Here is a 72,089-nt window from a genome sequence, read left to right on the forward strand (position 1 = left end):
GGATGATGTCATCATGGTGTTCTTCAAGAACTTCATGTTTTGGCCCCAATCTACCAAGGATCACTTGGATCTAGCCGATTTCCACATAAACAAACTAAGATCTATCACAAATCTGAACATTTACATGATGTGAAGGATTGGAAGAAGGATTTCCAACTTTCTTTCAACTCTTTTACACTCAATGCCTTCAAACCGGTAGAAACGGAGCTTGAGCCAACTCACTAATCATTCTAATGGTTGCATGGTTCAAGACTCGGATTCTATCTACGAGGTTCACCGATTTCAGGTTGAACGTTAAACCACCGTTCCGAACCATTCACTGGCCGGACTTGGGTGATTCCTGTCCGAGCAGGAGAAACAATTAAGAACGAAGGTTCCATTGTTCAGCTCGTTGTCAAAATACCTCGATATAACGTCAAACAATCGGAACAGCCAAGTGTTAGACGAACAGGCCGACCAGGTCAGGATGCTGACCGATCGAACAGGCTGTTCGAACGAACAGCCCAGTCGATCGGACATGTCAGCCGATCGACCATGCCAGCCAAACGGCTAGCAAGTGGCCCCACACTTTGACAAATTCATGAAGTATAGTATTGAACGAGGTGATGTTCGATCGAACGAGCTGTTCGATAACATTACTCATCGGATCATGAGATACTATGCTTCAACCCTTAATCGATTTTGTAACTCGTTCGACGTATTGGAGTGTCACCCGATCGAACATGTTGTTCGATCAGGTGACATCCTGCTGAGGACTACTACTGAAGTGTCCAACCGATCGGTTAAGCCGATCGAACGGCCCGTTCGATCGATCGACCCAAAAGGTAAGAACACTTCAACGTTCTCAAATACTACAACGAAAACTTCAAAAGGGCAAGCCATCTTACACAAACACATCCTACTCAAAGGAAGAAACAATCCACTCGAACAGTCCAACCGATCGAGCCTACCGGCCGATCGAACAGACTGTCCGAACGGATTGTCTAACCGAACGAACAACCCATTCGATCGAACCTACTGTTCGATCGACCAGTCCGTTCGACCCACTTGCACTTATTTCCATTCTACGTGTTACTCATCGTTATGCTATCGAACTATTCAGGCTAACCCTACTCTCAAGCGCTCCCTTCAATCCATTGATCAATCGCTGTGAGTATACTCGAACCCTTTTTGCTTAACACTTTTGGGTGTTACATACGTTACTTATCAAAATCACAATCGATCACACTACTCAATTACTTTATACGCTAACCGATATGCATGTATTACGTGACTAAATGAATGCTTGTTGATTGTGTTTACACGTGGAATGCTGTCTACCTGCCTTAACGACGTAGTACTATAGTTTGGACTCAGCACCCGTTCACATGGGGGTTGTTAAGGACAATTACTTGCATGGATTACGGTGGTAATCATGTATTGCGAACTGTCTCGGACAGTCAACCCGCAGTCATTGGTATCGATAGATCCATGTCGATAATTAACATGCTTCATTTTCCTCTGTGTACGTGCTGGTTATGCGTAAACTATTTTGAACTCTATATGCTATTATCAAACTTGTATGCTCACCTTTACATTTTATGTATTAACTTTATCTTAACGTATGTGACAGGTGTTTAAGATGCATTCTTGCTAGGGAAGCGAGGCTAGAATAAAGCGTCTAGAGCCCCCAACAAATAGTTGTCTGTAGCAGTCAATCTAGGGGTCTTTAGAAGCAGAAACAATATTTATTTTTCTATGTTTAAATCTGAGTTGTCGAGACAGTATATTTGACTAGATGCTTATCTGTAATAACTTGTTTTATTATTTGGGATACGGTATGGAACGTATTATTTAAAATAAATAGTAATGATAGTTGTTGTGGAAACTTTTGGACAATCTGTTTTGCTCAGTGCCATGCCCCGATGATTCGGCCATCGGTTGGGGTGTGACACTAGGGAAAGGGGCATATAAGTTGCGCACTCTGGATGGATACATCATCCCGCGCACGTGGAACGCGCAACAACTGCGCAAGTGCTATATGTAACTAGTCTCGGCCTTGCGCCTCTACCCACTCATGTTGGCCACACGCCTTTTTTAATTTCCTATGTTGGCTAAACGCCCTTTATGTTACTTGCATGCGATGTATGTTGGCCTAAGCGCCTGTTTCTTAATCAATGAAAGCATACGCCTTATGTTTTCTTTTATCATGATGACTTCTACGTTACAAATGCATGTTAAACTTTTGATTAGCACGAAAACACTTCAGTAAATTACGAGCTCTTGAGTTATGCCTTCAAGGTCCTCCGCGAACATTGCGCGAAACCGGGCAGTTACACTCGCACAAGATCCACACTTACATTTATTCGCGCTAACTTAACCAAAGTTTCTAACAACAGTGCAATAATTGTAACTGGACAAAAAGGAAGCAAACTTAAACATCATATTCAACAAGCGCAACTGCGCAATAGTTACATAGAAACAAACCATCATTGATTCAATTCAAAATAAGCGCGACCGCGCAACGGATTACATTTAACATCTAAAAACAAAATTACAAGGCACAAAAGCCTGACAACACTATCTATTCATCACCATCGCCATAGCCATCACCATCACCATCATTTCCAGCTGGCTCTTCATCAGACAACTCCACGGTCTCTGGAGGGTCAAGAATCTGCTTCAACCATTGGCACCAGTCGTCATGCTCCAGCGCCTTTGCTACCAAATCCATCACAGGTAGTGATAGATGATCATAAGCATTTTCAGCGCGGGCTAATGCAGCATCAGCCTGGTCGGTCACTGAGCAGTGACTAACATCGAACTCTTGTCCTATTGCCTCTTCAACATGTTGTGCACACTCTAGATAACCTCCACGGTGACCAACCGCGCGTGAGGCATCTGTGAGAGCAGCAACAGCTTCATCCAGTTCTCCAGCATTTAGGATAGATTTGGCCATCTACGGCAAAGGCAATGAATAAGAATAGGTTTTAACAAATAAAAGCCTAAGTTAAGAAGAGATCCATACCAGAACTACTGATGCGTGTTAGTGTATATATATTTTTAGATGTTTATTTAAGCCCTTTTTACACTTTTAGCCAAGTTTTAAATTTATAAAACACGATATTTACTAACACTAAGCACACATATGGGCAAGTGCACCCATCGTGGACGTAGTATAGTGTTGGTAAGATACCGAGGTCGTCCAAGGACACAAGAGCTTTTAATACCGGTTTATCCTCAACGTCTAATCAAATCAAAAAGTTAGAAAAATGTTTTAAACTAAAAAATAAAAACTAACTAAATGCTGAAAAATAAAATAAAATAAAAACAGATAGACAAGATGAATCACTTGGATCCGACACGTGTATTAGTATAACCTTTGATTATTTTCGCACTTTTGCACTTGTTTAAGAGATTATCTTAGTTATTGTAGTAGGCCCCTTTTTCGAAGGCGACGTTACCCTCAACCCAGTAGTTTGAGTCAGCAAGGATACAATCCTAAAGGGTCGGATTATTGAAAGATAATGAATTAAGTTATTAATGCAAATTATGGTAGGCCCCGTTTTCGGCGGTGACGTTACCCTCGGCTAAGTAGTCTGAGTCAGCAGGGATACAGTCCTAAATAGCCGGATTATAGTATTAATAGTAGTTAGCTTATGAGGGGGTCAAAGAGTTTGGATCCCCGCCATCCAATACCTATGGGCATTGAAGAAGATCCTACTAAATTTGACCCAGGTCCCAAGCAGGACCTCTAAACGCTGAACAAGGGCAAGACCTTTACCAAACCGTTCCCTTAACCCCCGACCAGGTAGCCAACATACCTCCATATAGACCGTGGAGATATGAATGGTGAAAATCTTTTATTTTATATAGACAGTAAAATAATGCCAAGACACCACGGACAAACGATAAGGAAAGATCACCTTCAACATAAGTAACTAGTTATTAAAGTCATTAATACAAAACCAAATAAAAAGTGCAAAAGATTAAAAATAAAAAGTATTATACTAAACACTTGTCTTCACCAAGTGATGTAAGAGACTTAGGCAAACATGGCCTTGATTGTCAAGAACTCTTACGATCAATCTTGGATCCCGAGACGACTCACACACTCTATGATGGACAATGGATGATGGTGGTGGATGATGGTGTTATGGTGGTGATGGGTGGTGGATGAAGTGTGAGAGAGGTGGTGTGCCAAGGGATGAGAGAGAATGAAACCAAGCTCCTCTATTTATAGGCTGAACAGAACGCTGGACACGGCCCCGTGTCCGCTGGACACGGCCCCGTGCCCGTCTGACATTCTCTCTCTTCATTAATTGTAATTCGCAATTACAATTAATGCGCCTGCTGTACTTTCACCACGCCCCCGTGCTCACTGGACACGACCCCGTGGTGGGCAACAGAAGCTTCTATCACTTTTGTCTTTTCTGCCAGGGCTGACCATCCTGGACACGCCCCCGTGCTCGCTGAGCACGGCCCCGTGTTGAGCTGGACACGCCCCGTGTCTGCTGGACACAGCCCCGTGTTCAGCTGGGCACAGCCCCATGCTCAGCTGGGCACAGCCCCATGCTCAGCTTTCTTCTTGTTTTTGCTTTGGGAGATGCTGTCGAGGAGTCGGGCATGCCACGTTTCTTCCTTTTCTTTGTATTTATGTTGGATTTGGCTGCATTTTTGCTTCTTTTGTTCATTTAAGCTCTTTTTACCCTGAAAATACAAAAGGAAGACAAAAGCACACTTTTTCCAACATTAGTACTTAAAAAGGGTTAGTTTTATGCCTCATTTGATGTAATTTATATGTTGCATTTTACACACATCAAATACCCCCACACTTGAATCTTTGCTTGTCCTCAAGCAAAACTCTTTAATATGTGGCTTACACTCCCAAATGGAATGGGTAGAAGAGAAGGTTTTGGGCTTGTCTTGAGTGTCGGGAATCCAAGATCTTTATTGGGTTTTATTTTTATACTATTTACAATCCTATTCGTTGTGATTTATTTAGAACGTTTCATAAGAGAAATTACTTATTTGGGCATAACATGCCTTTTTAAAATTTCATTTATATACAAGTTCACATACCTCACGGGGGATCACTCAACACTCGGCCGAAGGTGTATTTTTAGTGAATCACTCGAGAGCGGCATGGAACTTATTCCTACCATAAGCTTGCCAAGCAATCAATCCTCCTCCTTTTTAACTTTATACCTTTGTAAATATCAAGAGGACTTTTTGGGTGAAGGGTTAGGCTTGGGCTAAAGGTGGGTGGTTGGATTAGTGGTTAGTAAAAGGGCGAAAAGCGTAAAAAGCGTCGGTTTTCGTAAAACACTTTGTTTTTTTTTTTTTTCTTCTTTTTTTTTCTTCACTTTTTTTTTTATTCTAATGAAGCATTTTTCAAACAAGGTTTCTTTTGATGAGCTTGTTTGTTTATTGCTAACTTCATCTTTTTTTTTTTTTTTTTTTTTGTGTCACAAGAAAACCGAGCTTTGTTACTAAAATAAAGGGTTTAAAATGAAAAAGGTTTTGGTGGGTAAAGGGTGTTTGTTTTGGGGAAAGAAACGAAAAGGTTTAGGCTCAAAGGGGTTAACTAGGGGGATTTTTGGGTAGGTGGTAAAAAAAAGGAAAATTAATGGTGTAGAAATAAAAAGGGGTTAGTCCTAATGCCTCCATCATTTACTTACTCGGGTTTAAGTTGGTAAGGACCGGGAATGTATCGTCGTGGCAAGTTCTAGAGTCGTAAGAACCAAGCGGCTATTCACACAAGAAACGAAAAATGAGCATTTAGTTTAAAGATGTACATTTGTATGCTCAATAAAGGCTCAAAACTCACTTTTGTGGGAATGGGTTTTTAATGTGATCAAGTATATATAATCAAATTTTAATTAGACTTGTCATGCCTTTTCATAATTTTCTTATGTTGGTTCTTTTTTATCACGACGCTATCGGTTGTAAATTTGTAAAAATATAACCTTTTTAGAACTTGTTATTCTCAAATTAAACCAAGACAAGTAAAAAAAAACGAAAAGTTTTTGAAAAAAAAAAAAAATTTTGGGTGATTAGCGGTTCCAATAGAGTTTTGTGTAAGGCTTGTAATTAGGACTTGCAAAATTCAAGGTTTTAGCATCCCCCCACACTTAAATTACACATTGTCCTCAATGTGTTCCAAAAATAAGTTTTTCGGTTGATTAAAATGTGTAAAAGTGGGTTAAAAACAAGATTTTATGTTACTGGGTAGCTGAACACGGGGTGGTGTTGGCTGAGCACGGCCCTGTGTCCAGACTGCCAGTACCAAAAGTAAACAGAAGGCTGGGCACGGGGGCGTGTTCAGTGAGCACGGCCCCGTGTCCAGGTACCTGAACTGGGCATTTCTGCAGATTTTTGGGAACGGGGGCGTGTTAGGTGAGCACGACCCCGTGCTGAACTTGCAGTAATGAAGAAAAATTGTCGAGAGGCTCTGTTTTTGCGCATGGGGTGTTGGTTCAAGCTTCCCTTAGTATCCTTCACCATCCCGAGTGTGTTTTATTCCTGCAAATTAAAACTAAACTAGAAAGCATAAAAGTTAAACTAATCTAAAACTAAGGATAGTTCCGCGGAATGCCTCCGTGGTGCGCCACGTTTATAAGGGTCCTTGGCTAGACCCTCCTTATCGGGTGGTTCTGGCTCATCTTCAATTAGGGGGTCATTATTGCCAAAAGGATATTTCATTGAGCGCTCAAGATCTATGCTCCTTTTGAATGCCCCTAACTGAAGAGGTAGATTGTTGAATTTCCGGTTTTTCAAAGCTTTATGAGTTTGTACAAAAGGTTTTCCCAAGACTAAAGGAGCGTCATCGAGGATGACAAAGTCGGTTGGGATTACCATTTGATTTGTTTGAACCAAAACATCTTCAACTACACCGATTGATTTTATCACTCTCCGATCGGATAGAAAAATGGGTATTTGAAGTGGAGTAAAATCACTAATACTTAACTTTTCGAAAATGTAGTTAGGCATTATGTTAACACAAAGATCTTTATCAATGGTGATATTACTAATAAATGAATTTTGAAAGAAACATGGAACCGGTGTGATGTTAATTTCAAAAGGATCTTCCTTTATTAGCGAGGTTTGATCATTAGTTAACTTAACACTTACTATTTCTTTGATTTTAGCACTAGTGTTTAACTCTTTTAAAAACTTGGCATGAGGGGTTATTAAACAATGGTTTTCGAAAGTAGGTGACAAGAGAATAATTTCCTCTAAATTAGACTCTTCTTGAATTTTAACATTATCGGACTCACCATTTTCGTTGTTTAACTCATGTGTCTGTTTTTCACTTTCTTGTTCTTCCATTTTTACATTTTCAACTATCTCTACGTTATTATCATTTTTTAGTTCTTCTCTTGCACGGGATTCCTCTTCCCTTGCGCGAGATTCTTTCATGCAACGTTCGATAGTTTTAATGTGTTCTAATATCCTATTAGTTACTTCGGTGAGATTGAAAGAATTTGGATCCTCTAAGCTTGAATCCGGTTGTTCGATCCTTGGTTCCTTATAGTACTCATATGAAGTAGATGGTTCACACCATTGTTCTTCATTATAAGTATATGATGGATAAGGGTCGAAACTTTGTTCTTCATAGTACTCATATGAGGTGGGTTGTTCACGCCATGGTTCCTCATAATAAGTGTATGAAGGTGGTGGCTCATATGTTGAATCTTCAAAGTATGAGTATGAAGGCTCGTACCTTGGTCCATCAAAATATGAGTATGAGGAAGGAGGTTCATACCTTTGGTCTTCATAGGATGTGTATGAAGTTGGTGGCTCGTACCTGGGCTCCTCATAATGGTTGTATGAATTGGATGGTTGATATGAGTTATTATATTGAACCGAGCGTGCATTACGACAATTAGTGCAATAATTACCTCTATAATCATCCTCATCATAGGTGTAGTTGTAATCTCTTGAGTATTGATCCATAGGAATCACTCAACAGACTACAACTGAGTCTCGGGACCAGAAAACAAAAATAAGACGGAAACAGAAGCTGGACACGGCCCCGTGTTGGGTGAACACGGCCCCGTGTTCAGGGACTGTATCTGGGCGTTTTAATTAAATTAACTGGTCACGTTGAGCACGGGGGCGTGTTGAGTGAACACGGCCCCGTGGTCAGACTCTGTATCTGGGTATCTACTCTAAAAATATGCAGCACGGGGGCGTGTTCAGCGAGCACGGCCCCGTGGTCAAGCTACTGTAAATGCAAAACTAGACTAAAATGCAGAAAAAAATGCGCGCGTTTTGAAAAGGTTTTGAAAAACTGATTAGGCCGTCGATTTTAAGCTTTCTTAAAATCCTTGTGTCCCCGGCAACGGCGCCAAAAACTTGATGCGTGTTAGTGTATATATATTTTTAGATGTTTATTTAAGCCCTTTTTACACTTTTAGCCAAGTTTTAAATTTATAAAACACGATATTTACTAACACTAAGCACACATATGGGCAAGTGCACCCATCGTGGACGTAGTATAGTGTTGGTAAGATACCGAGGTCGTCCAAGGACACAAGAGCTTTTAATACCGGTTTATCCTCAACGTCTAATCAAATCAAAAAGTTAGAAAAATGTTTTAAACTAAAAAATAAAAACTAACTAAATGCTGAAAAATAAAATAAAATAAAAACAGATAGACAAGATGAATCACTTGGATCCGACACGTGTATTAGTATAACCTTTGATTATTTTCGCACTTTTGCACTTGTTTAAGAGATTATCTTAGTTATTGTAGTAGGCCCCTTTTTCGAAGGCGACGTTACCCTCAACCCAGTAGTTTGAGTCAGCAAGGATACAATCCTAAAGGGTCGGATTATTGAAAGATAATGAATTAAGTTATTAATGCAAATTATGGTAGGCCCCGTTTTCGGCGGTGACGTTACCCTCGGCTAAGTAGTCTGAGTCAGCAGGGATACAGTCCTAAATAGCCGGATTATAGTATTAATAGTAGTTAGCTTATGAGGGGGTCAAAGAGTTTGGATCCCCGCCATCCAATACCTATGGGCATTGAAGGAGATCCTACTAAATTTGACCCAGGTCCCAAGCAGGACCTCTAAACGCTGAACAAGGGCAAGACCTTTACCAAACCGTTCCCTTAACCCCCGACCAGGTAGCCAACATACCTCCATATAGACCGTGGAGATATGAATGGTGAAAATCTTTTATTTTATATAGACAGTAAAATAATGCCAAGACACCACGGACAAACGATAAGGAAAGATCACCTTCAACATAAGTAACTAGTTATTAAAGTCATTAATACAAAACCAAATAAAAAGTGCAAAAGATTAAAAATAAAAAGTATTATACTAAACACTTGTCTTCACCAAGTGATGTAAGAGACTTAGGCAAACATGGCCTTGATTGTCAAGAACTCTTACGATCAATCTTGGATCCCGAGACGACTCACACACTCTATGATGGACAATGGATGATGGTGGTGGATGATGGTGTTATGGTGGTGATGGGTGGTGGATGAAGTGTGAGAGAGGTGGTGTGCCAAGGGATGAGAGAGAATGAAACCAAGCTCCTCTATTTATAGGCTGAACAGAACGCTGGACACGGCCCCGTGTCCGCTGGACACGGCCCCGTGCCCGTCTGACATTCTCTCTCTTCATTAATTGTAATTCGCAATTACAATTAATGCGCCTGCTGTACTTTCACCACGCCCCCGTGCTCACTGGACACGACCCCGTGGTGGGCAACAGAAGCTTCTATCACTTTTGTCTTTTCTGCCAGGGCTGACCATCCTGGACACGCCCCCGTGCTCGCTGAGCACAGCCCCGTGTTCAGCTGGGCACAGCCCCATGCTCAGCTGGGCACAGCCCCATGCTCAGCTTTCTTCTTGTTTTTGCTTTGGGAGATGCTGTCGAGGAGTCGGGCATGCCACGTTTCTTCCTTTTCTTTGTATTTATGTTGGATTTGGCTGCATTTTTGCTTCTTTTGTTCATTTAAGCTCTTTTTACCCTGAAAATACAAAAGGAAGACAAAAGCACACTTTTTCCAACATTAGTACTTAAAAAGGGTTAGTTTTATGCCTCATTTGATGTAATTTATATGTTGCATTTTACACACATCAACTACTCCTCTACCACGCACCCACTCAGCCTCGGCAACCAACGTGTAAACGATGCCTTGAGCTTCGGAGTAATCGTTCTGCGCTATGTTAAGGGCGGATATACTCATGTCACGCGCCTCCTCAGCAGAAGCAGCTTTCCCCTTCTCAGCTTCAAGGTCGATCTCCAAGGACTCACTTTTGTCAACCTGCTCTTGCAGGCGACACTTTAACTCTGCAATCTCGACGTCCTTGGCCGCCAGGTCCTTATCCTTACTAGATACATGCGCCTTAAGCTCAGCTTACAAAGGTTAAGACTTAATTAATCTGATAAGCAAAAAGGATAAGAACAAAAAAGGTCAACTCGGTTCGAACCTCAGCATGCTCCTTAGCAGTTTGCTTATCTTCGACCTTCCCTGTCAACTCAGCAACTTTATCCTCGAGCTCGGTAACCTTGGCTCGAACCGCATACATGCGCTGGTTGTCTTTCTCATAAATCTTCTTCCACTCGGCATGCTCCTTCGTCAGGAGATCTTCAGCAGCACGAAGCTTGCTCCGAAGGCCCTCGCGGCCCCATTCCTCAGACTTCCTATCAGCCTCAAATTTAGACTTATCCTCAGCAAATGCGACATTAGCCTTCTCAAACTCCTTCGCTTGCCTCACAAGACGCTCACGATACCTATCCCAATCAACTCGTTCCTTAACCATTATGCGCCACTCACGTACAATTTGGTGATTGGCGGCGCGAGTATTGGCCTCCCCAACCACATAAGCTTGGTATAGCCCATCGTGAGTGCGCGCCCTTTGACGGTTGACCTCACCAGGAGGAAAGAGTTCAGGAACCAATCAGGACACGCACTAAACTCCATGAAAGTATCCTTATGCTTTAGACCCCAGGGAGCTTGCTGGGGAGCGTTACAGCGCGCCTCCTCGGTATAAGTCTTATAATAAAGATCACCCACAGTATCTTTAGGGCCGATGGGAGATTGTGGTACAAAATATCCAGCACCACCAGAGCCCGCGCCTCCTGCAGCAGAAGATTTTTCCTTATGAATATCAGAGCCCGATCCCCCAGTAGTAGAAGTTATTTTAACAGTCTGAAGGGGGGGCATCAGGGTGCGCAGGCTTGGTCAGTTTCTCAACCTCCGGTTCCTTTCTTTTCTCATGAACGGGCTGGTCAAGCCCCGTGACATGGACGACCTCCGGACCCTGCGCTTTTTCATGAGCAGTTGTAGCAGCGGCCCCGGTCTCCTTGTGTTCACTACCAACGGGCTTTTCCGAAGCCTTCTCTTTCTCTCTCTCTCTCTCTCTCTCCTTCTCCTTCTCAGCAGCTTTCTTAACAACCTTCTTCTTCTTCTCCTTCTCAGACTCTACGCCAGCAGCCTTCATAGGCTTAATTGTAACTTTGGTTTTCTTTAACGCTGGCTCAGGAGGATTTTTAAAAGCAACAACCTTCTTTTCAGGGATTTTCTTTTTGGCCTATGCAGAAACAAAGTGTCAAAAAGAGGTAACAACAAAGGAAGCAAGGAAATCAAAGAAACTAACCGGGAGAGAATTTATAAAGAGAGCGAAGGTTGCTCTGTTTTCCAATAAAAGGGACTCCACCAGGTTTCTGCGCAACAGAAGCACCTGCGGTGGTCTCTTCCCTATTCCTCTTCCTGCTTACCAACTTTGCAGCAGGTTCGTCTTCTTCTTCCTCCTCCTCTTCATCAAGCGCGATGGAAGACGGAGTGGCTCCAGCATCGGGATTTCAAGAACCAGCGCCCCCTGAGCTCCTTGAACCAGCGGCTCCGGTTTTCTTCTCGCCTATACGCGATAAACCTTCAAGTGAGTCACTGGTAATAACGTCATCTTCCAAGTTACTCTGACGAAAGCGTAGAGTACCTTTATCAGCAGCACCGGAGGCCGCGCGGCTACTCCCACCCTTTTTGCTGGTCACATCAGCATCAATGTTAATAATCTTCTTCTTCTCCTCTGGGTCAATCCCGAGGTCGCGCAACACACCTGCAAAGATGTTAGACCAGGAACTTAGCTCCCCATTTAAAGACCCCACATACTCCTCGCTGGAAAGATAGACAATCTCTTTCCCAGCAGAAGTCAAAGCGCGCAAAGGCCGGGGGTTAGGTATATGCGCACCTTCGATTGCAGTAGGTGGATTGGAGAAAGCTCCAGCAACCGGATACATAAAATGACCTTTAATTTCTTCATACCAATACTGCTCCCTTGCTTCCAGCGGGCGCACCCCCATGGACCCACCAAAGGTGGGGAAGGCAGCTTGCCACAAATGCGCTTCTACACTCGAAATCATCAAGTTAAGCGCAGAAAGAAAAAAAAGAAAAGAAATTAAAGAAATGACTAACCTCTATCCTCGAACTTCAAAACCGAAACTTCCTTGCTCTCCGCCGGCCACTGATCACTCATCCGCGCCGCCACCAGAACGTTTTCATCGAAAACCCGGTTAGGTGTAGGATTGAGCTTCAAATACCAACCCTCCTTCTTAGGAATCGCTGGATCCTCCTTCTCGATCACATCAGTCCAATGACGGAAGGTCATGGCAATCGGCATCACCTCCTCGCGAATGAAGAAGAACTTCTGTTTCCAATCATGGAAACTCTTGGGTGGATTCAACAAGATGTCAAGATCTTCTTAGCTGCTCCCCGATTACCGAAGGAATAGAACCCCATGTTTTTGATAAGCTGATAGAACACCCGGAATTTCTCCACTGTGGGTTCTATATCATGGGCACGACATAAAAATTCGAAATGACGAACTCTCACCATTCCAGGTGGACTCATCTGCGAAATATGAAACCCATAATACTGAAGGATATGGGCCATGAAGTTCGTCGCCGGCAACCGGAAGTTGCCCTGTAAAAGAAGTCCTCGAAAAGCGTGATATATCCCGGCGGTGCATGCGGTCTGGTTTTGACCGAGATATCTGGCATCCCACTCCGGTGGAAACCGGAAGCCTCTTGTAATTTGTTTAAATAAACCCAGGTCCCACTTAAGGACACGGAGGGGACTTTCTTCCCCTGGGTTTTCTTCTTGATGATGTTCTTCAGCCATGGATATTCAAAGAAGAAACTTCAAGAACGTTGAGAAACTTGAAGATCTGCTAAAGATCTTGAAGATCTGCTACTGCGGTTTTGAAGATTTGAAGAAATGAAGAAGACAAAGGGAGAGAAAAGGTAACAACAATAGAAGATGTAAGGAACTCCTCCCCTTCGTCGGATATATATACCAATCGCATTTAATGCGATGGGTAAACGTACCGGATTCGCCGCACACATGACCAATCAGAAGACGCCACGTAAGGCGGGAATCTAGGGGTGACAATTACCACGCGCGCGTGGGCCTCACTTGCCCGACGGAAACCCGAAGGGGTATGTTCCCAAAAGGCGCGCAGACCTTCCTACAGGTCGCGCGCGAGACCATACTCTTTATTCAACAAGCTGTTCAATCTCGGACTCGCGCAGGCTACTTCACCAAACACTGACCTCGTGCGAGGTCCAAACAAGAAAGAACATCGACTTCAACACTTAGCATTCTGAATAAAAGCCTTCAACACCTTTAACCCTGCGCGGGCTAGTTACGTGCTCAATAAGGGTCGCGCAGGCCTAAAGTGCAAGGCCAATTCAGAAGGTACAAGTGGCAGAATAAAAGAGCCAATCAGCGTCCCTCAGGCTGTGCTCAATCGTGCTCCACGATCGTCTGACTTGCAGAAGACAAAGAGTACACAAGGACGCCTATGTGGCACCAATCAAGGGGCGGCGACACCTGCCCCACGATCTCCACTCACCTGCTGATGGCAGAGGGACAACAAGGCCGACAACGAGACACGTGGCTCCAATCACGGTGCGCCAGCACCGGATATATTCTAGAAGACACTAACGGTCGACACCAGTGAGACAAGGAGCATATCCTCTAACTTGTCGCCTTCTGGCCCAAGGCCCATCAGCCCAACTCCTTTTACACCTCTCCGGCTATAAATAGGAACCTCCATACACAACTTGTTTCATTCTATTCTCTTTACTCTCACTCTTTACTTACGTTTTCCTCCTCAAAACAGTCGCTTATTCTCACGCCGGAGTCTGGTTAAGAGGGAAGCCCCCATATTCCCCTCTTAACGAGCTAACAGTGTTCTGTTTTGCAGGATTATCGGATCATTAGGGAGCTCAGAAAGTGACAAGAAGATTAACCCTTATGGTAGAAACATAAACCAAACTAATCACCCTAAAATTAGTTCCGTGTTTCTTCATGTTATGAATTCATAAGCTCAGGGGCTCAAAAAACCAAAAAATGAATTTAGGGGCTCAGGTTGATGTTTCACACAAACCAAAGGGACGCAAATTGCATTTTTCTCTTAAACATAATACAAATTTAATCAATTCAATATCCAAAATAAAGAATATTATTCAATTCAACTTGTGTAAAAACGAAGAACAGAACTAAATCCGAATAGACAACGACAAAATAACACAAAATCCTAACTTACCAGCAAGGAGACAACTTAAAGAAGGCCAAATTCCATCATGCAAATAGCGAACCTGGATGAGCACCGAATAAGCAAACATCAAACGACCAAGGAACAACAAAAGACGAGAGAAGATAAAAATATACAAATATCGCAAATTAGAACGGAAAATCAAGAAAATTGAACAGTTTTAAAAAATTTAAAACCCGAATTTTAATTTCGGTTTGAGCCAAAAACCAAACCAAATCCAAACCGGATTGACACCTAGGAATGACAATGGGCCGGGTATTGGTAATACCAGGCCCGTACCCGGTTGTAATTCTTTGTCCCATACCTGGCCAGTTACTCATCAGGTATTTGTCGGGTAATTACCTGTCGGGTATCTGGCATAACCGTGGGTATCGGGTATACTCGTTAATTTCTTAAAAATACCCGTTGGGACAAATGTGCAAGTTTTTACTTTGATGTGATATAATTTACAATTTTAATAACTATAACAAATGAAAATATGATTAAATACTTCCTTATCGTATTCAGATCACATATACCAAACTAAATCAAAACGATTACTTAATTAATTAATTAATTGTATTACGACAACCTAATTGCATAAACATCCATATAATAAAGGGTGCTAGCTTCCATATCCAATATACATGCTAAAAAATAAGTTATTTAGTATACATGCTAAAAATAAGCTAGTACTTCCATATCCATATAAAGTACTAACTTCTATATCCAACATAATTTGAATATATGACTACCAGAAAAGACTAGACCCTAGTACTATAGAGAATGTAATAAGTGCATGTACTAAGTTTATATATATGGAAATTTATAATATGATACTTTCTAGTATTATTCGGGTAAATGGGTTGAATATCGGGCCGGGTATCACTAAATCCCATACCCGTACCGTACCTAAATTTTTTCCCTTTTTAAGCCCATACCTGGCCCATACTCATCGGGCTTCGGATATACCCGACCCGTGTGTTTCAGACTTCGAGTATACCCGTCAGGGTTGGGCTTTTTTGGCATCCTACCCTATTGACACCCACGCTCCTTTCTACTTCACAGTTCACACCTTTAACCGAACCGGGTCGGGTTTATTCTCCCTTTTCAAAACACCCATTTCCACAAATCTTCCATTTCCAGTTTTCCACACCTTCTCCTTCAAACCTTCCTCACTCGCAATCCATTTTTGCTCTGTCGAATCGCCGTCGTTGACTCCGATCACCGGCAGCAGAGATGAGCGGACACGATTCAAAGTACTTCTCCACCACTAAAAAAGGCGAAATCCCTGAGCTTAAAGAAGAACTCAATTCACAGTACAAGGTATCGCATCTAACCGAACTTCACTGAATTTATACATATCTACTCTGATCTGATGTGAAAATACCTAAAACTGTTTCAATTTCGTTCGTTTGTGTTGATCCGTGTCGAAATTTCATCATTATGCTAGATGTATTGTCAGATCTGTGACTGTGAGATGATATTTTATCGATTAGGTCGTTTTGAAGCTGTTTATTGGACCGATTTTTGATTCGTTATGTGCAATTAGATGTTAGTAGTTAGTGCATCTTATTAGGAGTTTGAACTGTTTAAATGAGTGTGATACTGTGCAATTGGTTCAAGTATTGAACATTTGAACTACCGAATTACTGTAAGGACACATTTGCATCTAATTAGTTCCATAGTTTTGTGTTTTGGTGAGATTTTACGGTTTTAGCCGGTTTAGGACACGTGATATGTATGTGAAGATGTCCGATTGAAAATGATGATTGTTGGTTATTTGGAACCTTAGATGTCCGATTGAAAATGATGATCGTTGGTTATTTGGAACCTTAGACTCCTTGGAACATAGGTTTCAATTCAGTTTATGAAGTTTCTCATTCTGTGTATTTGCGTGTTAGTAGTTAGTGCCAAGGTTTAAAAAAACGGAAACGAGTTTCAAGGCGTTTACCCTTCGCCTCACGAGGCGTAAGCCTCGAGGCAAACCGAGGCGTAAGCCCGAGATGGAATTAAAAAAATAAATATAAAATTGTATATCTTATAAAAATAATAATACTAACTAAATTCATCATCAAATTCATCAAAATCATCAAAAACACACATAAAAAGACATAAATTGCTTGAAATTGACATAAAAATTTAATAACATCAAAAACAAATATCAGAAACCCCCTGAGGCGCAGCCTTTTTAGCGCCTCAGCTCTCTCTGAGGCGCACATACACTAGAAACCCCCTGAGGCGCGCCTCAGAGTCGTTTTTAGTCGTTTCGCCTTGAGGCGCGCCTCGAGGCGCATGCCTCAGCCGTTTTTTAAAACCATGGTTGGTGTATCTTGATAGAAGTTTGAAACGCTGCATGAGTGTGATACTGCGTAATTGGTTACTTAATTACTGTAAGCAGTAAGTGCGCCTTTGCGTCTAGCAAGTTCTACAGGTTTCTGTTTCAGGGAGATTTACGGTTTTAGCCGATTTAGGGCACGTGATATGTATGTGAAGATGTTTAATTGAAATCCGGAGATCGTTGGTTCTTTGGAACCTTAGACTCCTTGGAACATAAGTTTCAATTCGGTTCATGAAGCTTCTCATTCTATGCATTTATATGTTAGTAGTTACTGCCTTTTGTTAGAAGTTTGAAATGTTGAATGACTGTGCTAATTGCTAATGCATAATAGCTTAAAATATTGAACCCACCTAGTTACTGTAAGCACACCTTTGCATCTGGCAGTTTCCATGGTTTTCTGTTTTGGGGAGATTTTACAGTTTTACCTGGTTTAGGGCACATAGTATGTATGTGAAGACGTCCAATTGGAAACCTAAGATTGTTGGTTTTTTGGAAACTATAAAACATTCTTTCGTTTGCGTAAAAACTGACCATTAGTTAGTTAGTTACTAACTTACAATATTACTTAATGTGCTTTTCTCTGACATCCAGGATAAGAGAAAGGATGCTGTTAAGAAGGTGATTGCTGCCATGACTGTTGGGAAGGATGTCTCCTCACTATTCACAGATGTCCTGAACTGTATGCAGACAGAAAATTTGGAGCTCAAAAAGCTTGTGTACCTGTATCTCATCAATTACGCTAAAAGTCAGCCTGATCTGGCTATACTTGCAGTCAATACATTTGTAAAGGTAAGAAGTAGAATAATTCTTTGTTTTTACTTTAAGCTTGCTCCTTGGTGTTTTATCTTTGGCGAATGTTATCACTTATCCCATACTTAATAGGCTCACTCATTCTATGCATGCTCCTGTATAATGATAATTGTTCTTTGTATTCAAAATTACTGTTATCGCACTATCTGCTATTGAATGAAATAGTTTCTTTAAGTGTGTTATATTTTACTTTTTTTTTTTCTATATATATCTTAAGCATGTCAGTAATAAGAACTCAAATCATTCTGTTAAATGTTAATTCTTATAAAAAGACCTCAAATTTCCATAGTGAGTTTCTTATAGTATAGTGAACAAATATTACAGGATACCCAAGACCCAAATCCTCTGATTCGCGCGTTAGCTGTTCGAACGATGGGATGCATCCGAGTCGATAAAATTACAGAATATCTTTGTGATCCCCTTGAGAGGTGTCTTAAGGTAACATATGTTTCTGTTTCTGAAATCTTTAGTTATTTGTTAATCGAAGTATTCTACGATTTAACTTTCTACTTCCCTCTATGGGCATCTTTATGTTCTTTATTCAGGATGATGATCCTTATGTTCGAAAGACAGCTGCTATTTGTGTTGCTAAACTTTACGACATTAATGCCGAGTTAGTTGAAGACAGAGGCTTTCTGGACGGTCTTAAGGATTTGATATCCGACAATAACCCTATGGTTGTAGCAAATGCTGTTGCAGCTCTTGCGGAAATTCAAGATAACAGCAGTAAACCCATCTTTGAGATCACCAGCAATACACTTACAAAGCTCCTTACTGCTCTGAACGAATGCACTGAGTGAGTGTGATTTTTTAAAATATATTTACTGTCATATTTTCTGTTTGTCGTTTTGTGTTTTTAAATGTTGTTATCAACGTGACGACAGGTGGGGTCAAGTTTTCATATTGGATGCTCTTTCTAAGTACAAGGCAGCCGATGCTCGTGAAGCTGAAAATATTGTAGAGAGAGTCACTCCTAGACTACAACATGCAAATTCTGCTGTTGTTCTTTCAGCTGTTAAGGTGAATTTGCTTGATTTTTCTTATGTAGTTTTTAAGAGGGGGTGGCCTGCGTAACTTGTTAAAATGGTTTGGGTTAAATGGATCATTTTTGGTACTTGTTTAAACGGATTAGGTTGACCTGCAAAGTGCAAACACTATTTTGTTCAATTTTTTTCGTAACTTCTGTATAAAATAAATGCATTAGAGTAAATTACAAGGATGGTCCCTGTGGTATACCAAAATTTTGGATTTGGTTCCTAGCTTTTCAAAAGTACACAGATAGTTCCTTTGGCTTGCACTTTGTAACGCATTTAGTCCCAACTTTTTCCAAAAGTACACAGATGGTCCCTGTGGTTTGCACTTTGTAACGCATTTAGTCCCTAACTTGGACTTGCTGAAACGTTTAGATTTGTTAGCTGAGGACTATATGCGTTACAAAGTGCAAACCACAGGGACCATCCATGTACTTTTGGAAAGCTAGGGACCAAATCCAATATTTGGTAAAATACAGAGGCCATCCGTGTACTTAAATCAATGCAATTCATAATGAATATATGATTACAAAAACAATAATTATCTACATCTTTGATTAAAAATTATCTCAGGAGATTGTATGCAATAAATAAAGACTATGACCGACGTGCTGTCTGGTTGACTTTATCAGCCCGTTTAACTCATTCTCTGTTTAGCTAATTATTTTCATTCGGCCCGTTTTAGATAAAATTTACAACCAAAAACTACCCATTCGTTAGTATAATGTGTCAAGATGGTCACCCCTAGTATTTATCCTATATTCATGTTCTGACTTTTCTTTCTTATATTGTAACATTATCACCTTAAAAGATGATCCTTCAACAAATGGAACTCATCACCAGTCCAGACGTGATTCGGAACCTTTGCAAGAAAATGGCTCCTCCTCTTGTAACATTACTTTCCGCCGAACCTGAGATTCAATACGTTGCATTAAGGAACATCAACCTTATTGTACAAAGGCGTCCCACGATCCTTGCCCATGAAATTAAGGTATCATGATTTCACATTTTCTTCTTTTGACCAGCGTTAATATGAATTCAGATAGATCATCTAAATTACACCTACTTTGTAGGTGTTCTTCTGCAAGTACAATGATCCGATTTACGTGAAGATGGAAAAGTTGGAGATCATGATAAAGCTTGCTTCAGATAGAAATATTGACCAGGTAATTAGAATTTTCTATAATAATTTTGTCTTCAGCATATGTGTTATAAGAGGCAGTAAATTGGACCGAGTCAGGTAGGCGTGTAAATGAACTGAACACGATTAGAGGCGTGTTCATGTTCGTTCATTTAACTTTAACCGAACACGAACATATAATTGAACACTTTTTTGTTCATATTCGTTTATTAAAAAATGGGCATGTTCGTTTCGTTCGTTTAAAACCTAAACGAACAATCCACGAACGTAACGAACACAAACAAACAAACAAACTTAAACACACATAATTTAACATTCAACACAAATGAATATAATTGACTAAGCATAAACGAACATAAAATAATTTTTTATATAATTTAGGGATTAATTACGATAAATTACATTGGAAAACTCATATTTATTACTAGAAAGCCCAATTGCCAATTAGTTATATTTATACAAGTAGTTAGAAAGTTCTTTTTATGTTTAATATTTTATAAATATAACTACTTATGCATTTAAATTGAAATGAACATAAACGAACAAACATAAACAAATGTAAATAAAAGAGAACATAAATGAACAAAAAAAAAAACGTGTGTTCATGTTCATTTGTTTAATTAAATGAACAAAAAGTTGTGTTCATGTTCGTTCGTTTATTAAATAAACGAATATAAACGAACTTCCTGGCCTAGAGTCATAGAGTCGGGCGACTTGTCAAAATGGCTTTTGGTATGAGTTAACCAAACTTTTCTTTTTAGTTTTATCCGTTTGACCCATTATAGATCAAAACATAAACCCAAATTGAACCAGTTAGGTAAACGAGTAAAGTTGTTGAGTCTCTATTTTGTTCAATGGATCTGGTGATGCAGGTATTGTTGGAGTTTAAAGAATATGCTACAGAAGTAGATGTCGATTTTGTAAGAAAAGCTGTCCGTGCTATTGGGCGTTGTGCTATCAAGTTAGAGAGAGCTGCGGAACGTTGCATTAGTGTTCTTCTAGAGCTGATCAAAATTAAAGTAAATTATGTCGTGCAAGAAGCTATTATAGTCATTAAGGATATATTTAGACGATATCCCAACACGTAAGCTTTCGTTTCTCCATTTGTTAATCATTTTTAAGCATAATGTTTTATTGACTAAACTTTTCACTACAGTTATGAATCTATCATTGCCACACTTTGTGAGAGTTTGGACACTTTGGATGAGCCAGAGGCCAAGGTATTTTAAAATTTTGAAAATTCTAATATTTGTGAAAATCTTACCTGTTGATATTTATTTATTAATTTTAACAGGCATCAATGATTTGGATAATCGGTGAATATGCTGAAAGAATTGATAATGCCGACGAACTTCTTGAAAGCTTTCTGGAGAGTTTCCCTGAAGAACCAGCGCAAGTGCAATTGCAGTTGTTGACTGCCACAGTCAAACTTTTTCTAAAAAAGCCAACTGAAGGACCACAGCAAATGATACAGGTAATATTTATATATACACACACCCACACACACTTTAAGTTATGTTATCAATTACGGTTTTTAAAATGGTAACTTTCCGTATATATGTTTAGGTGAATCTGATTTCAAGTTATATTGTTATCTTCATAGGTTGTTTTGAATAATGCCACCGTGGAAACCGACAATCCAGATCTACGAGATCGTGCATACATATATTGGCGCCTTCTGTCAACCGATCCAGAGGTTCTTAACTACGATCCATTTCGTTAAAAATGTCTTTACTTGTAAATCCTTTTATTCTAACGACTTATATTACGTATATCAGGCTGCCAAAGATGTCGTTTTAGCCGAAAAACCGGTGATCAGTGATGATTCAAACCAATACGATTCATCTCTTCTAGACGAGCTTCTTGCAAATATTGCTACTTTGTCTTCTGTGTATCACAAACCGCCTGAAACATTCATAACCCGTGTGAGGACTGTTCAAAGAACCGAAGAAGAAGAGTTCCCCGACGGTATTGAAGGCGCGTATGCCGAAACATCATCTACATTGGTTGTCGATGGTGTTGCACCTCCACCACCTACTTCAACTGCCGCTAAGCCGCCAACTGCCGCTCCTGCTCCTGTGCCAGATTTACTTGATCTTATGGGTCTTGACGGTGGTGATGATAATGCTATTGTCTCGGTAGATCATCCTGCAACCGATGCAGGGTACGTCATACGTGACATTGACTTATTCAGTAAAGATAGCATAAAACATAAAAAGACAAGCCGTTTGCTTATTAACGGGTCTGTGTGTCGCGTGTGTGTTTAATAATCTCTTAACGGATCAAATGGTTTTAATAAAAAAAGTTACTTAAAAGGATAAGATTAAAGTGTATTTTGGATGTATATTATTGTACTGAATGTATTTATAGTCACAATTGTTTATTAGAATTCTTTTAGAAAAGGAGTAAAATGCCATTCTCGTCCCTGAGGTTTGGCCAGTTTTGCAACTTTCATCCAAAAGTTTGTTTTTTCGAAACTGGATCCATAAGGTTTGAAATTTTACAACATCATCCAGCTCGTTAACTCCGTACATTTTTCTTCGTCAAGTCAGGGATATTTCCCTCTTTTTTGTAAACTTAAAGGGAATTCGGTCTTTTTACTTAAAGTGAAAAAGACCGAATTGCCCTTTACGTTAACAAAAAAGACGGAAATACCCCTGACTTAACGGAGAAAAATGGATGGAGTTAACAAGCCGATGAAAACGACAAAATTTCAAACCTTTTAGAACCAGATGCGGAAAAACAAACCTTTGGACGAAAGTCGCAAAACTGGCCAAACCTCAGGAAGGAAAATGACATTTTACTCTTTAGAAAAAAAAAAGACAGCAAAAGGTGCTTGTTGGTCAACCCAACTCGACCTGCTCCAAAAAAATGACGGTTTGAACCTGGACCCATTACCTAACCGTTTTGTTACCATCACAGGCCACCTCTACCCGTGTTATTACCAGCAGCAAGCGGTCAAGGTCTCGAAATTAGTGCACAGCTGGTTCGTAGGGACGGTCAGATATTCTACAGTTTAATGTTTGAGAACAACACAAACATCCCGCTGGATGGGTTTATGATCCAATTCAACAAAAATACATTTGGTCTTGCTGCTGGTGGACCACTTCAGGTACCTATGACTTGTTTTTAGGCTGCAATGTCTGCATCTAGTTTTTCAACTTTGGGTAACGTGCATTGTTTTTGCTAGGTCCCACAAATTCAACCGGGAACATCGTCACGAACGCTTCTTCCTATGGTTCTGTTCCAGAATGTAGCTCCAGGTCCACCTAACTCACTTTTGCAGGTTGCGGTGAAGAATAATCAGCAGCCTGTTTGGTACTTTAATGATAGATTATCGTTACTCGTTTTGTTCACCGAGGATGGAAGAATGGAACGTTCTACTTTCCTTGAGGTAACATAATTTTTGTTCAGAATTTCACGTGCGTTTAGGGGTGTTAAGCAAGTCATTCGATTTTGAAAATATCTGATTCAAATAACCCGAACGATTAGATAAAATAGTTATAAATAAATAATAGAGTAAAATGTCATTTTCGTCCCTGAGGTTTGGCCAGTTTTGTGGCTTTCGTCCAAAGGTTTGTTTTTTCGCATCTGGATTCAAAAGGTTTGAAATCTTGCCATTTTCATGCGGCTCGTTAACTCCATCCATTTTTTTCGTTAAGTCAGAAGTATTTCTGTCTTTTCTGTTAACTTAAAGGGCAATTCGGTCTTTTGAATGCTTGTACATTATGCTAAATGCTTGTAGATAAAGTGAAAAAGATCGAATTCCCCTTTAAGTTAACAAAAAAACGGAAATACCCGTCTTAACGGAGAAAAATGGATGGAGTTAACGATCTGGATGAAAATGGTAAGATTTGAAACCTTTGGACGAAAGTCGCAAAACTGGCCAAACCTCAGGGACGCAAATGGCGTTTTACTTTAAATAATATATGTGTAAAACATATATGTATTTTTTATATAAGAACTACCAATGAAGTTCATTGCCCACATGTGAAGTTGTAGTGGCGCGGGTTCGACCCTTGTGGTGCCCAGATCATGTGGATGGTGTGCAGAGGTAATTTGCCGGCATCATAACCCTTGTGGGGTGGGATGATGGGTATCCTTTGGGGTACCAAGGACAGGGTTCCTTCCTTAACCCCTGTTTTTACATAATTCTGTGTCGAATATTCGGGTTGAATCAGTTCGAAAATCACAAATTCGATTCGGATGCTAACTCGATTACAATTCGTAATTTGAATTTGGTTCCGACTTTTTGAGCCTAATTCGGATAACGAAAACTCGTACATGCATTCAACAAATAGTGTAGTCTGATATTTTGGTGAATTCTATTGCAGACATGGAAGTCATTACCGGATTCAAACGAGGTGTCAAAGGATATCGCAGGTATCGTGATAAACAACGTGGATGCGACTATAGAACAGCTGGCTTCTTCCAACATGTTCTTTATCGCCAAACGTAAGAACGGGAATCAAGAGGTTCTATATCTGTCAGCCAAAATCCCAAAAGGAACCCCATTCTTGATTGAACTTACAGCGGTCATTGGTGTTCCGGGCATCAAGTGTGCTATCAAATCTCCGAGCCCCGATATGGCTCCGTTGTTCTTTGAAGCACTTGAGAGTCTCCTCCGGGCGTGATTCGTTCGTATGTTGTGGTTCTCTCGGCTATCGTTCTCATTGGAGTTGATTAAGTTTGACTCGATTAGGCTCGAATAATTTGGTATAAGTTTGACTTGTTTTATGGTGATTATGATTTGATTTTTTTTCGACAATAGTTTTCTTTTTCTTTGCAGTGTTGTTCTCGTTAAGATATTGAAATCGCAAGTATCATCCAGTTTTGGGCAAAGTGTGAAAATATTATTATAGAAACAATTCAATGTATGTTGACACTCGGCCGTTATGGATATATTGTTTTTATTTATATTGTGCTTTTGTTTAAATAATTGTAGTACTCATTTTACTGTTTAAAAGTATTATCTGAAAATATCATGTAGATAGAGAGTAATGCATGAGGAGATGATAACAAATGTGAAACCATGTTAGTATAGTATGGATGTGTTGTGTATCATATTAGTTTAAGTTCTTACTAGGATTGCGACCCATCGCGCGTTGCGGCGACGACAATACTAAAAATAACTCGACCTTCTGAAAATTTGACTCGATTTGTTTAAAAAAAATTATGTCTTCAATGACTTATAATTATCTCATTTGAGTCTAATTCAAATTATTTTCGTTAAAAAATCGTGGTTATCATTTATTAAAAAAGATTTCATGAAAATAGTGAGTAGCAGCAAACGTGTCGTGATTCCCATGAAACAGTATTTACCCTTTTCAATGTAAAGTAAGCGAGGCCCTATCATAACCCCTTTCTCTCCTCTTCCTTACGCGGTGACTACTCCTCGATATTTGCCATTCATTGCACACAGATGGGGGCCCAGTGAACCCCATCCCCGCACACACCCCGTCCCCTAAATCGAACAGCTTTGAACTTTATTTGTTGAGTCTAGGGATGAGCAAAATGGACCCGGTACCGGTACCGGTACCAAATTTACCGAACCGGGTACCTTTTCGGTACCGACTTTTAACATTTTCGGTACCGGTATTTACCGGTTTTTACCCTCAAATACCGGTACCGTACCGGTACCGAACCGTACCGAACCGGGTATATTCGGTACCGGTACTGGTACCCACTTTTGAGTATTTTCGGTACCGATTCTTTCGGTACCGATACCGAGCTCATCCCTAATTGAGTCCCAAGAAATCATGTGAGCAACTAAAGTCATTTTAACATTCCTTTGCTTATTTTTTGCGCCGCTCTGTAACTCACTTTTCCTTTTCTCTTATCACTAAAAATTTGAATGAACCATTCCTAATTTCTCGTTCAACATATAAAGAGAAAACATAAATTTATTTAATTAATTTTGTAGAAAGTATGGCAAAAAAAAAAAATACTTTTAGAACTGATGTATTTTTCATATAGGTGAACTGATGCATCTTTCTCTCTGCTCTTTGCCTACACAAACTCTCTCTTTATAGAAAAACTCCATCTTCATCCTCATTTTTAATTCTCACATCACCACTGCCTGACGTAACCCTCTCCTCTAACCATCGCTTCTTTCAAACCCTTCACCGTCGTTCGCCTTCAACGCCGATCTCAGTCTATGACCCAATGTGGTCGTTTTTCCCTTGGGGCCGAAGTCGAAGAAGACAAACCACCGAACAGATCTGCTACGCCAACATCTTTATCTCCTCTCTCGCCAAAAAATCCGGCCAAACCAAGGGCGAGTAGGCCCGTCGGCAGACACCTCTTAATTGTGATGGTTCTTTCTAGCGACCAGTGTTAAAATCCGGTGACTTTTGTTATGTTTTCCGCTTGTATTATCACTTAAATCTGAGAGAGCCATAACAACCAGAATTTACCAAAGCAGCAGCGTTTAACTTGTCGGAAGGATGACCCATTTCACGTTGCTTTTGAGTTTTGATAGAACTAAAAGCTTTAAAAACTTGTGCTTTACTGTTATATGTTTCTCTCTCTATGACTCTATATGTGATGTGTGTATAGTATGAAGCCAAAGAAGAAAAAGAAAATATTATGAAGGGATTTAGGATAACATTTGTGAAACTTGAAGGACTACTTTTGTCGGTTGCATAGTCCACCGACATTTTTTAAGATATAGAGTAATTGATGTAAAAATGAAGGAAAATTTTGCCAACAATAATCTTAACTAAGTTTATTCCCGATAGTGGTCCAACATTTTTCATTTTGTTTGTATAATGGTCCGTCGTTTAAAAACATAATAGAGTTCAGTTTTTTTCCAAATTACAAACCGATGTTTTAGGGCTTTTAATCAGAACGAAGATACGGGTCGATTGATGTAAAATGTACCCAAAACAGTGCTCCAAATGACTAAAACGGTGCTTCAATTTGAGTGTTTAAACGTCCAATTAACAAAAATCAAGCCCTTTGGAGCACTGTTTTGAGGTAAGTTTAATATCAATCGACTCGTATCCTCGTTCTGATCAAAAGCCCTAAAATATCAGTTTGTGATTCGGATAAATACTTAACTACGTTACGTTATTTTTAACGGCGGACTATTATACAAACAAAATGAAAAAGGTTGGACCACTGTCGAGAATAAACACAATTAGGATTATTATTGGCAAAAAACAGTTAGATTGGATATTTAAATCCAATTTGCCATAAATGTATATACATGACTTATCTTATGGCTAAATGACGGATTTGTTTCTAACGTTACTATAGTAAAACACATTCAAAATTAGTGATTTTCTGCCCATGCCATTATAACCTAGTGGCATCTTGGTGGGTGAGATAAGACTTAGAGACCATTAGGTCTTGGGTTCGATAATTCAAATTTGCCGTTAAAAAAATTAGTGATTTTTTCTTAAATTAAGACCATTAGATAATTAGAAAGGAAATGGCTCACTTCCTTTATATATTTAGGAGTACAAAATTGGTGTTGAGAAAAAAAAAACAACCTTTAACCTGAACACTATTCTTCTATATATATGGGTTCTTTATTTATATAATTTAGTTTTATAAACTTATACTATGAGGTGAGTTATTATACTAGTAGTTAAAAGTTAATAAATTAAGCTAGTATCTATCAACTAAATTGTTATTATTATTTTAATACCAAACACCTCGCATACACGAGGCTCTCACGTCACAGGTCACACCTCAGAGTTTCTCGATTTTTTTAACCTAGGTCTTTTTTTTTTGAACGGCCAACAAACTCAATCCCGAGCACTCTCGGGGCACCCACTGGACAAACGGAGTACCCCGAGAGTAACCCGAGTCCACCACCAATTCCGGGGAAAACCCGGTAACTCACCCGCCCGTAGGCACGACAGTGAAGTTACCGGTAAAACCCGTTTGGCTCAAGGATCCAACCCGTTTAACCTAGGTCTTTACCTCGATATAAATCAATCTCTTTGGCTCATCCAAATTTAGAATATTTTCAACTAATTCTAGTTACCTGTCAAGATGTTCCATTATTTTTTTCTTTTTATTTCAAAATGAATTGAAAGAATATTTTCAATGATAACTATTTTTTTGTTAAACAAGTGCTCATGACTCCCTTAACTCTATGCATCATAACACAGTCACCAAGTTTTAAAGACATGACACACTCCAAAAGATGTTTTCAACACATTCATCATGGATATGATATAGAGGATCTAAACTTATAAACCGACACACGAACAAATTACAGGGTTAAAGATCAAACACATCGATTGACAATTAAACGTCCCTATCTCTCGGGTTACTTGGTTCCTAAGTAAGAGCTAAATCAGTTAGCATACGATTAGATTACACAGTTGTTATATCGGACCACTCAACTTCGATCCCTCTTTGTTCTTCCAGATTTTTGTCTCTTTGCAGCATGAATGAACTCCATTATCACTTCCACTTCACTCACTTGCTGTTGCATGAAAAACACACATAAATCAGTTTCATAATATTACCATAAACCATAAATTAATTCAAGTTTTTCTTGTATGTGTATGTATAAGATACCTGTGAAGCAAAATGCTTTTGGATAGCGTTAACCAGCTGTTCCTTTGTAGGATTTGAATGAATGTTTCCCTAAAAATATTACATCAGTTCCAATATAAGCTCATAAATGTGTTTTCTGTGTGTGTGTGTGGTGGGGGGGGGGGGTGTTCCGACTTACAAGGTTGAAGGTGCTATAATATCGCCCGAGTGTGTTGCTTCCAAGCTTTGCGAAATTGACTTTCTGGTCAAACACAAGAAAGAACTGATAGATTAAAAGCAAAACACATGCAAGATCCGATCCGTTAAATGATTTTCACCATATGCGTACGACCCATGATAAAATGTAGTGTCTTTTCAATTTTTTTCTATTTGTTCATGCTTCCTACTCTAGCATTTTGACTTTTTAGGTCAGAGTCAGACATATCGCTATTTATTGGTGCATTCTTATAGATTCTCTTGAAATTTTACCAACGGAAATGGTTATCTCCATTGCATATGTTACAAAATTCGTTCTAGTTATCAAATTTTCTAAAAGTATTCAAATAACTGACCATATGAGGAAGTTGAAATACAGTATGTTTGACCTAAAAGTCAAAGCTGCATCCTAATTGTGTTTCATGTACACGGAACATTTTCTTTTCTACTTACCGAATGACATGAATGCTTATTGGTATGATTTTCTCTGCAACCACTACGATTAAGAGGCTTCACCGATGCAGATGGGCTCCACGGTCTTGTGTACCGAACCCTGGGCTTGCTCGGTTTGCTAAACTCCATAGCAGCAGCTGCAACAATATAACTAATGAGATTAAAACTGCATTCATGTTCACGCAAGGACTTTTTGGGGAATTGTTTGTATAAGCTTACAGAATATGTTCTCTTTTTCGCCAACATCTGAGCCACAGCTAGAATTATCGAATTCGAAATCGCCATCTTCTTCGTCGCCTGTTGGAGGTTCAAGAACACTCAATGCATTCCTTTGTAGCTTTACTTCCACCCCATTCTTCAAAACCTAAAACACAACTAACAGTCATACTATTTTTTCCTATATTCTCCGTTTTGTGGGTCCCTTCTTTATTTAACTCACATCAAGTAGTAGGACCCACCTCTCTCCATTATAGTATCATCATATAAATGAGACCCACAAAAAGAAAATTATGAATTACTAAACCTAAGCCTGGCAAAACGGGTCGGGTCATGCGGCGGGTCAAAACGCGATCTGACCAAACCATAGGCCCCCTCTTTAAAAATTTAGATTTAACTACCATTTTTGTCCCTTGGTTTGTCCAATTATTCCTGTCCATGCTAAATTTCAAATTTGTACCATTTTTGTCCCTGACATTCTTGAAACATGTGAGTTCCATCCAAAAAAACTAGCGTCTGTTAAAATCTGATGTTTAATGAAGGGTACAATCGTCAATTTCCATTTTTCTTTTATTTTTCTTTTTTTAACCCTATTAAATTCCCGCCCCTTTTAAGGGAAATAAAAAAAGGAAAATGACGTTTTTGCCCTTCATTAAACGGTAGGTTTTAACAGAAGTTAGCTTTTTGGACGGAACTGGCATGTTTCAAGAATATCAGGGACCGAAATGATACAAATTTGAAATTTGGCCTGGACTGGCATAGTTGGACAAACCACACGGACACGGAAATGGCAGCTCACTCAATTTTAAAAGCAAGATATTGATTTTTAAATCATTTTAATATGCTAAGTTTTTCTTTTTCTTGTTCATTTATATTGTTAAAAGATTCAAACTAACATAAGTATGTCAAATTAAACCAAAATAAATAAAAACAAAATGAGTGAAAGAAAATACCAGCCAATGCCAGCCACCAAGACCAACAGCTTTCTTCACAGTGCCTTGAAGACCAACCAAAACCGACTTTGTTCGGTTATTTCCGGTAACGATAACCTTCGTATGCCTTGGAAGAACAGAAAGCTCTTCATCGCCATAATCTTCACGGAAGTGCGAGAAGATTCTAGAAGAATAGAGCTCAGTTTCCAGCATTCTTCTTAACACTTTCACAACAATCTTCAAAGATCCAATAAAAATACTTTCTTTTTAATCCAAAGATATGCTATTTTAATTTTATCCACTCACATTGATCAACAATCTGAAACTTTTCCCACAAATGAAAAAAAAAAAAAATCAGTAAATATATATAAATACATATTCATGATCAAATTTCACAACCTAATATTTGTAGATATAACAAACAAAAGTACAAAACCCTATTATTAAAAAGCTAAAATTTCATGAATTTAATCAAAAATTCAAATATGTCAGCAAATTTTATATGGGTTTAAAGGGTGATTAATTTTTCAAACCTTAATGCAAAAATATAAAAGGAATATTGAACCCTGCAAGAATGATCAGACTTGGACAAAAAGTGTCACCAACTATGTTTTTTTTTTCTTTTTTTTTTTATATTTCAAAAGAAAGATAGTTACTTTATAATAAAAAAATTATTTATAATCTTTCAAATAGTCAACACTCTAGTTAAGGGGATGTGATACAAGATGCTTTAGGGTGTTGTACCATTTTCTTAACAAATTGTACTTAATAAAGAAATATCCTTTTGAGTGAGATAAAGCAACTGTGTGTGTGTGAGTGTGTGAGAGAGAGAGAGTTGTTCTGTTCTTTACTTCTTTTGCTCAAAAAATTTTGAATCTTTGAAAAATCTGACATGAAGTAGTTTAAGAGAATGTTGAATGCAATATGACCCATGATTCCACATTAAATTTCCATACAATTCACAGACTCTGTTTGGTAACAATAAATGAATCAAACATGTACACATATAATAAATAAACCCTGTTTCTTCAAACCAATCTTTATATTTTTATATTAATGCAAAAAAAAAAAAAAAAAAACTATTGAAATTCAATAAAATCATAGAAAAAGTATTTGCATAGCATTTTAATCCCTGATTCTGTCCCCTGATCTTAAAACTTGAGCTTATGAAAATTATCAAATCAATTAAGAAATTACCCACAAAAAAAAAAAAAAAAAAAAAACCCCATAAACAATGATGCAAAATTATGACTTCAATCAACCTATTAAACCACACAAAATTGCAAAATCAATTTAGCAACATTCAATTTATTCTTAAAGCTTAACAAAAATTATCAAATCAATAAAGAAATTACCCACAAAAAAAATAATAAAAAAATAAAAAAGAAACTCCACAAACAATGATGCAAAATTATGACTTCAATTAAGCTATTAATTTAGCAACATTCAGTTTATTCTTAAAGCTTACGAAAAATCATCAAATCAATTAAGAAACTACCCACACACACAATTTCAAAATCAATTAGCAGATCAATACAACTATTAATAAAGCTTAAACTGACACACAAAATAAACAACAATTACCTGAAACAAACAGAGTGTGTAGGGTTTTGGGGGGAAATCAATCAAAGACAAAATGATGGAAATTAGGGGGAAATTGTTGGGTTTGAGGGGAGCAAATGCATGAAGAGTGATGGGTTTGAGTTTATGAAGAAATTTGTGAATGAATTAAGGGTTTTTGGTGGTGGAATGAAACAGAGCATGTGGGTTTAGAGTGATGAAGGAGAAGAGAGAGTACACACAGTAACACACACACACTAAATGTTTACCAACTGCCATTGGAATGACCTGCGAATGAATAAGACAGTGTGTACGGTTTCTTTCTTTTCACCGGTAGTTTACCGGCTGTTTCCGGTTGCTGCTTGAGCCGCTTTTCATCTTGCCTCGGCTCGGCTTGTATATTTGATTGAATTTTTTAGTGAAAATATGTATTTTAGTTCCTTAGTTTTACAAGAGATAGTCCTATATAAGCATGAATAATACTTATTGCGTGATACGACGGGAACATGTTAGTTATCTTAATTAAAAAAGATATACCAGTGTTAATTTATCAGGGGAATAATCCACTAAAAAGTAGATTTTGCTTAAGTAATCTAAGAAAAATTGTGATGATTTCATGTGACACTCCATATGAGTAGGAAGGAATGTCACTTTGGTCTTTATAAATAGTAGTGTAAAAATGACATGTGTCACCCCTTTTGTTTTCTAAAAAATACAATAAAAAATTCAGTACAAAAAATCAAGTACAAAAAAAATATAGCTCAAAAAATACAATACAAAAGATATAGCAAAAAATTTAGTAAAAAATATAGCACGAAAAAATCATCACAAAAATATACTACAAAAATTAAGAAAAAAAATTATGACAAAAAAATTTAGCAAAAAAATATAGTACAAAAATCAGCACAAAAAACGTTATACAACACATTTTTGTGGGTTTTTTTAGTCGTCATATTTTATATAGCAATATTGTACTCAAATTAAAGATAAAAAACACTCGATTTTATGGTGAAATTTTTATGAAAAAATAATGTCAAATAAAAATGTTATGAACGTTTAAAAAAATGAGGGTGAAATATGTATATGTCTTGCATGTGTAAAGAGAAAGTCAATAAATAGGATTTTCCCAAGATACCTCCCTTAAAACATTCTCATCCAAACCATCAAAATATGTGAGGGGTAGTTTTTATATTATAAAGGGTATAAAAATGGTTGTGAGTGGAGGAGAGAGAAAATGTTACTGTTCATCTATATATTTGGGGGGACACTGTTTACCCAGTATAATTTTTTTAATATATATTGAAAGTGGTTGTGAGTGAATGAGAGAAAAATGTAAGAGCATTCACATCCAACCCCCTAAAATTATACATACATTCCACTAAAAAACAACTCCTATATCAATATATTTCCACTAAAAACAAATACTTTTTCTCTCTCCTTTTCAATTAAATAATATTTTTATACCTTTATCATTACATTTTTCTCTCTCCTTCACTCACAACCACTTTCAATATATATTAAAAAAATATAGTGGGTGAACAGTGTCCCCCCAAATATACAGATGAACAGTAACATTTTCTCTCTCCTCCACTCACAACCACTTTTTATACTTTTTATATTTTAAAAACACCACACTAAGAATATGATGCCTTGGATGTGAATGCTCTAATGATAATATTATTTAATTGAAAAGGAGAGAGAAAAAGTATTTGTATTTAGTGAAAATATATTGATATAGAAGTTGTTTTTTAGTGGAATGTATATATAATTTGATGGATTGGATGAGAATGCTCTTACACTCCTCTTTTTTCCTACATTTTCATCTTAATCATTGATTTAAAAAATTAATGGTTAAGATTACTTCTCATTCTACCTAGGAAAATGAACTTTTCATTTGATCTTACCCCTAATTTATTATACTCAACTCAAAGAGAATATATATTTGTTTTTATGGTGTAATTAAAAAAATAACATATAAAAAAAATATGATCGTTTAGGGTATGTTTGGCAAAAGTAGCTGGTGGCTTAAAGCTGGTAGCTATAACTTTTTAGATATATTTGGTGTTTGGCAGAGTAGCTGGAGCTTTTAATAAAATGTATAAAATGACCAAAATGGACATAACTAAAAATTTAAAAAGTTTGTGCATTAAAAAGTTCATTATCTTTAAGGTTAAAATAGTCATTTTTCCCTAAAAGCTTGTAGCTCCTTCTAACCGCTACTAGCAGGAGCGTTCAACCATAAGATTCAAGTTCCTAACCTTAAAGCTTCAAGCTCCTTAAAGCAAACAAGGCTTTTATTGAGTATGAGCTTTTTTTAAAAAGCTTAAAGTTAGAAACTCCTAAAAACTCCATACCAATCATGTGTTTTAAAAGTTGTAATTACTTAGAGTGTAACCATGAAAAATTGGTGGGTAACCTCCCCTGACTTCTCAAAATTAGTACAAATAATTAGGGGTGTGCACAGTTTGTTTCGGTTATTGACATCAACTGTAATTGTAATCGAAGTCATCGGTTAATCGGTTCAGTTAAATTGGTTTATGTGTCGATTTTCGGTTCAATTTGGTTAATTTCAGTTAATAACAAAATAAAACAAGGGCTACATTTTTTGCTTAGAAATACATGTATAAATAAATGAAATGGGGTGAAATACATGAAATGGAGGTATAAAATCTAAAAATATATGAAAATATAAATGGTTCGATTCAGTTAACTGATGGAGCAAAAAATAACCAATAACCAACTTTCGGTTAATTTCGGTTTGATTTTGTCTGTTTTCGATTCGGTTTTGATTCGGTCATTGCACATCCCTACAAACAAACTTGAACCCATGGATCAAAAGTCTGAACCAACAAGATGATTGAACAATTGACAATAGGCTCAACATGTCATACGTTCCCAGACCAACCTGATTATTTATTAAGAAGATCTTGAAAACAAAAGACAAATCTCAATACTTGTTGACATAGAGACTTTTGGTTGCTACAAAGATCATGAAAGCGATTTGTGGCTTACTCTTTTAACAACTTGTTAGTAAAATCTTTGAAGGTACAATGCTTGACTCATTTATTACTATTTTAACATCCAGAATAAGTACAATGTTTGGTATTTTTTTTAATAATAATTCATAGTGTTGTAAAAATCGTGACTAGTTAGCGATTAAACGGTAGTCCGCCAGTAACTGTGTAACTTTGTTAATCTGTTCATTAATCGGTAGTCGGCTCTAGTCGAGCCAAGTCGGTCGGCCAAAAATCGATGATTCCGACCAGATTCAATTTTTGCTTGATACACTCCCTAATTTCAATTTTCTTTTTTTTTTCTTGCTTGGTACACTCCTAATTTAAATTTTATGTCATTTCAATTCTTCTTACTAACACCATTAAAACTATGTAGTTAGCTTGTTGCTAAGAAAGAAGTACTCGTTAATTTTTTAACTGACTCATGGAAGGGAGATCTACCATTCGACCAGCCGACATTTTGTTCTTTGGATGGGTAACAGGGGTTTCCCGCTTATGGACTTAGGTGGCAGTGCTTTCACGGTGGGTCAGGTTGCTTCGGGCAAAGTGACCAAACACGAGAAAGCGTGTCTTGACAACCAGCACGTGTTTATCGCATTTGCTTTTGATACTTTCGGTTTCCTGGCGCTAGAGGTTGTGGACCTACTTAATCGAGTTCAAAGGGTCATGCATAGTCATGTTATGACCCCGAGATCTATGGACGTAGTTTTGCTATTCAACAGGGTCGTTCTTACGTTTTTGGAGACCCTAAGCGAACTATGAAGCGGGGGCCTTGATTTCACCGATAAACTCTCCTCCAATCCCGACGCCATGGGTGCTTGCCCTTACTTTTTCGTCTAGTGATAGCCGATAGCCTAGAAACTGAAAGCAGGTTGCGATAGAAAGTGGGAACGATGATTGCGGCTGTATTTAGGGGCTTTAGGCCGCTAAATATTGATGATTAAGTCGATGGTTGTTGTGTTATAATAATTGGAAATTAAGGCGAAATAGGTTTTGAAACTTGCCATTTTTTTTGCTAAACAATATTTATTTGGGGTTCGTTCAATGAAAAACCAGTTTAATTTTAAAATAAATGTATTTATTTGGGCCTAATACATATACTATATATAAAAACTTTCTAAAAACTTCGAGACCCTTATTTTTTGGTGGCCCTAGACCCGTGCCTAGGTTACTAAGCCTATAGAGCCGGTCCTGCTATTTAAAAAAGGGTAGCGATGCAGTTTGTTATCCATTTACCGACTGAAGAACCAGGAAGTCAAGTTCAGGCCGAAGCCTGTAAATGAAGATCTGGATCTTGTTAAAGGTTGACAGAGTTTCCTGCAAAAGAGAAAACCGTTAGGCTCGCCGCAGAGATGGGAGGGCCACTTTGCGACCACCCTCCGGCGTGAGGATAAGTATTGGTAGAGAGAGAAAATAGAGAGAGAAAATAGGGACGAAGGTTCAGAGAAATCGTACTTGGATTTGTACTTTGAAGGGGTATTTATAGTAGTCAACTGAGATGACGTCATCCGTCTGGGCGCACTTGAACGGGGGCTCGTCCTCGGAGTCTTCTGGTGCGGGCGGACATGCTATGGATGCCCGCTCGAGTGTAGTCCGGTTCGTCTCTGGGACACATGTTCGGCTTCGGACATGCGTCTTCAAGTCCCCTAGTTTGGGAAGTCTTTTTATGAAGACTTTGTCAAACTATTATTCCAAGCTTTTTTATCCCGTTTGAATGACGTGTCACGGTTGGAGTAGTTTTAAACAGGTTACGTGGCGTGTTTTGTATGGTGCGGGTGACCTTCTCTACTTGGGCCGTCGGTCACCTACATGTGACGGTAACGGAACCCTTGTTGGGAATCGTGGGAAGCGACGGTTGATGTGACTGGCCCCTAACCGACTTACATTTTCCTATAAATTCAATTTTCACCACTTTATTTTTACCGTTTTTTCCTCTCTTTTTCATTCTCTTCTGCTGTTACCCTCTCTAGTATCTTCTTCTTCTCCAAAGAAAAAAGGTGCGTCTTTGTTCCTTTTTACTTTTTACAGTTATGGCTCCGGGTAAGGAGAACCTTTCGGAGAGTGTGAGCGTGCTTACCCAACGTCAGTTGGATAAGTTTATTAGAGAATATAGGATTCCCTTAGATCTACATCCGGTCCTCTCTTCCGGTACGGAAGCCATATACCCCTTTCGTCAAGGGAAATTCCCCTTTTACACCCGTGTCTGTAACTTTGCCAATTATAGGGTTCCTTTTTCGCGTTTTCTGATTAGGGTTTTGCAGTTTTTTAGAGTTCACGTCTGTCAGGTTAACCCATTCGGCCTTAGCCGTGTTAACCATTTCGAGATTTCTTGTCGTGCCCTTGATAAGAAACCGGATTTGAACGTTTTCCGGTACTTTTATGAGTTTATCTCGGCCGGAGACTGGTACACTTTTGCACACCGGAAGAATGTCCCATCTCCATCTTCCAACGAACGGTCTAGTCTAAAAAACTGGAAAGATAACTTCTTTTGGTTAGACGACCGTTGTCTTCCGGAGGACATGAGGTGGCGTTTTAAGGACCAGTCTATGTCGTTTGACCTTGAAGAAGACTTTGTTTTTAATGAAAGCTTAGTCCGTGCTCTGATCGAGCATCAGTCCCCTATTCGTCCTCTTCCCGAGCATTTCCTTTGGTTAGGTCGAGTCAGTTTTTCGTGGGCCCGGGGGGATAAGGATTGGCCGATTATACGCCGGAAGAGTGATCGTAAGTTCCGGTTCTTTATACCCCCTTCGGCTCTTTTATTTGCTGGTTTTGCTAACTCTTTTACTTTGGAAATGCAGGTGCTGCGATGTCGCTTCTTGATGCTTTGAAGGTTCCGAGCATGGACTCCTTCGATTTTGATTTTGAGCAGCAAGAGGACGTTCCGTTCATGAAACAGGTAGCACCCTCTGCCCATCCCGTTCGTGGTCAGGCGGATACGAACATACCCGTATCGTCTGCTGCTGAAACGACCTCTTCAGTTCCGAAGGACTCTTCCGAACAAGCCACTGCTGAAGCAGTTTCTCATATGCCGGCATCTTCTAAGGAAGCGGGAGGTTCGTCCGGATCTCATGCTGGGCAGAAATCCATTCTTGACGACGTGGATGATGATCCGGAGATACGTAGTCTGGACGAGGCACTTTTGAATCAGCCTTTATCTCTGAAGAGTAAGAATGTTGGAGCGGACACTGATCTGGTGGTCCGGTCCCGCAAGAGGAAGGGTGAATCGGTTCAGGTACGCTCGTTTGATTCTCTCCCCATGCCAAGATTGAAGAAGACGAAGGGGAGTTCCTATTCTGAAGGTACTGTTATGGAGGAGCTTGATGAACATCTTTCCGGGGGTAAGAGTTCAAGGGAAGAAGCGGCCTTAGCCCGAAGTAGACCGACTCCGGCTTATTCAGGTGGTTTTGTCCCTGATAGCGAGGTGGAGAGTATGGAGACGGAGAATCCGGTGGGCGTGGATAAGGGTAAAGCCCATAGTGAACCGAAGGTGGTCACTTTTTCAGGTACGCACTTGGGCTCTTCTCTGGGTCCGGACTTTTTTATGGATGATGAGGAAGATCAAGTGTCTTCGCTTCCCTCATCTTGGTTCGGACCTGAGTTGATGTCCTTTTTTCGATATGCAGATCTGTTCTCGGAAGATATGGAGATTGACCCATCCACTGCTGAGGAGAAGTTTATACCCGACTGGGACATTCGGAACAAAGATACGGTCCTGGATGTTTTGACCGCCAAGATGATGCTCTTCAACATAAATACTCCGATGGACCATGTTCGAAGTCGGAAGATGAAAAACCCGGATCTAGGGGCCGCGGTTTTGACTAACCAAGCTCAGTCTAACATATTCGTGACAGAACTTTATCGTAGGTGGGTTGAAGCGGAGTCTGTGCGGGAGAATTTGGAGAAGGAAGTCCGTTCTTTGAAGCGTAAAGTTCTCAAGAGCCCGGAGGTGGAGAAGAAGGTAGCCCAACTAACTCAAGACCTTCGGACTCAACAAGAAAAGGTCGCATCTTTGACGGCTCAGAATCAATCATCGCAGGCGGCTGCCGCGGCCGCTGCTGAGGACAGGGACAAGATCTCTTCGGAATTCAAGGTATTTTCTGAGTCCATGAAACAAAAGGATGAAGAGCACAAAGCGGTTTTGGTGAAGATGGAGGAGTCTCTCAGCGGTGCCCGTCTTGCGTACGAGAGTATGATGGCTGGTACGCTCGCATTTCCGTTTTACTGAATTCTTACTTCTTCTATTTTCTCTAACTTTTTTCCCAGAGCGTGATGCGTTCAAAACAGGGGAGGCTGATTTGAAGGGTCGTCTGGAGGAGATGGAGGTAGAGAATGCTTCTCTGAGAACGGAAGTCACGGACCTCCGTGAGACGAAGGTTTGGATGCTTACGGAAGGTGCCCAGCTTCTAGCGAAGAATATTCACAAAGGCAAGGAGATGACTGCTGCCGTGGCTGGGGTTAATAATGCGATGAGCGCAGTTGGTATTAACTCGGGCTTGCACTCCGGCTACGTTCATGCTTTGCAGAAAAAGACTCCTTTCAAAGAGATTCCACTGTTGAATCGTAACGCTACGGAGGAGCTGAAGGTGGCGGTCGCTTGTTTTGATACTCTCAAGTTCCCAGTAATAGAAGACCTTCCGAAGCTTAGTGACGCGCCACTTCCGGAAATTAAGAAGGCCCTTCGCTTTGCTAGCGGTGATTTGCCGAAAGAATGAGGTGGACATGCCCGGTTTTTTGGGGTATGCACCTTGGATATTTTTTAGGTAGTCCAGATGAATGTGAAGCTCGTCCGGCGTTTTGACAGATGTCTTGCTTTTCTGGACTTTGTAATGATGTTTTTACTTTGTTTGTTATCCTTTTGTGAATGGTATTAAGACTTGTTCCGGTTGCTTATGTCCGGTTTATATTTGATGTAACTATTTTTCACATGCGTCCATGTTAAAGGTGTACATTTTGAATTTTTCTAGAACGTTCTTTTGTTTAATGCGGATCCGATTTTGTCTTATTAAGGATAACTTGAAGGTCATACGAACGATGCCAGTTCGTCTTTTCCTTTTAGGGTTAGGTCCCTGGGTTCGGCCGATGAGTGTTTGTGAGTTGCAACTTTTTAACATTTTATTTATTAGGTTCGGAACTTGAATTTTTCCGATGGATGCAAAGTAAGAAACATTTTTAATCAATCCGCGGGTACTACCCTCCGCGGTTCTTGTATTTTAACTGGTGCGGGAAAAAACATCCGCTTTACAGGAAAATTAAAATATGACGGAGCTCATAGCTTCCGTTTTACAATTATTTGTTTAAAAACCTTCTAAAGGTAGCATTTTTTAAGGTGCACTCCGTTCCAAGTACGCGGAACAGAGGTTCCATCCATCTTGATTAAAGTGTATGCGCCGTCTTCTCCTGCTGTTTTGATCCGATAGGGCCCTTCCCACTTGGGGGCTAACTTCCCCGTTCCTTCGGCTAAACTTACTTCATTGTTCCGCATAACATATTCTCCGATCTTGAACCGGGTTTCCTTAACTTTGGAGTTGTAGTGTTTTTCCAACTCTTTTTTATATTTGGCCTCCCGGATTGCCGCAAGTTCCCTCCTTTCTTCGATTAAATCGAGGTTTAAACGGAGTTCTCTTTCGTTTTCTTGCTGGCTTAATTGTATGCGGGGCGTGGGGATCCCTACCTCTGCAGGTATGACAGCTTCGGTGCCGTATGTCAAGCTGAAAGGAGTTTCTTTGTTGCTTGTTTTAGGCATGGTTCGGTGTGCCCATAGGACATGCGGAAGTTCGTCCGCCCATGAAACGCCTTCCTTCCCCAACCGTTTTTTAATTCCTTCTACGATACTTCGGTTGGTTCTTTCCACTTGCCCGTTGGCCTGGGGATGGGCCACCGAAGCGAAGCTCTGTTCGATGTTCATTCTTTGGCACCATGTTTTAAACGGCTTCTCCGCAAACTGTTTACCATTGTCGCTCACTATGCAAAGAGGCATTCCGAACCTGCACACTATGTTTTCCCATGCGAACCTCAGCACTTGGTCTCCTGTGATCGTCCGGAGGGGCTTAGCTTCAACCCATTTAGTAAAGTAGTCGATGGCGACCAATAGAAATCTTACTCCTCCGGTGGAGACGGGGAAAGGACCTACGATGTCGATTCCCCATTTCTGGAATGGCCAGGCCGAGGTTACAGGTACGAGATTGTTTTTGGCACGATGACTCACAGGGGCGTGGCGTTGGCAGTCTTCGCATGACTGGAGCTCGTCTACTGCGCTTTGATGCATTCCTGGCCAAAAATACCCGGCGTTCATGACTTTTGCAATAACCATCCTTGGCCCTGCGTGGATGCCGCATATTCCCCAATGTATTTCCCTTATAACGTATCTTGCTTCCTCCGGGGTTAGGCATTTTAGGAGCGGGCCTAAAAAGGTTTTTCTGTAGAGCTGACCATCGTGTATCTGATACTGCAGTGCTTTCACTTTTAACTTCCGTGCCTGAGCCTTGTCTTCTGGGAGCGTACCATTTTTCAAGTAATCTACGATCGGAGTCATCCAAGACTTTTCGGCCACGGAAACTGACATGACCGGCCTCGTCTGTTGGATGGCCGGAGTCCGCAAGGTCTCGACTAGAACCTCTTTTGATAGATGGCAGAATGTTACGGATGCCAGTTTGCTCAAAGCATCGGCTTTTTTGTTTTTGCTTCTCGGTATGTGCACTATTTTGCAAGAATCGAAAGAGGAGATTAAACTGTTGACCTGCTGTAAATACCGAACCATATTATCTTCTCGTGCCTCGTATTCGCCACTGACTTGATTGGCTACCAGTAATGAATCGACATGAGCTAATACGGAGGTTGCACCTGCTTTGGCTGCAGTTTGCAAGCCTGCAAGGAGAGCCTCATACTCTGCTTCATTATTTGACGTCTTGAATTCGAAACGCAATGCGTAAGTGTACTCTATTCCCTCCGGATCTATCAGAATTAAACTTGCTCCCGACCCTTCTTTGCTGGAAGCCCCGTCCGTATACAGGTTCCATACCTTCGGTAAGATGGGTTGTCCTTTGATGCTTTCTCCGGTCGGGACCTCTGTGAGGAAATCAGCTACTGCCTGCCCCTTTACTGGACCTCTGGTACGATAGGTGATATCAAAGGCACTGAGCTCTATTGCCCATTTGGTGAGACGCCCGGAGACCTCTGGCTTCCTGAGGATTTGCTGGATCTGGAGATCGGTCTGTACTTCTATATTAAAAGCTTGGAAGTACCTTCGGAGGCGTCTGGAAGCATGTACCAAGGCGAGTGCCAGTTTTTCTACCATCGGGTACCGAGTTTCATAGTCTTTCAAGATGCGGCTTACGTAATAGACCAGGATTTGTGCCTGATTCCGGTGCACTACGAGTACTGCACTTATCGCAAAGTGGGACGCAGATAGATATACCGTGACGGTTTCTCCGGTAGAGGGTGCGGTCAAAGTGGGCAGGGACCCGAGGCATACCTTTAACTCCTGAAATGCCGAGTCTGCTTCTGGCGTCCATTCTATTTGGCCTTTTGCCGTTCGCTTTTTTAATACGTTCATGAAAGGGATGGAGCGGTCTGCCGCTTTTGAAACAAAACGATGAAGAGCGACGAGTTTCCCATTTAGGGACTGGATCTCTTTGATGGTTTTAGGAGGCTGCATGGAGACTACTGCCTTGATTTTATCCGGGTGCGCCTGGATTCCGGATCGTGTGACCCATACCCCGAGGAATTTTCCCTCTTCCAAGCCGAAAGAGCATTTCTTGGGATTGAGTTTGAGATTGATACTCCGAAGCCTTGTAAAGGTTTCGAGTATATCGTCTATCATGTCGTCTTCCTCTCGGCTTTTTATGACCAAGTCATCGACATAGATCTCCAAGTTTCTTCCGATCTGAGCTTTGAACGCTTTATCCATCAATCTCTGATATGTGGCTCCGGCGTTTTTCAGACCGAATGGCATTTTGGTATAACAGAACAGTCCTTCGTTTGTTACGAACGCGGTCTTATCTTCGTCCTCTGAAGCCATTTGGATTTGATGATAACCCTTGTACGCATCCAAGAAGCACTTGAGACGGAAACTTGAGAGGGAGTCTATCTTCAAATCAATCTCCGGCAAAGGATAGCAATCCTTTGGGCACGCATTGTTTAGGTCCGAGAAATCGACGCACATCCTCCATGTTTTATCCTTCTTGGTTACCATTACTGGATTGGAGACCCAGGTTTGGTAACGCACCTCTCTGATAATACCGGCGCTCAACAATTTTCGTACGTCTTCGGAGATGGCCTTGTTACGAGCCGGAGCCATGTTTCTTTTTCTCTGGGCCACTGGTTTTATTGAATGTGACACGTTTAACTTATGTTCGGCCAGACACCGGGGAACTCCAACCATGTCAGAGGTTTGCCAGGCGAACACATCAAGTGAATTGGACAATAGTTTCCATAACTTCTTCTTAGTTTGTTTGGGGAGCTGAGCTCCGATTGCAATTTTTTGCTCTGGAAAATGTGGGTGTATGGCCCATTCTTCTGTGAGAGTATTAGGAGGTTCGGCATTACCCTCGCTTTGTCGTATTTTAGCTACACCGATTGCTGATTCGGAGTACAATGTCGCTATTCCGGCTTCAGTGGGGAATTTTAATGCTCCATGTATAGTTGAACTGATCATTCCGAAGGCGCACATACCAGGTCTTCCGAGTATGACATTGTGAACGGATCGTGCTTCAACCACTAGATACGTCAAGTTGACAGTTCGAACCAAACTCCCTTCTCCCATCGTCGTTGGAAGAGTGATTTGGCCCAAAGGCTGAACTACTTCTCCGGAGAAACTGACCAGAGGCATTGACACTTGAAGCAATTTCGCCTTAGTCTGTGGGGCTAATTGTTGAAAGCACTGCTTGTACATAATCTCGGTGGCGCTTCCGCTGTCGACATACACCCTCCGGACCTTGTGTCCTGCAATGATTGCGGACACTATGACCGGTCCGTCCTTGACATCTTCCAAGCTGACCGGTGGGAAACCAATGGGTTGCTGCATCCAGGCGGCCAAATGCTGACTGGTCCGCTTGATGCCTTGGTTGTTTGCTCTGCGGATCATGCAAATTGCTGGTTGATTATTCGGATTTTCTCCGGAATTTCCGGAAGATTTTCCTTCCTTTACTTCTTTGACTAAGTGCGACAGCTTCCCGGACCGTACCGCCTTTTCTATTTCTTGCTTCAAAGACCAACAGTCATCTGTATTGTGACCCCGAGCATGATGGTAGTCACAATATTTCTTTGAATTTTTGTCTCCTGGGTTCCGAAGTTTTGGTGGGGCGGGGAAATTCATCCCCTCCGCACTGAGAATTTCACTGGGAGTTTTGGAGAGATCCGATAAATTGTAAAATCGTGATCCGGAGCTTTTCCCTCGTGGAGGTCTGTCGTTTCTACCGTAAGGATGTGATCGTCCCCTGCTCCCTGGCGGAGCCTTATCAAACACCGATCCACCATTTTTCTTCCATGAAGACATCTTGTGATCTGACTCTGGAGCAGGATTACATGCATTCTTGCCTCGAGCGAAAGCCCTGGCCCGTTCCATTAGTACCTCCATCGTCTTCGGTAGATTTTCGTGCAATTTCTCAACTAACTGATTATTCCGAACGCCGTGACAAAATCCGGAGATCCGCAGTTGATCAACTACCCCACTGATCTGCATGCTTTCCCGGTTAAACCGGTCAATGAAACTGTCTAAAGACTCTCCGTCTTTTCTCCGGATGTTGTGGACTTCGGTAATCTCCTTAGAGTAGTGCCTTTGTTGACTGAAATTTTGGAGGAATAATCTTCGGAACTCCTCAAAGTCGTTGATCTCACCTTCACTCAACGCATCAAACCATACTCGCGCGGCTCCAGTTAGAGTTTGTGCAAACATAAAGCACCATGCTGGCATCGGCCATTGTTCTACTCGTGCAGCTCCGTCAAAATCGAACATATGATCATCCGGATCAGTTGTGCCATCGTACTTCTTCACCGTGGTTGGCATTTTGAGCTTTGGAGGAAGTTTGGCATGTGTAATACGAGCACTAAACTTTGACTTGGCTGTCATAGAAACTGGATGGTACGGCTTGGTGAGTTCCGGATCGCCAATTACATCCATCTGTATATCGTTTCGTGTGGCCATTACTGGTGAAGGTCCGGAAGAACCTTGTACGTATCCAGTATAAGCTTCCGAAGTAACGACTGTGGAAAATGTAGGAGTGATCATTGTCGGGCCCATTGTCCCCGTTGGTGTTTCGTCATGAAAGAGCCTGGTTCGCAAACCAAGGATCTGTTCATCTCTGGCCTGTTGCGCTTTTAATCTTCGTAGAAGACTTGCGTTTTTGGCGAGAAATTCTGCGTCGAACTCTGAGGTTTGCGAAGTAGGGAGTAAGATGAAAGGCAAGGTTGTTCCCGGACCTGAGCTTAAAGTAGCTGAGGTCGTGGAGATGATACTTGCTGGTGCAGTAATTTGTGTGCTAACAGCCGTAGATCCCAAATTCAAAGAACCTGGGGCCGCCATTTGTCAGTTCTTTGCTCAAGAAGTTCACTAGAGTGAAGGACTAAGAGCTTTAAGATCGGATGGCGCCAATTGAAGAACCAGGAAGTCAAGTTCAGGCCGAAGCCTGTAAATGAAGATCTGGATCTTGTTAAAGGTTGACAGAGTTTCCTGCAAAAGAGAAAACCGTTAGGCTCGCCGCAGAGATGGGAGGGCCACTTTGCGACCACCCTCCGGCGTGAGGATAAGTATTGGTAGAGAGAGAAAATAGAGAGAGAAAATAGGGACGAAGGTTCAGAGAAATCGTACTTGGATTTGTACTTTGAAGGGGTATTTATAGTAGTCAACTGAGATGACGTCATCCGTCTGGACGCACTTGAACGGGGGCTCGTCCTCGGAGTCTTCTGGTGCGGGCGGACATGCTATGGATGCCCGCTCGAGTGTAGTCCGGTTCGTCTCTGGGACACATGTTCGGCTTCGGACATGCGTCTTCACCGACTATCTTGATGTAAATTCATAACATGATTAATTAAATTATTGATAAAAATATACAATATATTCATCAACTTAGGAGGAATTTTAGAAACAAAATCAAATATTCGATACGATACGAAACAAAGGATACGGTATGGAGTGTACCAAACTCTGATCCCACGAGTCCTTTCAATCTGACATGCACCCGCAAATCCAATATTGTAATCGTACGGCCAGGATACGCCCACGTCACATTCCTGTCTTTATCATCGCAACCTAAAACATTGTTGACCTTTTTTCTTAAAAGAATAATAATATGTCTTTACTTTTTAAAAGAAAACATTTCATTTGTGACGAGAAAAATGCTAACATAAAGATTATATTTTTTTCCATTTGTTGTTGCTTTTTGTTATTTTGATTTCAGTCAGGATTCTCTATATTTTCGTAAAGTGTTAGTGATTTTTTTTAAGTTTTAAAAGGTATTTTATCAAGTTACATGAGTGATGATATATTCTACGATGATGATACAGTTAATGATTTTAGTTGACGGTAACATTAATTATAAATTGAAGAAGAGGCCATGGACGTGAAGGTCGTTTAAAGTCTCATGTTTTGGATTCTTATGGGATACTACACCTGAAGACATGTCGTTTGTGCATTTGATTCTATAGTCTATGGATAGATGGATAAGATAGACAACGATCATCTGTTTAGCTTCTCTTTATTGGTCACCATGCTGAGTTTAGTGAAGAGTAGTTTTGGTTGGTTTATAGTGTTAGCGTTTGACTAATGTGTTAACTAGTTGGTCTAGTGACCGTTTGGTTGTTGGCTCGATGAAGAATATCAGGCACACGATCACATGATCGGTTTGGGAAACATTTGGCACCCATGCTTGCCGACCCTATCCATATAAGAAGGGTTGAGGAAGTTGGAAGAAGGCCTCTACAAAGATATTATTTAAACTACTCATTTTATTATATTAGCACGTATGAATTAGTTTTTGTCCGTTTTATGTTGTTTTGTTATACATATAAGCATTTTAATCACCAGCATTGTGAAAACAATATACTTGTATAGACATTGTGAAAGTAATATACTTGTATAGAAAAAGAATAATAAAGGTCGAATAACTTTTTGTTTTCCAACTGCTTTTACAAATAATACAAAATATAAAAAAGAAACATAGAAAAAATAGAAGGAATCAAAGAACTTGTACTTAACTCTTGAACAATTGTGAACTTTATTATGAATTTATAAAAAATGTATTTTTTTATTTTGAAAATACAATTATTATGTATAGTAGTGAAGGTTGGTCGCAACGGGTGTGGCATATTTTTTTTAAATTTGTGTTTTTAGATTTGCAGATTCGCTTCTTATACTACAAAACTTATTATGTTTATTACTACAAAAATTATTATGTTTATTATATTTAATTTGATTATTCTTAATAAATTGCTTTCGTTAGCTTTTATTTAATAAAACTATATTCAAAATAATTTTTTCGTTTACGTAAACTATATGAGTGCTGGTACTGTACGGGCACCATGATGAAGCAAACAAATTCCCACAACATCGTTAACGATTTCATTGAAACCGATACAAATATTATTTTTATGGTTTTTGATCGATGTAAAACATGTGTCGCTATCCTTTTGGGTATATCATGACTTTATTTTTTGTATTTTTTCGGTTGCTAATCGGATGCATGTACTATAACATGTTGGGACTAATCTTGTCATACTCAAAAGTCGCAGGATGCTAAATGGTTTAGTTTATTTTAGTAGAAAAATTAGGATCTATGTTAGTTTTTTTTTTCTTAATTCTAGTCTATATATGTTTCTTGGGCATCAAAGTCTGTTTTCTACTTTTCTAATCTATGTATATGTTTTTTGAACATCAAAGTTTGTTTAGTTTAGCGTTTATCTACCTTTAATTTTAGTCAAAAAGTTTTTTTTTTCTAAAACCAATTATTTGATTAAATTGAAAAACGTCCGATTTCCAATATCGCAAACTGAATTGATGTCAACCAAATTCTTATCGCGTAGTTTTGTGACATTCACTAGTTCCCTGTTAGACCACATGTGGTGATAAAATGAAGTGCATGAAGAGGCCACAATCACACCCCATAATGCCCCTTCTCCGGCGTGAGACGAAAAAAAAAAATGAATGGTCCAATAGGGTAATACTACTTGATGTATTTTCCTAAAAAAAGAAAAAAAAATAAAAATAAATAGTTGGGCAATCATAACAAGGACAAGACATTATATCACTACACCACTTTTGAACTTCAAAACTCATAATAGCTTTGCTAACTAGGACGCTACATGTTGGATAATGCTCAGAGATAAGGCTTGAACAGTGGCGGACCCAGAAATATTTTCTAAGGGTGCGAACGAAAGGTTCAACCAAATTTTCAAAGGATGCAGTCGGGATTTTTACCTCGAAAATACACTAAATTTTTTTTTTCAACGGGGACGCCCACCCACCCAAGCCAAAACTTGGGTCCGCTCTTGGGCTTGAAATTTAAGCGCAGCTATACATGGTCTTGATTCCAAGTTTATTATATTAAAATGATATGACTGGAAAAAAATGCAAAATAATCTCCACAATATACTAAAAAATAAGAAAAGGCCAAAACAGTTTTATTAAACCTGGCGCGCCTAGCTAAGCCGATTGAAAAGAGCCGCGCCGGTGTATGTATGGGGTAGAGGTTCCAGAAGCACACGTGGAGGTAATCCGGACCTACATGAGAATTTATAGTTTATAAAATTTAATTTCCATTTGGAGTCCGCTCACTTGCTTCAATGCAGCTGGAGCGCATGGTTTTATATTACGGGTACAACACAACCCTACACTTTTACTATATTTATATTCTTAACCTTTTTGTATTCATTTCTAACTCAATCAACCCCTTTACCTTATACTTTTTAATTTTTACTTTTTTTAACGAAAGAAACTCACGTGTAAACTCATCCTATTCGGGGCTATGTCTAAGGTCAATTCCTCGACTGCCGTGAGACCGTACCCTCTGATGCTGGGAACCAGGATGAAATCCGTAAACACTCACCCCGTGTTAGGTTCGAACCCGGGATTAAAGCCTAGATCCGTCTCTTCAGCCAGATGTCCGTCAGAAATGGCTAAGCAGGAATTTAATTTACGTCTCCACTAAAAAGGCTGACCTCTTTACCATTGGACCAGATTCTCAATAGTTGTAATTTTTACTTAATACAATATAACTATGAAAACTAGAGGTGTTCAAAAAACTCGTGGCTCGCAGCTCGTTCGAAACTCGCTCGAAAAAAGCTCGAAGAAAGCTCGGCTCGAAATTGGCTCGGTTGTTAACGAGCCAGCTCGGCTCGACTCGGCTCGGTTTGTAAATGAGCCGAGATCGAGCTTGCTCTGGCTCGGCTCGTGAGCTCGTGAGCTGGCTCGACAAGGTTTACATCCTTCATTTTTTTTTGTCCCACATCGCTTAGAAAACCAAAACTAAGGGAGTATTTCCCCTATAAAAGAAGATAAAACAATGTACAAAGTGAATTAACTATTTATACTTGCATATTTAGTCATATGGTTAAATTAAATGGCAATTATGGCCCTTAGTCTATGAAGAAATTCATTTTTAAGGGCTTTTTAAGTAGTAAATTTTGCGGTTTTTTGTTAGTTCGAGCTAAATCGAGCCGAGCCGAGCTAGCTCGAATTCTAATCGAGCCGAGCTCGAGCCTCAAATCTCAGCTCGATTTGAAATTCGAGCTCGAGCCGAGCCAGCTCGAATCGAGTTTGAGCCGAGCTCGAGCTGGTCTAGCTCGGCTCGACTCGGCTCGTTTACAAACCTAATGAAAACTAAGGCCGTGGGGTATGGGGCGGGACTTTTGGCGTGGGTTGGGGTAAAACGCCCAAGTCATCACCCCGGGTGGGCTTGGGTTTGTGGCGTGGCCCTTGGGGCTTGGGTTTCAAGCCGGGCATGGGGCGGTTTGGCCAAGCGAGCAGGCGGACTCTGATTTGCTCACCCCGCCACGTCAGGCGGGTGTTTTAAATTTTGAAATTTAAAATTCAAATTGGTCCCCCCATCCCCCCATTTTTATAAATGTTGTGTGATTTTTTTATAAATTTTTTGTATTTAAAAAAAAAAAAACCATTTATGCCACGCGGTTCACCCAACCCAAGCCCAACCCATGCCCCGCCATACCCCGCGGACACGTAACCCGGCAGTGGGCTGGCTCCGCAGACACGTGTCACCAAATGCCCAACCCAAGTCCCAACCCCCCGCCCCACCATACCCCACGTCCTAACAACAAAAAAAAATGATATTACCTTTTTTTACTAAATATATCAACCTTTAGCCAAGTTTCATGGTTCGCTAACATAAACGTTTTTTTTTAATCTGATTTAAATGTGGTAAGATTGATAGCGATAGTATTTTTTTATAATTGTTTAAATAGACTATAATCAATATAATTTTTTTACTAAGTAATTTAACCCTAAGCCAGGTTTCTTTATTAACAAAAAAAAATGTTAGTATTTATACAATTTTGTAGTTATATTGTTTATTTAATTTTTTTATCTGACTTAAATAATGTAACAAGATTGATAGTGATAATCCTTGTTATATTGGTTTAACAGACTAGAATCAATATAATTGTTTTTACTAAATATATTTAAACCATCGGCCAAGCTTCTTGATTAACAAACATAAGTGATTTTTTTAGTTCATTTATTTATTTTTTACTAGGTTAGAACCCCGTGTATTACACGGGTTGAATAAATGTATTTTTATATAACAAATAATATAAAAATATATATTTCTTTAGAAATCTTGTTTATTATACGGGTTGAATAAATGTATTTTTATATAACAAATAATATAAAAATATATATTTCTTTAGAAATCTTGTTTATTATACGGGTTAAATAAATATAATTTTATTTATCAAATAATAAAACAATATATAATTAAAAATCTAGTGTATTATATGGGTTGAATAAATGTAATTTTATATATTAAATAATAAAAAAAATTTATATTTTTAGAAACCCCGTGTATTGTACGGGTTGAGTAAATTTAATTTTATATATTAAATAATGAAAAAAGTTACATTTTTAAGAATCTCATGTGTTATACGGGTTGAGCACATGTAATTTTATATATCGAATAATAAAAAGTTATATCTTTATAAACTCTATGTATTATATGGATTGAATAAATCTAACTTTATATACTACATAATAAAAAAAGTTATATTTTTAAAAACCCCGTGTATTACACGAGTTGCATAAATGTAATTTTGTATGGTTAAAAATAAAAATGTTATATCTTTAAAAAACCACGTTGAATTTAATAAAAAAATATATCTGGTTACTACTTTTCTTGGTGTACATAATCAGTTTTCACATGATTTGCCTCCTAGGATTTTTTTGACTCGTTAACATTAATTAATTTTACCTAAGTTATTTCTAAGGGGTGTGATAAATATACCAAAGGTAAAGATTAATATACCCAAAAGTCAAATTTAGTAATAATTTAATAATGATTAACTACTTTATTATATTATTTTATTATAAGGTTAAAAGGAATAATTATGTTTTATTATAAAAAGTTATCCTACATGTTTTTTTCTCACAAAAATCCCTATACTTATCTTTTGCACGTTAAAATCCCTCAACCTAGTATTTTCGAACATAATAAAAACTTGCAACCTGTTGAACCGGATACAATTTTTTAGATGAACTGCTACAAAGAAATGCTTCAAACCTAATCAATGTTTAGAAAAATGCTGCGTAGATGATGATAGTTCCTTTCACCATTTACTCCCCTTCCCAAACTCTAATTTGTCTCTTGACCTTGCTGCCAATGATTTTGTTCTTCATCTTCAATTCAGTCCTTGAACAGCATCTTTAAATAGCATCGACTGACCTCAAATAAAATAGGAGAAGAGGAAGATACACGTGGACTATGAGTACACATATACAAGGGACGAACATCTATCCATCTTTTTTCTATCTATAGCTCTGTTTTAATCTCCAAAATAACATCTTTAATTTTACTAAATTATTTTATAATATTACCCACTCATTTAGAGAAATTATTATTATTATTATTATTATTATTATTATTATTATTAAATCTGATAAATATTTTAAAATATTAGATTATCTCCTATACGAATTGTTTAAATTTATATTAAATTTAATTTTATAATTATCTTTTAATTGATGGCTTCAATGAATGACATGTGTCCCTTTATTGGTTTCTTTTATTATATAGTATAGATTTGATTTAAATGTAACGAGATTGATAGTGAAAATATATTAATCTTTATTATAATCGTTTAATAGATCAGCATCAAGTATTCAAAAATTTTTAGAAAAATAATGTGTAAATTATAATTCTAATAGCTGCCCTATCCAATAGAAAGTAATACTCAACTAGTTTTTTTATATTGTGCGTTGCGGCGAAACCGAGCAAATGATAATGTAAAACAAACGTGATTTGAAAATAGAGCATGTTGTTTAGAAATTCAAGCCATTAGAACGATTTAGTTTATCATCGTACCGTTTTATGATATCAAATAAATACTTTATGTTGAGTATAACCTCGTTTTAACAAAGCTTATAACGGAATGTCAAGAAAAGAAATCAATCACAAATACGTACTTAAGTTTTAGGAAAACGTTATAACCGTAACTTATTAAAGAAGTATCAAATTAATCGATAAATTAATAAATGCTAAAAAAAGAAAAAAAAATAATTATTAAAAAAAGGTAAAGGAAATAGATGTTTAAATAAATATGTTATTAAAAGTAAATATAATAATAAATTATTATAATATATTAAATAATAAAATAATAAAATATAATAGTAGATTATTATAATATATTAAATAATTAAATAATAAAAAACTATATATTATTATAAAAATTAAATTACTATTTATCGTTCTTCGAAATCAATATATATAATATAATATAATATGAAACTTTTGATATTGTTTATAGATTTTTATCTATCTCCATGTTACAATAAGTAAATAAGAAAAAAGTATAGATTTTTATGACGAATAAAAGAGTAAACAAAAGATGACAATAAATAAAACTTAAAGGTCTAAAAGTAAATTCGAGAAAGCTTGAAGGGTTAAAAAAGGCTCGCAGCCAGACCCTTACTTTTCCTTTTTCATGAATTCTTTTTGTTAGACCATGCGTAATGGTGTAACATTATAATGCCCCCACCATGGGGCGTTTTGCGCCATGTGGCAGCCCAGTCAGCAAGGGGCATTATACCATAAAATGGTGTAGTGGGGCATTATTCAGATAATGCCCATGCAATCATTTCCCAATTATTTTTTTTAAACTTTAAATACTTTATTAAATAAAAAAAATACAATACTAGAAATAAAAAACATAAAATCCGATTAAATAAAAAAAATACTACAAATAAAAAAATTAAAATCCGAATATAAAAAAAAAGACTAGTTTTCATCTTCGCTTTCTTCACCCTCGTCCTCCGTTTCTTCCTCTCCCTCCGGTGGAACATACCGAACCGACCATGCGTGGTGTAGTAAATCAACCATTAACTGGGAATGGTACGGTTCGTAACGCAACTCTCGCGCGTTATTCACTCTTTCTTCCATTGACGCCTGCGGATGCTCTTCTTGAACGGCTTCTGGCACATAATTCTGGCATATTGCCTTTCCTTCGTCTTCCAAAATCATGTTGTGCATGATTATACACGCGTACATAGCATCTCTCATTTTTTGCTTGCTCCATGCACGACAAGGATTTCTCAAATAATGCCAGCGTTGTTTAAGAACCCCAAAGCATCTCTCAATGTCTTTTCGTGAAGACTCTTGAACCTTTTTAAAATATGCTCTTTTTTCATCAAAAGGATCACTATACGTTTTCACGAAAATCGAATACCTAGGATATATTCCGTCGCTCAAGTAATATCCATGAGGGTAATAGTTTCCATTTGCGTAAAACGACGCTTTAGGAGCTTTGCCAGAAATCCACTCCTCTAACAGCGGAGATTGTTCAAAAACGTTGATATCATTGCATGACCCGACCACGCCAAAGTAAGCAGACCAAACCCAAAGGTCCTGTGAAGCAACCGCCTGAAGAATAATAGTGGGTCCTTTTTGGTCACCACGTGTGTGTTGGCCTCGCCATGCAGTCGGGCAGTTATCCCAACGCCAATGCATGCAATCTATGCTCCCGATCATACCAGGCAAACCATGCTCGGCATTATGTACCTCGTAGATCTTTTGAAGGTCCTCCCATGTAGGCGTTCTAAGATAACGCGCACCGTACACATCAATTATACCTTTATAAAAAAAAAAATAGTCACAAAAAAAAATTAAAGAAATTGTAAACATAGACAAAAAAATAAAAGTGTAAAGTATAGGAATTTTACCGCGACAAAAATGCTCCAAGCTATCTCTCGTTGTTTTCTCCCCCATTTTTAGATACTCGTCATTGATGTCGGTAGTGTTTCCATAAGCAAGGATTCGTAACGCCGAGGTACACTTTTGGATACCGGTAAATCCAAGTTCCCCTCTCGCATCCGCTTTTTGTTTAAAAAAATCGTAGTTGGCTTCCAAGTCGTGGACTATACGTAGAAATAACCGCTTACTCATTCGGAAACGACGTCTAAACATTTCGTTCGAATATGTCGGCTCCTCGTCAAAATAATCCTTCATCAAACGATCGTGTGCCCCGCGTCGGTCTCGTTCAATATAACCTCTTTTACCTTTTTTGGCTTGTGGGCGACGACAATGCTCGGCATATCTCATCGCTAGTTTACAAGCACCCGTAACCGCCTCTTGCTCAACCTCCTCATCGGTTGAACCATCGCCATCCGCAAAAAACTCGTGATAGCAATAGTTTAGCATGGAGGAAGAACTAGGAGAATCCATCAAGTTTTTATAAAATTCTTGTATTTTTTAGAGAGTTTTTGTGATTATTTGAGTTGAAAATGTTTGAGGGTATATATATATATATATAGGGGGAAATAAAAAAAAAAAAAAAAATAAAAACTAGCCGTTAGCAACTAGCCGTTTGATTCGTCCGTTCCACATTCTCGAGCGTTTTAAAAATCACGCCAAAACAAATTTTTTTCAAAAAAAACGCCGGAAAACGCCCCGTGTAATGGCGAATCCGGCGTTATGCAGCGTTTTTTTTCAAATTTTTTTAAAAAAAACGCCCCGTTACGGGGGGTCTTATTTTCCTCAATTTGGATATGGTTTTGGCGCGGATTTCTAGGTTATGTTTTGGCTTAAATAATTACGATATTAAATATTAAATAATTTAATAATAATTAAACCATAATAAATAATTTCATAACTATTAATCTAACATCGCGCATTCTGGCAATAGTTCTGGCAAAATTTTGGTTGTATTGGTTCGTTTTATTACAATCGAACATCAATATAGCAACATAAATAAATAGCATAATATACGTAACTTTGTGTAAGAAAATGAAACCTAGATGTAGCACCTTTGTAGCTTAACGTGCACACGGTATTAATAACTTTATTAAAGTTTAGAGGTTATAGTCTAAATTTATTAAAAAGCAAAAGTTTATTTTTATTAAAATTGAGAGGTCGTATCATAAACTTATTAATATTAAGAGGGTGTAAATGAAACTATGAAGTAAAAGACAAAATTCATTGCTACTCTCATCACCTAATTAGAAATAGTTGTACTTTATGCCTTTAAAATTGTAAATCACTATTAACAAAAGTTGGTAATTGGTAATTATATGTTATTACAATACAATACAATATAATTATAATATAATATAATGTTCATATAATCATGGGCATAGTGGGGGCGGGAGGGGGCGACCGACCCTCCGAACTTTTCGCTCAGTAGTGTAGAGTATGTAGTTTTCGTATAAATTTTTGGGGATATACGTTTTCGACCCCCCGTTTTATAGAAATTTGGGGGTATATACGTTTGTTTCCGACCTCCCGGTCGGAAATCTCAAACTTCACCACTGCATATAATTAGAAGGACTTCGATCTATTAATTAATAATAATAATTAAACCATAATAAATAATTTCATAATGTTCATATAATTAGAAGTATTTCATAATGTTCATATAATTAGAAGGAGTTGGATCTATTATTATTATTATGTTCTAGTCTTCTAGAAGGCTCTCTCACACGATACATGAATTCAGGGACCACCTTTGTTTTAGAATCAACTTCCTTGTACATGTGTTAAAATAATGTAGCAGTGGAAGAGACGGTTACATAATTATTTTGTGTAGTAGAGAAAAAGCAATAATTACAGACATTTTTGAGGTTATCAAACTGTTATGGCTTTTATATTGAGTGTCTCTCTGTACACACATCACATACATATATGTTTTTAACGTATTTAAGCCTAAGTTAGAAATAACGTGCCAATCATTATGATACGGGGTGTTGTGGCCAAGGTCGACTACTCGATCGCCGCCAGCCCATTGGCTCTTTCAGATGCGCAGAAACTCGACCTCCACCTGTCCGAAGGCATGACAGTGCAATAATCGGTAAAACTTCGTCTCCCATCCAAGACGAACCGTCGCCACCCGTATTCGCCCTTCACCTGGATGCCGCAGAAAATAATGGGGAGAGTGGGAGTCAAACCTGAGTCACAAGAAACACCAAATTTTTCCCTAACCACTCCACCACTTTGAGAATCATCAAAACATTTGTGCGTCATTTAAAAACTTAACGAAAGTCAGTTAATCATTTATGATACAAAAAGTACAAGTTCCTAATGCCATTTACAAAGGTATGAGCATAAGAAAGACTATCTCCAATGCATTTTTAACACCCTTATTCTTAGAAGCGGCCCTTACATGCCCTTACCATTGGAGCAATGGTGCCCTTTGAAGCCCTTAACAATGAAGCCCTTAATTATGGATGCATATTTGTATTGGTTTTGGTGATAAGGTGGACCTATACTAAAAAACAAAAACTTTTATTTAAGAATTGTGTGTAGTGAGTAGGTGATGAGGTGGAAATTTAGGAGAGTAAGGATATTTGTAAGGTTGAAGATGAAATGAAAGTTTTTAAGGATTTATAAGGATATGATGTGGTAGCTAAGGATACTTAAGAGGCACCCGTAGCGTTGAAGATAGTCTTATAGATAACTTATGTTGAAACATCTCGTCAAAAGTCAAAACATATGTTCTTTGACATAAAACCAAAAATGTCACATTCTGGATTTTTGATGCACAACTTATGTTAGATTTCACCTTCTAAACTTTTTGCATAACTAGACTATACATCGGAAGTCTATGAAAATCAGAATTATAAAAATATCAAACCTTTGCATGTGTTCACAAGTAATGTTAGAGCATTCACATCTAATCCATCAGATTTTGTGTGTGGAGTTTTTATAATATAAAGAGTATAAAAAGTGGTTGTGAGTAGATAAGAGAGAAAATGTTATTGTTCATCTGTATATTTGAGGGGACACTGTTCACCCTCTATAATTTTTTAATATATTTTGAAAGTGGTTGTGAGTGGAGGAGAGAGAGAAAAGGTAATGATAAAGGTATAAAAAATATTATTTAATTGAAAAGGAGAGAGAAAATGTAGTGTTTTTTAGTGTAATTTAGGGTAAAAATATAGTGGAATGGATGTGAATGCTCTTAAAAGCTACTTTACTATTCGGTCTGAGTTTGTTGTTAGAACACTATAGTTCTTTCTTTAGGATATCCATTATTAGAGCATTCATGCTCTAAGACCAGCCTTAGGCCACACGGGGCGGGTGCGTTATGGCGAGCCATAATGCGTTGAAGTAGAATGGCACACCGCCGCCGCTCCTTTGATAACGCGTGATATATTCAACGCGTGGTGCACATAACGCGTTGAAAACTAATGAAATTCGACCGTTGCACAATTTGACCGTTTTAAAACGGTAACTTTTAATAAAAAAAAATAATCCATTTTATCTATATATATATATCCACATTTTAACCATTTTTTCACACACCAAACTCTATCTTTTAACCAATTTAAACCCATTTCACACAATTTTTATATCTTTCTCAAATGGAATTCCCTACGGATTCGACGTTTCCGATGTCTAGCGATACCGATACCGAGTCGTCTTCCGACAACGACACGCTAAACTATTTTGTGTCAGTGTATAACGAGCTTGATGCCGAGTCGTCCCGCCCAAAGAAGAAGATGGTCGGCCGTGATCGTATACGTGCCAACGAAGTTTTGATGAACGATTATTTTGTGGAAAGCCCGCTATACAATGCCGAAACGTTTAGAGACCGTTTTCGTTTACCCAAAGAATTATTTTTAAAGATTGTTGGAGACATCGAGGCAAGCGAGGGATGGTTTCAAGAAGGTTACGATGCGAGGGGCAAACCAAGTTTCACGCCGATTCAAAAATGCACGTCCGCCATTCGCCAACTAGCGACAGGTAACCCACCCGATCAATATGATGAATACCTAGCTATGTCTGAAAGAACTTCACGTGAATGTTTGCAATTTTTTTGCAATGCGGTCATTAAGTTGTATTCTAACGAGTTTTTACGTAAACCGACGAGCCACGACATCTCACGTATTTATGCCGCACACGAGGCTAGATGGCATTTTCCCGGGATGCTCGGTAGCATCGATTGTACACATATCGAGTGGAAAAATTGTCCAAGAGAGTTGCGAGGGGCGTATGTGAGGGGAGACCTCAAAAGACCAACCATCATACTAGAAGCGGTGGCGTCGAATGATTTATGGATTTGGCATTCGTATTTCGGTGTCCCAGGTTCAAACAACGACATCAATGTGTTGCACACGTCGCCGTTGTTCCAAAGCGTAACGGATGGTACCGCACCTTCCTCTCCTTTCTATGTTAACGGTCGACATTACAGACGAGGCTTTTATCTTGTGGATGGTATCTACCCGTCTTGGTCTGTTTTTGTGAAAGCTCCCTCATTTCCCGTCGAGGCTAAAGAAAAGGCGTTCAAAAAATTGCAAGAATCGGCAAGAAAAGATGTTGAGAGGGCATTTGGTGTTTTAAAGGGTAGATGGGGTATACTACACCGACCGGTTCGTTCGATGACCAAGAAAGCAATACATAGCATAGTGTATGCGTGTATCATATTGCACAATATGTTGATCAAACACGACGGACGTGCAATATCCCCGGATTGGGTACCGGATCCTCCTACACAAGTTCAAGTTCCACAAGATATCAATTTACAATTGCGTAACGAAGAAACTCACTTTCGGTTGAGATACGATTTAATCGAACTAGTAGGTTCTCTAGGTTTGGAGTTTCCGGATTCGGACGAGGAGTAGGTTTTTTTTTTTAAATTGTATGTTCCTAGTATGTTAAATTCGAGGAGTAGGTTTTTTTTTTTTTTTTACAAATTGTATGTTTCTAGTATGTGAAATTGAAGTAGTATGTTTTAAAATTAATGAAAGTTTTAATTTTAGTGTTTTATTGTTAATTTCTAATTTAAAATAAAAAAATTGAAACAAATTGGGAGGGAGTGATAGAATTCCATCACTAGTGATTCCACCCCTCCTACATTTCTATCACTAGTGATGGAAATTGGATTGATGACATGGCATTAATTGATTGGATAGTGGGAGTGATGGAATTCCATCACTAGTGAACCACCCCTAGTCCCCTTAGGGCAAGTATTCTAAAGCCCTAGCTTTAGGCTACCAATCATACAAGACCCTCATTTTTAGTTAGTAAAAAATATGTATTTTAATTGTTCCTTTTACGCATTTAGTAAATTTGCTAAACTCTTTCTTCTTAATTTTTTTATTAGATGCTTATTCCTTATTATTTTGTATATTAAGTAGGTGCTCTGTGAGTTCTTTTTAGTTTATTATAGCTGGTCGTCATGCGAATAAAGTAGGTGGGTTTATAACAACGGAATTTGAAAAAAAAAACAAATTTCTATATCGCTTTGGGCCACCAAAATGGTTGAAACGGCTCTGTATGCTCTGTTTGTGGTATGCGCATATAATGTATATATGTGTGGGCGTTCGGAGGGCGAAAGTGAAAGTGCACTAATTGTAACGTTATTTTACTAATTTCGTAAAAATAACGTTAAAAGAGGGGGATGATTAATCATTCATCATGTGGTGGCGTTGATAGCTGAAAGACAATGGGGTATATGCACTAATCAGTATTTGTCTCAATTGTTGAGTGTTATGCGACTTATGTCAAAGGCTTGATGCAAAACTACCAGTGAGCCTGGGGTTTGACTTAGTGATTAATCACTAATGGTCCAGTCAATTCTCGAATTCAGAGTAGCTTTGAGTTGGTAATTATGTGGGTAATAAACCCTTAAAAGGGCACTCTCTGATTCCCACTCTAACTAGGTCAATTGTCGGGTCAAACTTGATTATAAAAAAGTCAACAGAAAACTATTTTTCAAATAAACACATAATTAACAATGTAGAAGCCATGCAACCTGTTTTATCATTCATATAACTTGGTAATTAATGTAGGAACATGTCTAAGCATGTTCAACCCGACAATTTTCAGTTTAAGCTCGGTTCGGAATCGCAAGTCGCATAAGTGGACTTTTGCTTTGACTTTCAGTTCTGACCCATTAATGCATATTTTAGGAATGCCTTAGAGCTTTATTAGGACCAGGTTAGACGTTAGTATAACCCTCTGTGATTATACAACTTGGTTCACTAGTTATCCGATTCATATGCATGTTTCCGTTATATGCCTAAATGTTGACCATTATGCCCTTTCAACCTTAAAACGAGATTTTTGAAAATGTGAAAGAATAGAAACCTTCATTACTGATTTATAAACTTACCCTAAAATTTTGACATCAGTTTGAGGTCTAGATTAGGAGTTATGCTCAATAACGTAAATGGAAAGCTTTTTATTAATTAAACGACATAATTAGCATATAGCCTAGTTAAGCCCAAATTTTGATACCAAACTTCTTACCCACTGATGTAAAATAATATTTTGGGATTTTTCAAAGATTTTTATTTATTTTTAGGCCGAGCATAATATAGGGTTCTAGCTTTGATTCGGTAATTGTCGGTTTTGCCCTTTTGGCCTATAAAATGAGTTTTACATAATATTTTGATACCAAACCTTTTGCTACTAATTTTATATGATAAATAAAATACTTTAAGCCTTCTGGAATGATAAAAATACCAGCTTTTCTTATAAAACTCGGAAATCGCTCTATAAGGATCCAGCAGGAACGTTCTAACAGCAGGATCAAGGTTCCAAAAGGCAGCGATTCTTTTGTTGCAGGGGATGCAATGAGATGAGAAACTGAGATAGCTGCACAATAAAAACAGAAAAGGATCAGTTATCCTCAACAGAAACAGAGTCATCCTATGATCCTTCTATAAGGATCCTATATCCTACCATGGGTGGTCCACTTTTTAGGGAGATCTTTCTCGTCTGGGATATAATCCCTCCTAACAAAGAAGAATCGGTTTCTCCATTGAGGATCGTTTTTTGTGGTCTTGAGGATTGGGTGAGGATCACCAGGTTTGTGCTTAAACAAGAAACGGTGTGAACCATGGCTAACAAGATTGTACAACTCGGCCAACTCAGACATTCCCATCTCTATACCCTCTTGCTCGATGATATTCTCAATGGTGTACAGGACCCTCCACATCATCGGCATGGCCTGAATATAGCACATGCCGGTGAGTGCAAAGAAAGATTGAGTGAAGGCAGGGAAAGGATAAGATAATCCTGTCAAGAATGGAGTGGCCGGAAAAGTAACCCAGGTATCAGAGATACAGTCACTCTTCGCAGAGGAATCGAAAGGTTTAAAAACAGCATCCGCCGGGAAGCAATGGCGGATCCGATCAATTTCAGGATCAGTAAAGCGGCAAAGCTCAGATGAAGGATTTTTGATAACCCCTTGGCTTTTCAGGGGACTATCCTTCTTTGGATTCTTGGCCGGTGAGGATCGAAGAACCATCTTTGCCATGGATGTTCAGAAAATCAAAAATCAGAATAAGTAAATGAAGAGAGAAGGAGGAAGAGATACCTGATCAGTCTCCGAATGAGGATTTAAAGGGAAGTAACGCACGAATTTAAATGCCTCTTGATCCTTATCTCTAATTTCGAATTTATAATGATGATTTGCAGGTTGTCACGTCGCTAACATATGATTTGCAACGGCTAATTCCGTTTTAACGGCTATATTTACGATAGTTGGTTCATTGCAGATAAGGCACAAAAATATGACTCATTAAGTTGTATTTTATTCCTCATATTTTGGGGGCAATTGTTAGGGATGGATTTTCTAAACCTAAGGATCACGGATCCTCAAGTGCAGTCACGATCACTAATCCTCAGTTCTGTTTGAATTAAGGATCCTCTGAAGACGTTGTATGTTTAAGGATCCAGGATCCTCAATGTTATCCTAACACTAACGGTTGTTTCCACTATATTTGAACTTGTTTTGCATGAATGAACGAGTGGGACTTAGTCTTGCCGAGATTCCACGGGAATATGCTCCCATATTCTGCACGTGTATAGCTTGAGTGACCGTTATGGAAGTCATGGAAGGCTAGCACAATTTGCGGAATGTTTGTTATATAGTTTATTTCTATTTTTAAAGGGGATAATAAGTCTTGACAGTTAGAACAATTAGCAAACACACACACTCGAAAGCTCTCTGCAACATTTTGGCAGTTATACACACATTGCACACTAGTGATCCTTGTAACAAGCTTGTTATCATCCCGATTTGTAACCTTTACTTATTTAATAGAGTTGGTGATCGGCAGTTTCCATCACCGGAGGTTTTTTGTGCTGGAGATCATACCTTGATCAAGGGCTTTTTCCTCGTATAAATCCTTGTGTCACTTGTTCATTTCATTCGAAGTTTGTTCATACATTTGCTATTTAATTCAAGCATCACACCTCACAAAATAAGATTTGGTTACATTATCCTAGTTTGATTTTTGACCAAAACACCATCATCATGTGCTTATTATTATGTACGATTCAATTAAAGTTCTATTTAAACGAGTCATATTTAAAAAAAACTATATATTATTATAAAAATAAAGTCACCATTCATACTCACTTTCCAATTTCCAATTATATATATTAAATTAATAAATTAAATTTAATCTATTAAGTAAATGTATTTTACAATTCTCATATATATTTTATGTAAAACTGGTTTTTTATTCAACCCGCTAATTATCTTATCTGTTTTTTTTTTGAATAAAAATTTCTCATTTTTAGAATAAATACATGAATACAGACATGACCGATTAAAAGGTAGCCTTTGAATCAGATCAACATGTTTCTAAAACTTACCTATTAAAAGACTCCATGAACTAGTTGTTAGGGGAGGATTTTCTAACAATTAGTGATCCTTACTTGTCATCCTAATAGTGATCCTTACTTCTGTGACAGATGGTGATCCTCAGAAGAGCTTCAGGATCAGGATCATGGATCACCCTAAGGATCCTCATTCTAACGATTGGCTGTTTATGTTTCGTATTGTTTTGCAGGAGTAATAAGCTTGACTTGGTCTTGGCAACGTTACTATGGAATATTCCACGGGTATTTCGCACACGTTTGAATGGAAATGGACGTTGTGGAGAACGTGGGAGCATGGCACAAAATTCGGACAATTTGTTAGCTTAGTTAGCTTTTATTTTTAAAGGGGTGACGAGCTATTTTTAGAACACTTAGCCATTTTCAGCTACATACACTCTCGTACAACTGCACTCTCGAAGCTTTCAGCAAACACTTAACAATTTTCACACACTTTTACACAATTAACCATAGTGATCCTTGTACCTAGCTCGTCAATATCCGAAGTTGTAAACATTTATTGATTTATTTGAGCTTGGTGATCGGTAGTTTCCATCACCCGAGGTTTTTTATGCCGGAGATCATTCATTGATCAAGGGCTTTTTCCTCGTATAAACCCTTGTGTTGTTTGTGCAATTTACATCGAAGTGATCCTTATTATTTTCTTCATTTCAAGCATCATTCCCCGTAACTAAGAGTTTGGTTGCATTATCCTCATTAGATTTTTGACCAAAACAGTTTGGCGCCCACCGTGGGACAATTGGTGCTTCATTCCTAAGAAACTTTTCTGTTGGTGATCATTCCGGTTCATTGCATACAAGTACATGGCTTCATCATTGAAGAATACCTCTACTGCAATGTCTGCGGTCAATTCGTCTCAGGGCATTCCACCTTTGCCTCCACCACCTGCTGGATCTCAGAAAAATGCTGAGAAGAAACCAACTCCCATTTTCTCCAAACCTCCAACTTCTTCTGCTTCTTACACTCCCACTACTAGTGACATGTTTACTTTGATTTTGCAGATGAAGGATCATATACAGCAACAGGATAAGACCAATGAAAAGATTCTCAAAGAAATCGGAGATCTCAAGAAACAAAAGAAAGCGGCAGAGGATCATTCTCCACTGGTGCCCAGATCTTTGAATTTTGATACTCCGGTGATTACTTCTCAGCCATCGGTGGTCCCAGATGTTCAATATGTGGGTGGACCAAAAGGAGTGCACTACGGATCAGCAATAGTGACTCAGGCATCAGGTTCATATTTCCAGCCAGCAGGATCCTATCCTCAGCATATGGGATCCTTCATGAATTCAGGAGGATACTCAGGAGCGCAGCAGAATCAAGGATCTTCCTTTGTTCCAGGATCATCCCAGATTCAAGGATCTTCCTTTGTTCCAGGATCATCCCAGGTTCAAAGATCCTCCTTTGTTCCAGGATCATCCCAGGTTCAAGGATCCTCCTTTGTTCCAAGATCATCCCAGGTTCAAGGATCCTCCTTTGTTCCAGGATCATCCCAGGTTCAAGGATCCTCCTTTGTTCCAGGATCATCCCAGGTTCAAAGATCCTCCTTTGTTCCAGGATCATCCCAGGTTCAAGGATCCTCCTTTGTTCCAGGATCATCCCAGGTTCAAGGATCCTCCTTTGTTCCAGGATCATCCCAGGTTCAAGGATCCTCCTTTGTTCCAGGATCGTCCCAGTTTCAGGGATCCTTCCAGATGCCAGGATCCTTGAGGAGTTTGCAAACAGGAAGTTCAGATGTTCATCAGGGAGATTTTATTCCGATGCAGACCATTGCTTCTACTGGCCCTTCGGTCATTCCAGAGTCCCAGCAATATGGATTCACATCCGGTGTTCCTAATTTAAACCCGATGGGAGGTAACACTTTTAATAATTCTCTTACAACTAACCATGGATTCATGCAGGATACAGGTATCAACCATGCCATGGCCAGAGAATTGCAAAAGTTAAAGGATATGATATCAAGTGTTCCAGGAGTGGTCAAACCTATCTTAGAGATTGAAGATGGAAGCCATAAGATATCTCGTTTTGCACCACCAATTTGTGATGCTGAGATACCCAAAAGGTTCCATGTGCCAACCATGAAGCTGTATGATGGTTCGACGGATCCTGAGGAACACATAGCACAATACAGGGAGAGGATGGAGATCAATCCTATTCTAGAAAGGTTAAAGGAAGCATGCCTATGCAAGGGATTCGGATCCACTCATACTGGATCAGCTCTCAAATGGCTGCTAAGTCTTCCCCCTTACTCTATTACCTCATTTGCTAATCTAGTTAACTTATTCAATAATCAGTTTTCTTGTAGTAGAAAATTTGAACGATTAACTAGTGATCTATATAGGATAACCCAGGGTCATAATGAATCATTAAGGGATTACATTACCAAATTTAGTAAAGAATCCTTAGACATTCCCAACTTGGATATAGCCACGGCTGTTGAGGCCTTCAAAATGGGATTGCTTAGGGATTCATTGTTCTATGATGATCTTGTTATGACACCATGCAGGAACTTAGATGAGGTAAGAACCCGGGCACTCAGGTTCATCCGGCTAGAGGATGACAAGAGGATCCAGGAGAGATTAGCAGGATCCTCAAAGCAAGAGAAGCAAGGATCCTCGTTCAAGAATAACAAGTTCAGATCCTATAACAGATCTGATAACCAGAACGTGCATGCTGTTGATCAGGAAGAGGATGATGAGGATTATCCTCCAATTTCTGAATATTGTTTTTCCGTTGATAACAATGAACTAATCCTTGCGATGCAGAACCTAGGTGATAAAGCCAGATGGCCTAGAAAAAATGACAGACCAGCTGCAACCAAAGATAAATCAAAGTGGTGTGCATACCATGAAGATTTTGGGCATCTAACAGAAGAATGCATTGCATTGAGAAAGGAAATTGGATACTTGTTGAGCAAGGGGCATCTAAAAGAATTGCTGGGTAGAAAAAAGTCAAGGACTCAGGATCCTGAAAGGATCCCTGAGAAAGCTCCGGCCCCTCCAGCAGATGCACAAGTAATAAACTTTATTTCTAGAGGATCAGACATCTGTGGTACATCCTTCTCAGCAGCTAAAAGGCATGTAAAGGAAACTAAAATGGATAGTGGAGAAAGACCTGTTCGAACATCAAGTGTCTCTGAAGGAAAAGTCATAACCTTTGATGAGGATGATCGTGTTGATATCCAGGATCCTCATCACGATGGTTTAGTTATTACTCTTTTCATTTCTAACCATTTTGTCTGCAGGATCCTTATTGACGGAGGAAGCTCAGTGAACATTATCCAACTTGATGTTCTAAAGAAAATGGGTATCCCTGAATCAGATATCATACCAAGATCCTCCGTGCTCGTGGGATTTAGTGGCGAAACTAAGAATACCCTTGGGGACATTAAACTCCCAATATACATAGAAGGCCTACATTCTTATCAAAAATTTTGTGTTATTGACTGTTTATCTTGTTGTAATGTTATCCTTGGCAGGCCCTGGATACACGATATGAAGGCAGTCCCATCTACCTACCATCAATGTGTGAAGCTCCCTAGTCCTTGGGGAATAGTCAAGATTGACAGTGATCAGCAGGAGGCTAAGAACTGCTACACTTCATCGATGAAACCAGCCTCGAAGTCAAGGGAGCAATAGCAATCAAAGTATCCTCCAAGGGATGTCTTGGAGGTAAGAGAGCAGGATGTGGTAGAAATCCTCATGGATCCTGATGATCCTGAATCCAAAATCTATATCGGATCAGGGATCCTTGGCAAAATGAAAGAAGACCTCGTATCCTTCCTCAAAAGGAGGAAAACTACCTTTGCATGGAAGCATGAGGATATGACAGCTATATCTAAGGATATTATCACTCATAAACTTGGCATTGACAGGTCATTCAAGCCAATCCATCAAAAAAGAAGGAAGTTTGCACCGGAAAGAAATGCCATTATCCAGGAAGAGGTAGAGAAATTGCTCCGGGCAGGTATGATTAGAGAGGTCAAGTATCCAAGATGGTTGGCCAATGTGGTTGTTCAAAAGAAAAATGGAAAGTTGAGGGTATGTGTCGATTTCACAGATTTAAATAAGGCATGTCCCAAGGATCCTTTCCCATTACCCCACATTGACTCCATGGTGGATGCAACGGCGGGTGATGAACTGTTGAATTTTATGGATGCTTCATCTGGATTTCAACAAATTCAGATGGAACCATCTGATCAAGAGGATACGGCTTTTATGACTCCAACCGGTATATATTGTTATATTGCTATGCCGTTTGGATTAAGGAATGCAGGTGCAACATATCAAAGGCTGGTGAATATGATGTTCAAGGATCAGATTGGACAAACTATGGAGGTTTACATAGATGATATGGTGGTAAAGTCCATAAAAGCTGAGGATCACCTAAGGGACTTGGAGGAAGCATTTGATATCCTTGACAGATATAACATGAAACTTAATCCTTCAAAGTGTCACTTTGGTGTTAAAGCAGGTAAATTCTTAGGATACATGGTGACCAAGAGAGGCATTGAAGCTAGCCCGGAACAGATCAAAGCCTTAGTGAATATCAAATCTCCTGCCAATGCTAAGGATGTCCAAAGGCTAACAGGCAGGATAGCAGCTTTGAACAGATTTATATCCAAATCCTCAGAGAAGTGCAAAGAATTCTATGATATCCTAAGGAAGAACAAGAAATTTGAGTGGACTGAGAAGCATGAAAATGCCCTAAGAGCTCTTAAAGATTACCTATCCTCAGCCCCGGCCTTGATGAAACCAGAAAAAGGCGATGTGCTATCCTTGTATCTAGCAGTATCCTCAAAAGCAGTAAGTGCGATCCTTGTTAAGGATCACGAAGGTACACAACATCCTGTCTATTATGTAAGTAAGAGTTTACTTGATGCCGAATCCAGGTATTCACACCTTGAAAAGCTTATTCTTGCATTAATTATGGCATCTACTAAGTTGAGACATTATTTTGAAACTCATGTTATTGTTGTTAAAACTAATTTTCCAATTAAGAATGTCCTCAGGAAACCAGAGATGTCAGGAAGGATGGCTAAGTGGGCAGTGAAGCTTAGTGCCTATGATATAAGATATGAGCCTAGGACAGCCATCAAATCCCAAGCATTGGCCGACTTTGTGGCTGATTTCAGTAGTGATTTACAAAAAGAAGCCGAGTTAGAAGTCCAGCAGCTAGAGGAGACCAAGGATCCTTGGATACTCTATACTGATGGATCCTCAAACGTCAAAGGCACAGGGCTTGGTATACTACTAAAATCGCCACAGGGGACATAATACCCCACTCTATAGCTTGTGAGTTCCAAACCACTAATAATGAGGCCGAGTATGAAGCCTTAATTGCTGGTTTGCAAATTGCTAAGCATATGGGGATCAGGTACCTTGAGGTACATGTAGATTCATTATTAATTACAAGTCACTTTAATGGATCCTATACTGTTAAAGGTGAAAAGCTAACCAAATATTTAGAGATAATCAAAGAGTTGGCACTCTCTTTTGTTTCCTTTAGTTTGACACAGGTACCAAGGGAAGAAAATACAGAAGCTGATGCATTGGCTAACTTAGGATCATCCTTGAAGATCCCAGAGGATATAAGTATCCCCATTATCCATATCTTGTCTCCTGCCATCGAGGATCATGTGGCCATGGAAATAGGGGAGGATTCTGCAATTATCCCTAGTGAGGATACTCAATCTTATTCAGGATCAGGATCATGGATCTCACCAATCATGAGATACTTACAACACAGAGAGATTCCTACGGGAGAAAATCCTAGGGCTTTCAAAATTAAGGTGTCTCAATTCACAATCTTAAATAATATGTTGTATAAGCGATCTCTTGCAGGACCATATTTAAGATGCATTGAGGATCCTGAAGTCCAAGAAGTTTTAAAAGACTTCCATGAAGGAGATTGTGGAAACCACACCGAGGGCAGGGCATTGTTCTCAAGGATCCTAAGGACAGGATACTACTGGCCAACTATGAAAAGGGATGCTGTGGAATATGCTAAGAAGTGTGATCCTTGTCAGAGACACAGCAATATCCTTCATCAGCCGGCTGAATTCCTACATCCTATATCCTCCTCTTGGCCATTTATAAGATGGGGCATGGATATAGTTGGTAAGCTCCCTAAGGCACCTGGTGGAAAAGTGTTCATGCTAGCCATAACGGATTACTTCTCCAAGTGGATAGAAGCTGAAGCTTTTGCCCAAGTCAGAGAAAAGGAAGTTATATCCTTCATTAAAAGAAATATTATAACTAGATTTGGTATTCCTTCTGAAATTATATGTGATAATGGTTCCCAATTTATTGGGGGCAGAACTACTAACTTTTGTGACAGCTGGGGGATTAAGATGATAACATCAACACCAGTCCACCCATAAGCTAATGGTCAAGCAGAATCATCCAACAAGATCATCATCAACAATTTGAAGAAGAAGCTTGGATCCAAGAAAGGGAAATGGGCAGAAGAATTACCTTATGTGCTTTGGGCTGATAGGACAACCCCTAAAAATGCTACTGGTCAAACACCATTCTCTTTGGTATTTGGGGCAGAATCAGTGATCCCAACAGAAATGGTGGTTCCAATTGCTAGAACAAGTACCCGTGATCCTGAGGAAAATGATGAGAACTTGGCTCAAGACCTGGATACTATTGAGGAAATCAGGGATCTGGCTAGGATAAGGATGGCCAGTTATCAACAAAGAATGGCTGCTGCTTACAACAGAAATGTCAGGATCAGGAAATTTCAGATTGGTGATATGGTATTAAAGAAAGCATTTCGGAATACCACCAATCCTGCTGATGGAAAATTGGCACCAAAATGGGAAGGCTCTTATTTGATTGAAGCTGAAGCAGGAAAGGGGGCATATAGATTGCTGACCATGGAAGGTGATTTGTTACCAAGAGCTTGGAATGCTGTCCATTTGAAGAAATATTTCATGTGAGCAGGATCCTCATGGCACAGATGATCCTTACATTAGGGGTATCCTGGAAGGATCCTTAAAGCATCAATGATCCTTACTATGGTAACGTCCTAATCTTGAACTATTTCATTTCCTTATTTTCTCATATAAGGATAAGGATCATGTGTCCTTCATCCTTATCTCACATGATTTTGAGTTTTGAAACTTCAGGTATCCTTAGCAAAGCGTTTATTATCTACAGAAGCAATCCAGTTCCTTGGGTTTAACCCCAATTATTTGGGCTTGACCGCAGTTCCGCCTGTTGCGCATGATGATCCTGGTATAGTTCAAGGCAGTGGGACCAGTACTCGCTTTAGGGGCTGATAATTCCATTGTACTGGCTACACCTAGGATCCTACGTATAATGGTAGACGTACCATATATCCGTTCCTAAGGTTTCTAACGTTTTCACGTTAGCTAAGGTTTTGGCATTGTCATGTCACTAAGTTTGGATAGTCGCCAGTTAGGGCCATACTCCAGTTTACATACGATCCTTGGGTTTGTCCCCAGTTATCCTTGGGCTTATCCCCAGTTATCCTTGGGCTTGTCCCCAGTTTCTAACTCTTATCTTATGTTGGCTTAGTCCCAAGTTATGCTCTATTTCAGGTCCTTGAAGTTAAACAACTAGGGATCCTTGATCCTTACTTATCTCTAAGGTTTATCTTGTAATTGTCCTGATTATGGTACTAAGGGTTAGGATCCTAACTTGGATCCTCAGGTATGATCCTTAACTATTTTTAATTCTATTAGTTGTTTATTTGAATAACCCTTGAAATTTGACAACTAAACTTATGATCCTTAAAATATATACTACTTTTTGGGATTTTTCAACTATAGGATATTTGATCATGGATCATATCCTAAATGTTTTCAATCGGACTTATTCAAAATTGCTTATTTAATAAGTGTACATCAAAACAATTGAGAATTAAAGGAACCAAAAGGATAATAACACAAGATAAGCGACAAAAGATTAAGATTTTATTTATTAACAAAAGATTAACCCTTAAAAGGTTGTCAAAATTACCTACCCCGAGCATCTACCAGCAATACGTGGCCCGTCCGCTGGGGTAGGTAAAGGGTGTCCATGATAATAGGTTCAAAGTAGTGCAGGAATATAAAGGCGGCAGGATCACAATGGCTTCATCCCCCAAACAGAGGATCCCTCCACCATTTGCAATCCTGCCTATTGTCTGAAGGATCCTAGATCCTTAATCCTAAAAACTATTGTTCAGTACAAACCATTAAATTGTTCAACAAAACTACCATCAAACAAAAAAAATTGGGCTCCGGCTATGTCTAGAAGTTTCCATCATCGCCCAATCATGCAGCCTAGACCTCCACTCCAGCACCACCTCCGGCTCCACTTGCTTCACCACCTTGATCCTTACCACTGCCTCCAGCCTCAATTGTCAGGATCTCTTCAGCCTCCTCTTCATCATCCAGTTCAGCCAGCCTTGCCTTCCAGCCCTCCACATCTCAGGTGCTCCTGTCAAAGTCAGGATCCTGAGCTTCCAAGGCCATTTGCAGCTTGGTCTTATACATCGCTCTGGCGGCAGAGACTTTGGCATCCTCGGTGATCTCATGCCTCTCATAGTCAAAGTTGCCTTGGCCGTCTCGTTTTTGGCATTCTGGAGATCCTTCTGAAGATCAGCAATCTTGAGGTCCTTTAGCAGTGCAACCTGTTGGAGGTCAGCAATCTTACTATCCTGATCCTCAACGTGGCCAACATAGTTCTCAATCTCAGCGAATTTCTGCAAAGAAGACAAAGGATAATTTAGGATCAGGTGATCCTCAAACAAGTAGGATATACAAGCAGGGACATTGATCCTTACCTCACTGAAGTAGTCAAGGAATTGTTGGCGGATCAAGGGCAGACCTTGCAGGTCCTCAGCTTTGGAGGCCTTTCTCTTCTTGCCTCCCTTTCCTTTGAGGGGTGCCTTGGGGATTGAAGCAGATTTGGTGGATTTTCCAGCACCTACACAACCAAAACAAGATAAGTATCTTAATTTCACTTGTATTTCATTATTTATTTGAATTTTTAAGCAAAGATACTTACTTGACATCGTGACAGAACCTGAGGATACTTCCTG

At 39.1% G+C, this 72,089-nt stretch overlaps 4 protein-coding genes across 5 annotated transcripts; 1 reads left to right on the top strand and 3 right to left on the bottom strand.

The window, feature by feature from the left end:
- The first annotated feature begins 15,627 nt into the window (after positions 1–15,627).
- Positions 15,628–24,786, top strand: LOC110899566 (beta-adaptin-like protein B). Its single transcript, XM_022146446.2, has 15 exons — positions 15,628–15,868; positions 17,475–17,672; positions 18,018–18,131; positions 18,239–18,489; positions 18,578–18,713; positions 19,536–19,715; positions 19,798–19,890; positions 20,738–20,949; positions 21,022–21,085; positions 21,160–21,339; positions 21,469–21,561; positions 21,644–22,029; positions 22,788–22,977; positions 23,056–23,259; positions 24,200–24,786. The coding sequence occupies exons 1-15, from the start codon at positions 15,782–15,784 to the stop codon at positions 24,497–24,499; spliced, it is 2,688 nt and encodes an 895-aa protein (XP_022002138.1). The 5' UTR covers positions 15,628–15,781; the 3' UTR covers positions 24,500–24,786.
- Positions 24,787–28,012: 3,226 nt separating this feature from the next.
- Positions 28,013–32,013, bottom strand: LOC110899567. 2 transcript variants are annotated; one of them, XM_022146448.2, is made up of 7 exons: positions 31,763–32,013; positions 30,200–30,497; positions 29,250–29,394; positions 29,031–29,167; positions 28,561–28,623; positions 28,404–28,472; positions 28,013–28,308 (listed from the first exon to the last, which is right to left on the bottom strand). In XM_022146448.2, the coding sequence occupies exons 2-7, from the start codon at positions 30,389–30,391 to the stop codon at positions 28,222–28,224; spliced, it is 693 nt and encodes a 230-aa protein (XP_022002140.1). In that variant the 5' UTR covers positions 30,392–30,497; positions 31,763–32,013; the 3' UTR covers positions 28,013–28,221. The 2 variants fall into 2 exon arrangements, with proteins under 2 accessions (XP_022002140.1, XP_022002139.1); XM_022146447.2 differs by having other exon boundaries at positions 30,200–30,503; positions 31,763–32,012.
- Positions 32,014–40,057: 8,044 nt separating this feature from the next.
- LOC110901858 lies at positions 40,058–45,271 on the bottom strand. Its single transcript, XM_022148629.1, has one exon. It carries the CDS (start codon positions 45,269–45,271, stop codon positions 40,058–40,060), a length of 5,214 nt encoding a protein of 1,737 aa, XP_022004321.1.
- Positions 45,272–53,107: 7,836 nt separating this feature from the next.
- On the bottom strand, positions 53,108–54,914 carry LOC110899569 (protein ALP1-like). Its single transcript, XM_022146451.2, has 2 exons — positions 54,125–54,914; positions 53,108–54,034 (listed from the first exon to the last, which is right to left on the bottom strand). Exons 1-2 carry the CDS (start codon positions 54,624–54,626, stop codon positions 53,184–53,186), a joined length of 1,353 nt encoding a protein of 450 aa, XP_022002143.1. The 5' UTR covers positions 54,627–54,914; the 3' UTR covers positions 53,108–53,183.
- Positions 54,915–72,089: the final 17,175 nt, after the last annotated feature.

The sequence above is a fragment of the Helianthus annuus genome, chromosome 13, assembly GCF_002127325.2.
Source record: "Helianthus annuus cultivar XRQ/B chromosome 13, HanXRQr2.0-SUNRISE, whole genome shotgun sequence".
NCBI classification, from domain to species: domain Eukaryota; kingdom Viridiplantae; phylum Streptophyta; class Magnoliopsida; order Asterales; family Asteraceae; genus Helianthus; species Helianthus annuus.

What these genes read in the sequence shown, in the direction of transcription:
- LOC110899566 (XM_022146446.2), top strand. Translation starts at nt 15,782, where the DNA reads ATGAGCGGACACGATTCAAAGTACTTCTCCACCACTAAAAAAGGCGAA. An exon ending in AACTCAATTCACAGTACAAG is followed by an intron (nt 15,869 to 17,474) that starts GTATCGCATCTA and finishes TCTGACATCCAG; the next exon opens with GATAAGAGAAAGGATGCTGT. An exon ending in TGGATGAGCCAGAGGCCAAG is followed by an intron (nt 21,086 to 21,159) that starts GTATTTTAAAAT and finishes TAATTTTAACAG; the next exon opens with GCATCAATGATTTGGATAAT.
- LOC110899567 (XM_022146448.2), bottom strand. Translation starts at nt 30,391, where the DNA reads ATGCTGGAAACTGAGCTCTATTCTTCTAGAATCTTCTCGCACTTCCGT. An exon ending in ATTATAGCACCTTCAACCTT is followed by an intron (nt 28,473 to 28,560) that starts GTAAGTCGGAAC and finishes TAATATTTTTAG; the next exon opens with GGAAACATTCATTCAAATCC. An exon ending in AAAAGCATTTTGCTTCACAG is followed by an intron (nt 28,309 to 28,403) that starts GTATCTTATACA and finishes TTCATGCAACAG; the next exon opens with CAAGTGAGTGAAGTGGAAGT.
- LOC110901858 (XM_022148629.1), bottom strand. Translation starts at nt 45,271, where the DNA reads ATGGCGGCCCCAGGTTCTTTGAATTTGGGATCTACGGCTGTTAGCACA.
- LOC110899569 (XM_022146451.2), bottom strand. Translation starts at nt 54,626, where the DNA reads ATGGATTCTCCTAGTTCTTCCTCCATGCTAAACTATTGCTATCACGAG. An exon ending in CTTGGAGCATTTTTGTCGCG is followed by an intron (nt 54,035 to 54,124) that starts GTAAAATTCCTA and finishes TTTTTTATAAAG; the next exon opens with GTATAATTGATGTGTACGGT.